General features: G+C 43.9%; 3 protein-coding genes across 18 annotated transcripts in view; 1 reads left to right on the forward strand and 2 right to left on the reverse strand.

Moving 5' to 3' along the window:
* Nucleotides 1-21546, reverse strand: part of disp1 (dispatched homolog 1) — a 121601-nt gene extending 100055 nt beyond the window's left edge. For all 4 annotated transcript variants that reach the window (XM_082504341.1, XM_082504336.1, XM_082504340.1 and 1 more), the window contains exons 1-2: nt 21381-21546; nt 16252-16319 (exon numbers count right to left, since the gene is read on the reverse strand). The gene's annotated coding sequence lies outside the window, so the exon portion shown is untranslated. The remainder of the gene's footprint in view (nt 1-16251; nt 16320-21380) is intronic.
* An 8919-nt stretch (nt 21547-30465) lies between these two features.
* On the forward strand, nt 30466-57384 carry hmbox1b (homeobox containing 1 b). Of its 8 annotated transcripts, XR_014271140.1 has the most exons (11): nt 31072-31252; nt 32821-33513; nt 41221-41306; nt 43092-43202; nt 45868-46021; nt 46233-46315; nt 46690-46785; nt 48072-48166; nt 51627-51710; nt 53485-55277; nt 56951-57384. XR_014271140.1 is itself a non-coding variant. In XM_082504555.1 (10 exons), the coding sequence occupies exons 2-10, from the start codon at nt 32834-32836 to the stop codon at nt 53626-53628; spliced, it is 1533 nt and encodes a 510-aa protein (XP_082360681.1). In that variant the 5' UTR covers nt 30466-30969; nt 32824-32833; the 3' UTR covers nt 53629-57384. The 8 variants fall into 8 exon arrangements, 7 of the variants coding, with proteins under 7 accessions (XP_082360681.1, XP_082360680.1, XP_082360679.1 ...); XM_082504555.1 differs by lacking the exon at nt 31072-31252 and adding an exon at nt 30466-30969 and having other exon boundaries at nt 32824-33513; nt 53485-57384; XM_082504554.1 differs by lacking the exon at nt 31072-31252 and adding an exon at nt 30468-30969 and having other exon boundaries at nt 53485-57384.
* A 6047-nt stretch (nt 57385-63431) lies between these two features.
* LOC309688546 (kinesin-like protein KIF13B) overlaps nt 63432-71901 on the reverse strand; it is a 40781-nt gene continuing 32311 nt past the window's right edge. For all 6 annotated transcript variants that reach the window (XM_082504331.1, XM_082504330.1, XM_082504333.1 and 3 more), the window contains 3 exons: nt 66766-66831; nt 64778-66092; nt 63432-64645 (listed from right to left, as the gene is read on the reverse strand). In XM_082504331.1, the coding sequence (XP_082360457.1) occupies nt 64392-64645; nt 64778-66092; nt 66766-66831 (1635 nt within the window). In that variant the 3' untranslated portion in view covers nt 63432-64391. The remainder of the gene's footprint in view (nt 64646-64777; nt 66093-66765; nt 66832-71901) is intronic.

Raw genomic sequence — 71901 nt, forward strand, 5'->3', positions numbered from 1 at the left:
CCGTCTCTTCTCCCCTCTGGTTTTCTTTCTCTCCCTCTCTTTCTTTCATTCTTTCTCCCTGTCCTATCCCCCAGTCATGTCTGTCCCGTTTGTAGCAACTGAAAATAAAATAAATTCATAATTATAATAAAGGTCAATCAAATGGACCAATATGGCAAGGCCATGATGATCCACTTGGTAAAATAAATCCGCTTGGCATCTTTCTTGGCCTTAAGACAACAATTCTGATGCTAAAGATCCAAACGGGACACAAAAAACCCCCAAAAAAAACAAGCTTCAACCCTGCAAGTCAAACTTAGAAAAAGGCATACCTGTAAGTGTGTTCAAAAACTACAAGGACAGCTAGACAATCATGTATTGTCTCACACACACATACACAATGCAGTTGAATGCTCTTGACAGCAGAGGACATCCGATGAATTGAGTGAGACTGCGCTTGGTGACAGGGGTACTCGGGCCTACAGCTCTGCAGGGCGACGTAAAGCTTTGACATCCTGACCAGAGATGTGTGCATCCATCTGTGCATGCAGGGACTCTGATGCATTCACACAGGCAGCTCTCTGGCTGTAAGCCACATGTTGCAGAAAGGCTTTGGCTTCTAAAGAAGACAGCAAAAAACAGACTGGTCCCTTTTCTATGGAAAGGAATGATTTAATTAACTAAAAAGGAAGATCTGAAAAAAATCGATCCATATTTACAGGGTCATTTCTTTTGCTTCCATATCAAGCGACCCCATCTTCCCACAGGACAATAAAAAGGGTAATCCAACATATGTTGCTTTTATTAAAGATATGTTCTGGTGCAAACATTTATGTCTGCTAAGTTTGCAGGAAATTACATATTTTATGTTTCCAGTAAAGGGAATTTGTTTGGGGGGAAATGGGAAGACCAAGTAACTGGCACGAGAACAAAGATCTCAATGAAAAACAACTCCAACGTAGCACCGACAGAAAACACGGTAATGGACCTACTGTTGGACTGCCAAGTGATATTTATAGATAATGCAGTGCAAACCAGCAACAGCAGTGAAAAAAATACACACACTGCTAAATACTGAATACCCTGGGGTAAAGAAAAGGTGTTAAGCGCTACCATAAAACATGCCGTTTCTGTCACTGCTCCCACTCTGGGTGGAGACATTACAGTAACAGCTGGAGTACAGTTATTTAAAAAAAACAACTCTGCATTTTAGTTCCCAACTCTATTAAACATTTAACCTAAATGAACTTGAAGCCTGCCATTCAAATCTGCAGGACACACTGTACCTCAGATCACCTGTCCAAGGAGCACACAAAGCACATTAATTCAACATAACATAAAATCTGACAGCAGATTAAAATCAGTGTTGTGATAATCTTTCAGCTAACTACATGTTACTTTATTCTGAGTGTTTGCTGGAGCCAAGACATTAGGTTTGGATGCAGGGATAATAACACTTATTACCGTGGTAGAAAAAGAGCTCACAGAACAACTGAAACAGGCAAAGTCTTTCCCACAAATAAACATTACCTGGGCAGGCTGCCCGTGTGTATTTAATGGCCATTGGCCACCCAAGAAAATTAGTTGTTTGTTTATTTATTTTTATCTGTCTGAGAACAGCAGCATCTGTCATCGATTTCCGAAACATAAACAATCCTCAAAGGTTCAGAATCCAAGTCACTGCTAATTACTGGCAGTCCTCAGCATCATTCAGCTGTATCCATGGTGACAGTGGGGAGGAAAAACTCCCTCCTAACAAAAAGTAACCAAAAGTGCCTTACTCTAAAAGGACAGAAGAAGAAGTGGAAACTATGAGAAAAAGATACAAGGCTCTTACATCCTACAGCCACCCAATACAAATCATGCAGTGCAAACCACAGAGTCCAAGTCGTGGGGGCTTAAGAGCTGCCAACACTCGAGTGAGCGGCATTAGTAAACCTTCAGCTTCCACAGCTGCCAGCCTGAAGCTGACCAGGAGAACGCTGAACCACTCAGAGCTTCACTGCATCCACAGGACGATGAGCCTTAGTGAAACACTAGTTAACACTTAGTGAAACACAGAAGCTGCCAATAGGTTGCCAAGGAACGAGGAAATGCAAGCGAAATGTTCCTGCAGTTCAGTTAAGCTGACATGTATGGTGTGCATACTGTATGTACATCCATGCCTGTGTGTATGCATATACCGTATGCACAATATGTGATTGTTTGCATGCAGGTGTGTCTATATAACAGCTCGGCATGCAGCGCAATAAACATGCTTTTCGTCAGCTTTCATCCACATGGAAGACGGGAAACTCTCTGGCTGAGAAAGACAAATATCTGAGTCTTCAGTAGTGGGCTGCATAAGCAAAACATAATGTTTTACGCCTGTGTTTGCTTTAAGTTCAACACAATTCAACTCTGATTTTTGGTTTTAAACAATGAAAATCTGCAATGACTGTCGCTATCTAAAGCTAGCCCTAACAGCTAACAAAGAGCAGAAAACGGGAGTGCGTTCAGAAACAAGCAAGAAAGAGCGTGGGTGAGAAGGAAATGCACAGATGGATATATGAAGGAGAGAGGCACTGAGATACAAAGAGAAGGAGGGCGTCAGGTTAACCCAGCCTGCTGGGCGGGAGCTCTGCACACAGCCTTTTATTCAAGTTTATGGATGAAGCGAAGCTAAGCTAATGTCTTTGTCATGTCAAACAAAAGTAATGGATGGAGCTCACCCTCTGCTGTAGCCTTCCTCCATCAATTTCTCCACCCTTCCACCCGTTTCTGTGATCTGATCCCTACAACAGACCCTCCAGGGCTAGAAGCTCGGGCCCAGGCCTTTCTCGCTGCCTGGGAGCACCTTCCCACCATCAGAAACCCTCTCTGGTCTGTGTCACTAATGAAGTCTCTCTCAGTTGTTCTGTGGCAAGAAAGCAGATGGAACTCTGGGACGATATAAAACACGACAAAGAGAAAATAAAAGGGACCGATATCTGATCGGTGCACCCTTTCTACACCACCACCTCATCGTTGCATGTTTATGATACATTTCAGCTTTACCACAAACTGAGGTCAGCTGTTGGGAAATTATGGTGACATAATGTCCTGTCATAGACTCAGACTGAGATTAGCTAAAGAAGAAGCTCGCACTACCGTAAATTGAAAGCATAATCACTGTCAAACTGAGCTGATGTGAGACCAGTGAAATTAAATTAGACCTCAGTCTCACAGGCCTAGAGACCGGTCAGTGACCTGCTTGTAATCAGCGGTCACTAAAGACAAATGGCTGATGATTGGTCAGCATCCATTTATTTGGATCCAAAAAAAAAAAACCCAAACAGAAAAATCAAACTTGGTGTGCAAAAAAGTAAATTGTGCAAGTTCCTCCAGCACAATCAGTGCGAGTCCGAAAAATATTTTTAACAAGCAAAGTAACTGTACAGACTCTGTATGTCTGCTGTATAAAAACCTGAAGACACAACTTTTACTTTGAAGATCTTGGCATCTTCTCTGCAACTGCGAGTGAACAAAGTAATCACAACAGGATTCAGTCAGTGACAACCAGCAACCACTTTCCAACTAGTTAGGGCAAAAAATGTCTCCCTGAAGTCCCCGACTGGTCTTTAGCATCACAGATGGACGGCCTGGCTGCACTTCCTCCCACGGTACAACAATGAAGCCAAAATTTCCCATTTGTGGGAGTTGCTGTGTTGCACTTTTGCATTCAGAGTCTGCGGGACTTGAGTGGGGACGTCACAGTCCCGCCCACACACCCGTTGGTCGTGTGACCCCAGTCCCATCTGGGTTTATGGCATGTACTGCAGGCAGACACCAGGGGGCGATAGAGACTTTTTGCAGCGCTGTTAGGCTGTCTATGTTTTCTACAGTCATTGGTGTTTAGGTTTGTTTGTCTGAGGCCTTGGGTGAACAGCTTCATTTTCTCTTTGAATAATTAGTGTCCACTGACCAAAACACGTCCAAGTGGTACACAGAGTATAAGTCAGTCTCTCTGGAGCAAACTACACAGTAGGTTTAAAATTTATTTATTTATTTATTTGTTTTAAATTGGAGTAGCACCTGTCGGGCGCGGGCTACCAAAAATGGTAGGCTAGTTAGCATGAGGTTTTTTTTCTTTATTTATTTTTTAAATATAAAACCAGCCTGAAATGGGAACTGCTAAGCTAAGCAGTTGTGCTATTCTGAACATCTTGGGGGCATTAATGGTAAAGTTCACCCCTGAGAATGATCATTTCTGGAGAAGTGGTGCAGGAAGCTTGTGGTGCCAGTTTCTTTATAGCACATCATGACGGCCAACAGTTTTCCAGCTAAAGCAGTGCCGTGAAACAGCCATCAGGGCAACAGCACAATCCACAATGTAAGCCAGTGACAAAAAAGCCAGATGAGGAAAGTGTTTGTCCGTCAGGATCTGAATAAGTTCTCCGTCTGTGATCATTAAGTCCAGTTTTCCACTTGCGCTGCTTCTCAGCTTGGCCTCAGGGCACAACAAGTCTCCATTATGGGTCTCTATAGGGTCCAGCCAAAGATTCAGTCAAATAAAGTCGATACTGTGTGACGAGGTTGAGTAATGACAAAGGTTTCATAAAGGTGGTCAGCTGGGAACTGACAAAAATGACAATTTGAGTTTTGCAGTTTGGGAAAACATCGAAGTGCGAGTTGTAATGGTACAAGCCACACCCCTCACATCCCGATTTTTTAAACAAGTCCTTCTTTGCATATCGGGAAACAAAGCTGTTCACACAGAACGGCTGATGGATTAGTCGCACACTGTTTTCCACCTGCAGTGGCTATCTCTGCGGTTAGTTGGGAGGTGAACTGTATCTACTGATCATGGCACAGTCACCTGTTAGTAATGATTAAGTCGAGCATTGGAGGAATGTGGCCTTGTGCTGTCCTTGGGCTTACAGGGAGTTCATAAGGTGGCATAATGTGTGAGGGGCAACTGTGTGCTAACCTTTTATCAGCTTAACTCTGGAGTTAAGTTCTTATCGACTGTGAGACATATCCCTAACCGCAAAACCCACAGCAACAAAATTCAAGGCTTTTAGAGTCTTGGCAGTGGGACACAAAGAAAGGTTTGCATGTCACCATCTCATTATGGAGGACGTCTGGGGAGGTCAATCCTGGTTCTTAGTATTCAGATAGGAGTGATTTAAATAAACATTTCATTCATGTTAATCGCCAAACATGAATGATGTGGAGACGGCTGAGTAAAGAAACGTCTATTATAAGGACTGCAGTGGATCGGCCGAGTAATGGAATTACTTTAGCCCTTTTGAGACATTTGGACATTGGCTGGCTTCTGTAATCAGACACCATTCTGTCATCGGGACGTAGGTCACCTTCAATCTAAAACACTGGCAGCCGATGGCAGCTATTAGTAATCAAGGAAATATGTCAGGTAATAATGACTGAATGGACAAAGAATGGTTAGGATGTCAGAGCATGGAGCTGAAGCACTGGAAAGGATGAAAGATGCAGTGACCCAATATCAGGTGTGGGGGAAATACATAAATAATCGATACAGCATAGCGATATTTAATTATCATTTGTAGAAACAAAAAACATATACACATACCTGAAGTGAGAGAGACTTTTGCATCATCTATTTTAATGTAAAAAGTTTATTACTCAGCATAAATATGAAACATCGAAACCGAATAAATAAAAAGTATTCCAATTGGAATCCTGACCTTGACCTCAATGAAAAGCTCCAGTGTGATATGGACATGGCTGTTCCATCGAAACAGAAGATGGGGTAAGGTCTGAAACCAGGTAAAAAGTCTGAACGCGATCAGAAGACAAAGACGAAGCACGTAAAGCTTCTGAGGCCCGTTCTTGGAATCTGCAACAGGCAGGAAAGACCTCCCCTCTTCAAACACCATGATCCTCTCCTCAACATGTTCTGATGTTAGCCTAGCACAGACCACCTGACTCCTGATGAGTAAGAGCACAGGCTGCGAGATACGCAACAAAAGGCCTCATGAGAGAAACATGAGCGTGACGCTGTGTTTTCTCTACAACCTGTCCATTTAGTACCACTTTCAACTCAGTTTACCATTCAGGCCCCAGTGAAACCAGTTCAGAGGTAACTAAGCCCAACACTGGGAGGCGTATGAGCCAAATATGATTCGACAAGGCCCAGAACTCCAGGGTCAGGCCACGGCAAGGAACACGTGTCCCCGGGAGAGGAGGCCTGGTTGCTCCCTCAGCCGTCAACGTTCTCCAGTTTGTGCAACAAATCCTAATGAGGCCTCTCTCTGTGGGGGAACCGAGGTCCTGTCTGTGGGGATTTGTCTGATGAGCTACGCAACCAAGGAAAGATGTAGTGAAGAAACATCTCTCTCTTACATGCACACTCACAAAATGAAAGACTGATGAGGTGAGGTAAGAGAAATGACTTTGTGCAGGCCAAAGAATGGCAACAGATTAAGAATGGGTCCAGTAAAAGAATGAAAATACTCACAAACAACATATGTGGTTTAACGTCATCAGGAAAACACGAGATGACTCAGTACCCCCTGTAAGGTATTAATTGAATTCTATTCTCTTCATACAGCACCAAATCACAACAACAGTCGCCTCAAGGCGCTTTATATTGCAAGGTAAAGACCCAACAATCGGATGACTCTGTATAAGCAAGCGCTTAGGGACAGTGGGAAGGAAAAACTCCCTTTTAACAGGAAGAAACCTCCAGCAGAACCAGGCTCAGGGCGGGGCGGGGCCATCTGCCACGACTGGTTAGACAAGAATGTGTAACCTGCGAAAGATTTTTTGAAAGAGTTTTGATAAACTCAAATAAAAAGTGTCTGTTTAAAGTCCCAGTGAGGGATCCACCTGATTCTGATTTAGAAAGCTGGACCGGGTATCAGTGCCAACCTGCTCATTTCAGTTTGTGTTTACTGAGCATCAGTAGCACCAGACTAGCTGCTAGCTGCAAAGCTAACAGCAGAAGCTCAGAGGTTGGAATTTCTCACCTGCAGCTTTTCAAACAGCTTCTCGCTTAACTGCAAACTTAAACAAACAGGGATGACCCAGTCCAGCTTTTTCCATTTCTGATCCAATACAGTGTCTGTAGGTATCGGGCAGTGCGGATCTCACACCAGTTTCAGATTAATTATCCCTGACTGTGGGGAAGTGACTGGGAATCATTCCTTCATGTGTAAAGACACAATAACTGTTGGTATTTATTAGTGATACGATACATTAAACAGGCCCAGGATAAACAAAGAGAAAAAATAAATGCTGCTTTTATTTGCACTGGTCTTGTTTTGCTTCCAAGTAAGGGGCTGCAGTAGCTTCTTTCTTCCTCCTCTCACAGCCTGAAATACATGTTTATCGTGGTCCTCCTGACATTTAACACCTTGTTAAGGAGATGGACAGTAAAGTCGTTGTTGAATGCACTTTGTTCCACTTTATTTCATATTCATGAGGTTTTGGTAAAACCTGACTTTGCCTTATAAATAAAAGAATGATTCCCGGTGTGCGTTCCTAATTCTGGGAACACTGGCCTTGTATCAGAAAATAAAATGCCAACCTGGCCTTTCTGGTTCAAATCATCACATTTTTACAATATTTTGTGTTTGAGGGTTTTTTTTAATGCATCTGTCCCAAATTACAGCTGCTGATTCATAACGATGATGAGCAATGTTCTTTCTAATGTTTCATGTGTCTGAGCGAACACACAAACTCCCTGAGCGTCCCTTGGACCACTGTGAGCAACATCAGACGTGTGCACTGTGGTCACGCCAGCATTGAATCCATCCAAGTTACATGTTTATTAAAATAATCAAATCACAGCATTTACATTTATGTTAGACGACTTTTAATTAACTGATTTAGCCCACTTACAATGAAAATCAAACAAAATCTTGTCCATGACCTGTAGCATGTTAACACTATTGGAAGGAAAAATAACTTCAACTCCAATTTTGAAAACACAACTTCATTTTTTTTATAAAGCTCTGACTTGTATTCTGAGTCTGAGTCTGTGATCTGGGAGAGAGTCTGTAACTCTGTCTGCAAAATACAGCATATAATGACCAATGCTGGGCAGTTAATTATATAGTTACTTCTTCAAAAAAGTAACTATATAATTAAAATAAAGTAACGAGTTTTGCAAACAACAAAGTTTTTTGCAGCTGTTTACCTAAAAATGCAGCCACGGTGTTTTTTAAATAAACATTTCAAACTATTTACAGAACAATCAGCTGTTCTGCATCAAATCTGATGCCACACAGATTATTTGTGTCACTCCAAAAATAATTTCTGTCCACTATGAGATGAAGGAGAACAACAGCCTGATACCTGCAGGCCTGACAGCAGCAGATGTGTCACTGCTGTAACACCTGTGACATTCAGCAGGCGCCTCATTGTTCTGACACACACCTCATTGTTCTGACTACACTACACACTAACTACACACTAACTACACAATATTTGTGCTAAACGTAGAAAATCTCTCACACCTCAAAACACGCCATCACTCCTAAAAATTCCCCCTCCCTAAACAACTAAATGCCATGTTGCCTTATCATTTTTTGATTGGTCCACATGGTACATTTTTCCACCAATAGGAAAGGCTGGGGGGGGGTTTGGTGTTGTTTTTGCTCACAGGCGGAGAGTGCTTTTCTTATAAAACGCCGTTTTTACCGTTTCTTCCCGCAATAAATATAAACAACAACAGTATTCAGGAAGAAAACCAAACATTGCAGATATTTTTATCATAACTCTGGTTTTACGTGGCCGATCAACACAATTTACAAACTGGTATAAAGTCCACACTTTGTCCGTCAGTTGTTCCGTCTGTCCTGCTCACATCTCCAATGGTTGTGCACGTTGTCATTAACTGGCTTCACTCCACATCAGCCGCTTTGCTCGCTAAAACACCGGTGTCGGCACATAAGGACGCTGTCATAGCCTGTCAACGACATTGATTAGCTGCATATATACGAATGTGAATCGCATATTGGCTGGACTGTGGGATAAGGTGGCATCGTTCTAATCCCACACAATCCCAGCAGCCAGTCACTCACTGACTAACACTGCAAAACAGAATTGTTAAAGTTTTAATTTTAATTTCAATTCAGGTTAGATTTTTTTTGTGCACAAAGCAGATTTTCTGTGCGCAGAGATGTGCCAGCAGTGCGCAATTGCGCACGCGCGCAGCTTAGAGGGAACATTGATGATAAGACTCAGGCTTTTATCTACAGGGTGGGCCATTTATATGGATACACCGTAATAAAATGGGAATGGTTGTAGGGGTGGGCGATATAAAGAATATACGATAGAAGCGATATAAATTTGGCCAACGATAGAGATTTTGACTATACTGCTCTATCGCGATAGCGCATGTTAGTGATGGGCAGATGAAGCCTCATGAAGCACTGAAGCTTTTCATCCAATTGGTTCACCCCAACGCGAAGCTTCTTGAAGCTTCATTTGCTCTAGCAGGACACCTACTGGACGTAAAAATATTAGTTGGCATGAATTTGAAGAGTGTGGCATTTTGCACACAGCCTGTAAATGTCAACAACAAAAGGAGTGTGTAAAACATCTATATTGTAGTGATGGCAGTATACTGTGTATAGTTATGCTGGCAGTATGGAAAATGATTATTTGCGGCAAAGTTCGAACCGCTTCCTGAACCAGTCACGTGGTACAGCCGGGCAGCGAGGCTTCGGACATCATCATTTTCAGCTCCTCCCATAAATGAAGCAAGCCTCGATACGCGCTTCGCGGAAACGCCCTCTCCATTACTCGACACACGCTTCGAAGCCTCGATACAGAACGTCACATCACTAGCGCATGTTGATGATGTCATCAAGCTGCGCCTGTTTTGGTCGAAAGCATCGCAGCGGCTAAAACCATTATCATCTGCAAAATATGCCGACAGTCATAGCAAAGAGATGAAGCACTGTTGAAATATGGGGAAAGCCAAAAACTGCGCTTCCTCCACTTCCCTAACATTGTTGAATTAATGTTGTAACTTAATGTTGAATTCTCTGGCAGCTGCTCTGTTCCCATGTTGTTGCAGTATATTAATGACTAACCTCGTATTGTGGATGAATAATCTCAGTTGTTCTCCTGACTGAGGTTTGGTCCGTGTACAGCATCCTGCCATGCGATTGCATTTGTCCCTGACCACCAGAATCCCTCACGTTAACTTTTATCAAGTGGAAAAAAAAGTTGACGTTCATCCTCCAGCTTCACTGTGCTAATGTTATGCTAACATAGCTGTGTCGCTAGCAATCACGTAGCACATCATTATATACCAGGTAGTCCAACTTCAGTAACCCTACAAACGCCACTGCTGTTTAGTTTTCTGTCTTTATTTATGTCGGAAGTGACAGCAGAGCTGTACGTTTGAATTAGTTTCAGAAATCTCTCAGTCAGAACATGGTATGAAATGTTTAGGTGGAAACTAGCGAGCTAACTTCTTGCTAACTTCTAACTCTGTTAAATTTAATAACTTCTGTTTTCATGGATGCCTGGATGTTAAACTTAATTGTTACACAAGATAAAGCAGCAACACTGATTATTTAATTAAAGATTAAAGAATTTAGACCGTTTTTAACTCTCAGTGTTCGTTTGACTTTGGGACCTGATGTTTCTTCATTACTGACAGTTTTCTTGCGTCCACATTTTGGCAAATCCAACACTGAACCAGTTTCACCAAACTTAGCAAGCAGTTTGCTAACTGTAGCATGGGAGATGGGTGGTCTCGTAGGGTGTCTTGCATTGAAATCTGCTGCAATGACCCGGTTACTGCGTTCACCAGATATCAACACAATTTCGCTCCTCACATGTTAACCTCTTCGACATGTCAATGGCTGTGAACAAAGAGAAACTTGTAAATAACTCGTGACAGAATAAATTTACGTTGAAACCAAGCACACCATTGTTTTTCTTGTGACATTACCAATAAGTTTGATGTGTCACATGACCCTCTTCCTATTGAAAAACAAAAGTTGTATCCAAGATGGCCGAATTCTAAATGGCCACCATGGTCACCGCCCATCTGGAGGAGTTTGCCCCCTCACATATACTAATGTGCCACAAACAGGACTTTAATATCACCAACCATTCCCATGTTATTACGGGGTATCCATATAAATGGCCGACCTTGCATAATGAGACACTCAGATTTCAACGTGCAAAAACAAAAAAGTTCTAAACTGGATAAAACTTAAAAAAAAAAAAAAAACAAAAAAAAAAACACTAAAACATCTTAAAAATATTTGACATAAAAGCTAAAATTATGACAACAATCTCTGGACCATGTCAGAGAACCTCTCTGAGTTATCACCACTTGAAAACACTAGAATTTTGTTCTATGTGGATGAGTGAATACTAATGTTTCTGTTTTTGCACTACACTTTTTGTGAGCACAAATTTCATGTTACAAAGAATCCAACATGCTTTATTTCACAGGATTGTTAAATATAAGTACACAACATTGAGAAATGACCACAAGCTGTCTTTTGAAAAAAAAAAATTCTTTTATTAATGTGTGCTCAAATATGGGGCTTTTTTTCCTCTATATTTTAACTGGCCAATTATCAGACATTTTTAATGCATCTGTCCCAAATCCCAGATCCTAATCCATGATGATAGTAAGAACGGCCAGTGAGAACCTCAGGCTTTTATCTTTAATGGGCTTTGAGCTAGTCATGTTCAAACATGGCCTCAGATTTCACCAGTTTAAACGTGATATACATCTTGGAAGAGAACTCTCTCTTCTCTGCCAGCTAACTGCTTAAAACGACATGACGAAGAGCTGAAAGAGCTCAGGGAAAAGTGACCCATTTTCAAGAAGATACTTTTGTTCTTGAACAAATGTTGTAATCTTTTCTCTGTATGTAATATTGTAGGGTCTACCTTACCTTATTGTGATTTGGCGCTGTATAAATAAAACTTTATTGAATTATTTAGAGGTACTTGCCCATGTGAGCCCATGTGACTATGGAGTAGTGCTACAATATACTGTACAAATGTCCATGTGGGGTTGATATTCCTGAAAACTCAACACAGACCTTACTGACGAATGTGAGCAGGATGGAAAAGGCTGATGCTCAAAGACATTCCCATGTGATCTGTGTATGGGGAGGGGGCTCACTCCACGTGAACCACATGACTTCATCCGTCTTGTCGGTGCCCCTTCCTGTTTGTAGCAAACCTCAGTTTAAAAAGAAGAAGACAGACTGCCGTCCACTGCAGTGATGCACTCTGTCCACTGCAGTCAGACTTTTTTTCCTGCACTTAAACGGGTCAAATAAAGTAGTGGCGCAAATGTGCAGCACCTGTTCCTGTCGCCATCCGTCAGTATGTCAAATATAAAAACAGTGACAGCTGTGCTGCTGGCAGTGATACGGCGATGCTCTGGGCTGATGCACAAGACTGAGACAAGACTCTTTTCTCTTTTTGAAGAGCGCTTCTTTCCACACAGGGCTTTCTCCGGGTCAAATAGCTTAAAGCTGAGTGCAGTGGCCAGAGCCTGTAATATTTCACATATGCTTTTCGAGGCGCACTAGGCGCTATCGATCGCTTTAATCTAAAGCCCGGGAACGAGAAAGAAAAGGGACCATCAGGCAGCCTGCTTTCAATTACGAGCTCCATAAAGACACGCAGACAGGAGCTGACGTGATGGATGGTGGGAGAGGCAGTGATAGCATCTGCTGAGGCGCGAGTAACCCTAACAGGAAAAAGAAAACTTTCATTCACTGCTGCTAAATGAATATTAACTAACTTCTAAAAGTGGGCTGTCATTCACTCAAGCATTAAAATACACGTTATCAAATGAGCAGAAACAACAGGAAACTGCGCAGACTTTAACCTTAACTTCATGTGGACCAATAGAATTACAAAGGCCCGTTCTGAGGCAGGAAAAACGGCGCTATGTTACAGCTGTAGCAATGTGCCATCTTATCCAGCCCAGCCAACCAGAGAGGGGGAAGAAATAGACCTACACCAATCCTTCTGGATTTCCACTTTTTTATGATGTGCAAATTAAAATATCCCGTACAAGTAGATTCCAACCCTAACCCGAGTCATTCATGTCCTGAGGAGATGAAAGCGGATGGTTAGGCAGCTGCAGCCTGCACGCTGAATTACTGAATAACAAAGAATGCGTGAGCGAGCATGGAGGAAGCGGGCAGATCATTGCAGCAGCAGCCATCAGACGGGTGCTGTTTAAAGAAAAAGTCATTTATCCAGACAGTACGAGACAAAACAAAATCACCCGATCAGACGCCACACAGACGTTTTCCTACAGCACTCTCCATCTTCTGCGTCTCAAGACAAACGACACAAGGTGACGAACCCTTTGAAAACACGGACGTCGCAACAGCTTTCATCATTCACTGCTTTTGGCATCTCCATTAAAAGCTCGGGCACGTCCGTCCTCGGTTTAACCAGAGGACAGAATTTAAACAGAACAGATGCAGTCTGTTTAAATTTCATGCCGACATCTCATGTCTTGTGAAATCCAATTTTACTGCAGCAGACATTATAAGATCGATGTAAACGATAAATCGTTTGCAGGTTTCAGATTTCGTAAAATTGTGTTGACATAAAAATTCAAAGGTAATAAAGTATTACAGCGTGTCAGCATTAGCGTGTACGAAGGTGACTTTAGTGTTTAACCTAAGAAGAATTTGTAGCTGAACCTTTACAGCACTATAATGTGTGCATCGTACACACTCACAGGCCATTTTGTTAGGTACACCTGTTCACATGCAAGATGTGGCTGCTTAGCACCAAGCAGACCAAACCAACCTCCTGAACACAGTTTAGATATTTCACTGTTGTTAGAGACCAAAACAGCGTGAATATTGGACCAACGATGTAATGCCTACTAACATGACACAGAATCAAGGGTGTCAAACATAAGGCCCAGGGACCAAAGACAATGCCGCCCACTGGATGGCTTTGGGAAATGTGAAAGCGTGCATCAGAGGTTAAACAATTAAATGACAGAAACGTTCCCGTTTCCAGTAATGCAGAACTTTGCAGTGGGGGGTGTTGGAGGTTATTTTTTGGGTGGGTGGGGTTTAGAATGGGTCCACAGTTTAAGTATTTAAGGCTTTGTTGCTGGTTTTCCAGGAACGTCCTCAAATATAGTTCATGCTGCCCCTGTGTAGCCAAAACAAAGCCCACTAGTGAATCGTGCAGAACCGTCCGTCTGATCTTTGGCTTGGATTTCATCCTCAGTGAAAGCAAAATACTGATCTGAGATAAATCCAGATCCATGTCTTTGACAGCCAAGATAGCAGAAGGCTTTTCCTCCTGAGAAACAGAACAACCACTCTGTCTGTTGGACATCTTCAGTGGATCAAACCAGCCTGCCTGTCAGCACCAGGACACACAAATCCACACTGTGCAGTAATCTGAAGTCTCTACAAGGCCAGATGAGAGATCAGGCGCGCTGGTGCCACATGGTTCCTTGAGATCCACTAGCGTCTCCATCATTCAGCTCAACATCAAAGAAGCCAGCGCCTTGCTTTTGAATTATTGGCAGCAAGTGTGCAGTCATGCCTTCGGTGGCATCCGGCTCCCAGCCCGATTAACCCCTGTGCCACGCCAAGGAGGAAAAGCAGAGGATACGGCCCACAGCAAGGCAAGATAAATTACAGTGCCAACAACTGCACATCAGCAACGACGCTAAAGGTCACGCGTTTGTCATCAGCACATTTGACGGCTCAATCAGCTGCAGCTTCAGTCCAAGGCAAGTAAAAGGCAAGGCCGAGCAGGTTTAACCTCGGCCACATTATCTGTATAATGTCATGATACAGAGATGAACCCACCTCCAACCACCTGTCTTCCCTTATCCATCTCGTATCCATGTTTCCCTCTACACAGACATGCACAGGGTTAGCTATAGCGGTGGCCGTCCGTGCACGCCGTCCTTTTTCTGCTTATAACATTCGGGGGTCGTGTTGTGCTGAAGCCTGTTCCTGCTGCCACAGGCTGACAGGACAGCCAGTTTACACAAATGTAATTTAGCAGCTGATTAAAATGCGTCTCATTTCAGGGGTTTTTGTCCAAGATCAGTTTATCGGAGCGTCCCTCTACATCAGTCCTAGTTTCTCGTGCGGCCCTTGGGGAAATGAATTGCCCACGCCTGCTCTAAAGGAAATAAAGCAGTTTACAAGGAACACAAAGGCTTCAGTGCTCTTTGTAAAGACAGTCTTCTTACTTGGGATTACATTTTTTCCCCCCCATCTATGGATTAATGCAGCTCTACCATTTATTCTTTCGCCTGTTTGTGCATTACCTCTCTTTCCCATTTCTCCCCTTAACTAAATGCCTGGAAAAATTCCAGCACATCATCAGCAGACGGACAAAAGATAATTCAGTCCAGCCTGTGAGATGACACATGGGATTCATTCTGAGGCAATGAAGATGAACGCCGGCGTTGTGTGCAGAAGGTAAGGGCAGTGAACAGAGAAAAGGAAAACAAAGGAACACTGATAACATTACATATGCTGACGCAGAACACGGCTATTCTGTTAACTGATACTGGCAAAAGACAAAAGAGGAAGTAGTCTATTGATTGCCACATAAAGATCAAGACCACACGAGACAACAGAGGCAAATGTTTCCAACATGGACAAAAAATAATATGCTGATACGGTGACACAAAGATAGCACAAAGACATAAAGGTTGGCACAGAAAAGCTACGGGGAAAAAGTGAGATAGCGAGCAGCTGTTACAGCCAGCTGTCCTGACCAGTTGCTCTTAAGGGTGGGAGGCCAGGATGGAGGGATTCAGAGACATTAAGGAAAGACGGGGGGATATAAGAAGCAGACGGAGATGCTGATGGCTGACAGGGAAGGAGGAAAGTGGAAAACGCTCAGAAAGAAAGGATAAGAGTGTTCACCTAGAAGCAAGATTTTGGAGCAGGAAAAACTTGGAAAACTCTTCTGTGACTTTTTAAATGGCAAAAAGAAGAGAAAGCTGTAAAATCCAACAGAACTGATCCATAAGCTCCGCCCACTTCAAATCCAGATATCTTCTGTAAGCGTCACAGAAACACAACAAACACAAAACCAAAGAAAGTGTTGTTTACAGCCTTCAATCTCAGCAGGACATCACACACAAACCTTACAGAGGAATAACAAGCTGAAGAGTGACCCCTAGTGGCATTTTCTCCACCATGCAAGACGACAATTCAAATACAGGCAAGTTAGTCACGTGATGTGTGAATCCTTAAAATTAGAGCCCGTGTGTGTGTTCTTTGAATATTAGACTGTTCAGTGGTATGTGTAGGTACTTACTGTAACCTCTCAGGATGAGCACTCTGTGTGTTTCCTTTGCTTTCCTGATCACAAAGAGACGAGCTCACCTAACGGAGAGAAACAATGACAACCTGATTAAAAGAAGAGTACAGAGCATCCACAACTCTTTACTTCAAAGAAACCACATTCCCGTAGAGTAACTTTGCACGACTCACAGTTCAAATAAGTTATTGTAGATTAATAATAATCTACAAGCTGGGCCTCGGTAATAGCCAATTAGTTCATCCACTGTCTGCAAAAATGCTGCAAAACTGACTGAACAGGGCTGTAAAGAGCAAATGGGCCAAAGCATCCTGCAAAGGCAAGCCAAGCGTTTCTCAAGGCAAACATGCATTATACAAGGCTGCAACTGCTAAACTCTTAATGCATTACTTAAACCCACTGAATCACATATGACTGCTGTGTTGGTGCACAAACATCACAAAATAAATGAAATATTCCACTTGTCTGATCTGAGATAACAAGAGTCCACATCACTAGTGTCCATTTTCAAAGACAGCTCTCATAACCTTCATACTAGCTGTGCACATGACTGCCAATCCAATTATCCACCAGCGAGGACATTTGTCATAATGTTGGCTGACATGAGCTCTTTCAGTGGGTGGAACAGTGGTTAACACGGCTGCCTCACAGCAAGAAGGTCCTGGAGATCTGGCTTCCTGCCACAGTCCATAGATTCATCCTCAGCCTATGACAGCTGGGATATCATCCAGACCCCGGCCACCCTGAATCGGATAAGAGGATGGATGAACTCTTTTACTTTCTGTGCCCTCGTCAGACAATCCGTGCAGACGTCGGCATACCTGCTGATTTTTCCTTCGATTGTTCCTGTCTGTGGATGTGGACTGTGCCACGGGCAATGGAATTCAAGCAGACTTCACAGGAGTTTAACAGGAGTGACTATTCAGCCATTGTTCCTGTGTAACCAGGGCTTTGAGCTTCTCTCTGACCCGTCTACCCCCATGTTACACTGTCAGCTGCTGTCTCTGTACGCCTATTTAGATCGAGCAATGGTTCCTAACCGAACACAAAAGATCTTTGACTCACTTCCCTCTTGTGTTTGTAAAAAGTATTTGGCTCAAGAGCTCTTGGTCACGTTCATATGACGTTGAGAAGCTATAAAACAAGGATTAGCTCACTAATGCTCGTACGAAAAACACTTTCACTGCAAACTGTTGATAGAGAGCTGGCCAACCAGTGCATTTACACACACGGCATTGAAAACCTGCTTTCATAAATAAAAAAGGGGAAAGGGGGGATAGCTTATCATCTCAAATATTTCTGTTTTCTGCCACTAAGCCTAGACGAACGAGGACTTACTGGGTAAGCCGCACATTAAAACTCAACGTACACATCATATTTATCTACATAACACTGACACACTGTCATTGTTATGTAGATGCTCTTTCCTACTTGAAATTAACATTCATGACAGGCTCATCTCAAAATTCAGGCATTTTCAAAGCCCCATAGCTATGTGCCAGGTTGGTTTAGAAAGGTGAGGGGGAGCTTTTCAAGGTGGCACAAAATGTACTGTTTTCATTCAGGTTCAAGGAGTTTATACATTTCTTCCTTTTAAATGAGTGTATTTGATTAATTGATAAATTAGCCACAATCTCTGAGACTTTACAAACTTAATCTTTAAGTTGTACATTTTCTCATTAATATTTCCCTATTTTTCATATTTGCAGCATTATACAGATAAAGGAAAATAACAAGCTGAGGTAGACAGTAACATGGATTTCACTCAAAAGTCTACTTATTACTAGAGATGGCACGATACCACTTTTTTATGTCCGATACCGATATCATAAATTTGGATATCTGCCGATACCGATATGAATCCGATATAGTGTTTTTTAATCAACAAAACTGTTTTTTAATATCTTGCTGCATTTTGTATAAGTTCATACTCAAGTTTAAAACAACAACTACACTAAAGCTATTCTGTTATACCTATATGCAAAAAAAAATATTTCATAGTTCAGCAATACTGATCAATCTAATAAACTTAAACCTACACCATCCTCCCTATTCTGGTATTTTAAAGAGTACTTAGCATAAATATTAAGCAACCTAACTAATAGGGTTCCAACTCCCAGCAACAACAAAAATAAATAAATAAAAAATAGGGAACCACCCCTCACGCTCCACCTCATGATGCTTAATCAACGTAATCAACCTTAATTTGATGCAGTGTGAAAAAAAAAAATGCACAGAAATCAATTATTTTTCAATATATTAAAATATTAAATAGATTCAACATCTTTCTTCAACAAAATTGCAGACTGCACAGATGGTACCTTCCCAAAAGAAAAAGTACTATAGCTTACTAGGGTATATATTAGACTTAATAGTCACTATATACAGTAATGGACTTCTATTCATTTTACATCAAATTAAAACTTTGGGTGTCAGATAATTATTTATTAAAAGCTCGACATTTTAAATGAGAATAAGAAAGAAAAGTATGTCTTTGTGCCCCCTTTTCCCTGTTAATGCCCTATCGGCCCCCCTGGCTAAACTTTGCTAGATCCGCCCCTGCACAGTTACCAGCGTCAGCTACGTAGAAAGTAATATTAAATACATTCTAACAACAGCTGATCAAGCTTAAACGTGCTGCTGTTGTTCAGCTGCTGGTTTCCTCTTTCTGGTGCAAAGTGAGCCAAAAACAAACAAGAGAGACGGACTCGCGACAGAAAAGCCGATCAGCTGATCATTAAGCAGTTTCATGATTGAAGTAGCAGCAGGAGAGGGAGAGAGGCAGTCGCTCCATATATCGGTTGTTAAGCTTAACATGCGAATGCTTTACAAACATTCAGAGATGAACCTACACACTTGCTTTCTTCTCTCTGGGATAACTTCCTCGGAGATGAAATGCCGGTTTGGTAGCGAAGCTCCAAATGCTCAACCAGACCACCGACAGGTCTCGTACGCCACAGCCGCTCTATCACATGATGCATACTGCTGCGACGTGCTACGGTTATGAGGCGAGTTACGCCATGTCGCAAGTTTTGTGAGGTGCTTGTTTGATATTTAATGGATCGATTACATTTTTTATTTTTCTCCGATATCCGATCCAGTAATTTAGGTCAGTATCGGCCCGATACCGATACGTAATATCGGATCGGTCCATCTCTACTTATTACATTTTTCCATATTTTTCTTTCATGTTTCTCATGGTTGGTCAAATTAAGAATCTTCAAAATTTCAAATGATGCGCTCAGATTTTGTGCTAAATTTATGCTCACTTTCAGACTGTTGTTTCTACTCTTATCTCTGTGTGATGTCAGTGGGAGCAGATATCCCTACTATGGTCACTCACACAGGCATAAGGCAGCTGCTGTTCAAACCTTTTGTTTGCAGCTCAGCATCATAAAGCTGGCTCCAATCAAAAGGAGCTAAAATTACTTTTTTCAGATGGCTCAGGCAGAGCTGCGCCACGTATTTGATTTGAAGACTTTTTTACACCACATGGCTGTACTGACGTAACCTCCCAAAGGATCTGTGTCTCCATCTTTCATCAAATGTTTAAACCAGAGGAGCTTAAAGCAGGTGCAATGACAGAAAATGCACTTCATTTCCCAGCCATACACTGCATACTTACTGGCCACTTCATGAATTACACACCGCTAGTACCAAGTTGGACTGCCTTTAAGCTTAATTCATTGCAGCAAAGAGTCAGCATCACAGGTTCTGGTCCACACTGACACAGCATCACACGGATTGCAGCAGATCTGTCAGCTGCACATATGTGACGAGAATCTCGTTTTCCACCAAAGTTCTAAAGGTGCTCTATTGGATTGAGATCTGGTGACTGTGGAATTGGAGTACAGTGAAGTGTGAGATGGTTTGTGACATGAAACATTATCGTGCTGCAGGCAGCTACTGAAAGATGGGCATATTGTGCTCATAAAGGGATGGAGGTGTGACTGATATCCCCATGCTGGGATTGCTCCAGGAGCAACATAGTCAGGGCTGGCCCAGGTTCAGAGTTGCAAGTGATCAGTCACGTTGTTATGTCACAGGGGCTAAGGTTAGGTTTTGGTGTGATGGTGTTTCCACCTAGCCTAGCAAAACTATGACATCACTATGTCTGTGAAGGTTCTCAGTCATCCAGGTCATGACATCACTATAATGTGATTGGTCACTTGAAATGTTGAATCTGGACCAACAATAATTATGATGTTCCGGAAACAACGTCAGGTCTCACTTGATGGACAAACTCGGGCAGGCTGTGGTTTCAAAACGATGCTGGACTGGTCCAAACTGTTCCCAGCAGCCCACGTGACACAAACAAACAAAGCCACTTAAATCACTCTTCCTCCACACTTTGATAATCAGTCTGAACTTCAGCAGGTCGTGTTGATCATGCCTACATCCCTAAATGCAATGACCTGGTCTCATGTGATTGGATGACATATTTGCCTGAATGTGCTTTTGAACAGATGTACCTAATGAAGTGGCAGGTAGGCATAAACAGTCTATAAATGCAGGAAAAGCACAGTTCCTACTCTGTTGAGGAGGTGTTCAAATAAATAAAGCATCATCAGTTTCAGTCTGCCAGCACAGCTCCTGGAACAACACAGCAAACACGGTGACCGTGTCCACGGTCCTCCGTGAAATGGAAAATACACCTGTGCTTGTACAGCTCGGCTTTGCAGACCAGCACACTAATAACAACCAGGTACACAAACACCTTGAACACGTTTCACTCCTGCTTCTTCCCCAACAGCTGAAACTAACACCCCGTTTCAAATTTAAAGGGGCGGGCGGACCTGTCCGCGTGCACATTAACAGCCAAATGTGACGTTATCAGCCTCGGCCTCGGCCAAATCACAGCTGACCCCGCGAGCTAGCGTTAACCACAATGAAGCCCAAAGCGTGAACAGCTCGCTTGGAGACCGGCTCTGTCGTCACCCGAGAGCTACGAACCCCACACAGCCTCCCCCGAAACAAACACAGCGCAGCGCGGGTGCTTGCCCCTCGGCAGGCGAGTTAAGTTCGCGTTAGCTGACTGACGCTGCTAGCCAGCTAACCTCGCTGACCAAAACAGCTGGCTAAACAACAGCGGCTGCTCTGTGTTTCTCTCCCAGCCCCATACTCACTCGAGCACCCGCACGGTGTGAAGGCAAGACACGGGGCTAGTGCTAACGGCCGACCGGAGAAGTATTCCCGGGTTTCTACTTTAGTTCCTGCGGATGCTGATGTATCCGATCTCCATGCATCAAACCATGTTGGGTGGGCAGCTGCGCACTGAGTTCTTGTTTGTACTATCAGGAGGTTTCTGGGAGGAAATGTAGGAAACTTCGAAGGGCACTAGGAGGCGACTATGTACCTCAGCCTCCTATCTCCTCGAAGTATTTTATTTGAGCAAAAGTAGTTTTTCAGATATCAGTGTTTGTCCTTCTGTTGGGAGCTCAAACAAAACCGTTCAGAAGCAGTGAACTGAAAATGTCTCGAATAAAAGCGATCAGACAGAAGCGTTCACTTCACTCTGGACTCAAGCAAAGAAGCATGCTGACTCAGCAGGGACAGCGTTTAATGACAAAAGTAACAGAAAGCAAGAACGCGTCATTCCATCACATTCTAGTTTTTGCTAAGCCTGGTGGCTGATTTTGTTCTACATGTACAAACACATGCTTTGACAACAACAGATGCACACATGGTACCAACTGGTGGCATAAATATTCATCAGGACGTGCAGTTTTTTCAACACATTTAAAGCTATCTCCAAAAGTTGATTCTGTTCATCTGGACCTAGCGTTGAACAGAATCAACTTTTGGAGATTTACTTAGCTGGATGATTGAGCATGCATCAAAACATTTAAAGCTAAATTACAGAAGCATCAGCAGGCTGGAAGATGCCATCGTTATAGGTCATTTATAGGTTAGAAAAGATGAAGTCTTACCTTTTTGAAGCCAAGAGCACTGAGCTCTTCACTGCTGGACACTGTATGCTGTTGCCTAGTAAATTGTTGTTCCTATAGTAAAACATATGTTCCTTTCTGTCTTTTGGTAAATTAGTGGGAACCCTGATTTACCAAATGAGCTTCATGTTGCATCCGGTTCCTAGTTTCAAGGCTTGAAAAGAGCAATGGGAAAGTGTTTCCTGATATCAGCAAAATGCAAATATCACGCTTAGTCTACTGCACTGTAAAGATAGATAGATAGATAGATAGACAGACAGACAGACAGACAGACAGATAGATAGATAGATAGATAGATTAGGGGTGCAACAATACACAAAATTCACGGTTCGGTTTGATACTTTGGTGTCACGGTTCGATATTTTTTTCGATACAAAAAATGTTCATGCTTTTTTAATTTGTTGTTTATTAAGATTATAAATATATATTTTAACTCAAACGTAAAGCTTTTAAATTTAATGTTGCTGAAACAACAAAGGGATAAAATAATAAATCTATCTGACTGAGAAATCACTCATCTTTAGAAAAGAGAGTTTATTACAGAGAAATGGCTCTTTCCAAAATAAAAGGTATACTATACGCTTCTTCTGGGCTATATTCTCAGCAGCATATTAAACATATCAGCAATAAAGCTGCCATTTTCAGTTAACCTCCCATGTTGTGTTTCCTGCGTTTGGGTCCTACATCTTGCCTGCCACAGAGCCAAACTGTGACACTAACAACAAATTGGGGAACAAATACCAAAAGAACTGTCTCAGTTAATGAGGACATCAGTAACGATACACTTGTAAGCTTTCAGCCCATACCCACATGTTTTACCATCTGTACTGAATCAGGTGGAAGCCAAGAATCATTACCGGTGGAGGAAACTGGCGAAAATCAAAGTATCGTTAATAAACACAAGCTTTCCTCTGCTGTACATCAGGGTCACCTTGTAATATAATTTGGATGCTGCGACTTGAGTACAGTTAGAATTGCTTGATCAGCTGACACCTGTTCGCACCGTGCTTCAGAGTAGTGTCGTCCTCATAACAATGTCATGTTAGGTCAGATCATTAGGTTGGACTCTGGAAGTTTTGATTTACATTATAAAAGACAGACGGTTTTTATATTTTACCACACAGTGAGATAGAGGGACTCTCACGCAGCTGCAGCAGTCACTAAAGAACTTGTATTACATAAGTACATACTGTATGTAGTATAGATAAGCCTTTTCACTCAGAGAAACAGACTGCATTCCTGCAAGAATCCTGAGCTTTCAGGGTGGCATGGTGGTGCAGTGGCTAGCACTGTAACCGTCACAGCAAGACTGTTGGTGGGTCAAGCCCGCTGGCTGTACTGTGTGGCGTTTTCATGTTGTCCCCGTTCTGTGTGCTCCTGCCTCTTCCCACAGTCCAAAAATCATACATATGTGTGATTCTTACTCTGAATCTGAATAAGTACGCGGGACCACTGTGTGCGGTAAGACCATCTCTTTTACTTCCTGTATTACCATCTCCCGGCATGCATTGCCAGTGTGTAACACGTAATTACACCAAACAATGAACACATACTGCCCATACAACAAATGTACCAGAGACAATTATGAATACACCACACATATTAGGCTAATTTGTGACAATATGTGTGACTGTTGGAGGGAATGGTTGTCTGGCTCTGTTTAGCCCTGCGATAGACTGCCGACCTGCCCAGGATGTACTCTGCCTATTGTTCAATCACATCAGGTAAGGGCTCCAGCTACTACATAACGCTGAATTGGATAAGCAGTAATGAAAATGGATGATGACTTTAGATATGCAGTTTTTATGTCCCAGTAACTATTAAAATTGGATTTCAATATACTTCAAAACCCATCTCCATAGAGACTGTGTCAGCTTCCAAAAAGACAAAAAACAAACTAAAAACCAGCAACAAACGACTTAAACATAAACAATTACAAAGAAAGAACAATACAGTATCCACATCTGAACCAAAGAGTAAAACAGTGAAATCTGGATTATTAAATATTAGGTCTCTCTCCTCCAAGTCTCTGTTAGTACATGACTTAATAATTGATCAACAAATTGATTTACTCTGCCTTACAGAAACCTGGTTGCAGCAGGATGATTATGTTAGTTTAAATGAATCAACACCCCCGAGTCATTCTAACTACCAGAAATCTCGAAGCACAGGCCGAGGGGGCGGTGTGGCAGCAATTTCTCACACCAGCCTATTAATTAATGAAAGACCCAGACAGACTTTTAATTCATTTGAAAGCCTGATGCTTAACATTGTCCACCCCAGCTGTAAAACTCAGAAACCAGTCTTATTTGTTATCATCTATCGTCCACCTGGGCCTTACACAGAGTTTCTGTCTGATTTCTCAGACTTTATATCTAATTTAGTTCTGAGCTCAGATAAAATAATTATTGTGGGTGATTTTAACATCCATGTAGATGCTAAAAATGACAGCCTCAACATGGCATTTAGTCTGTTATTAGACTCAATTGGCTTCTCTCAAAATGTAAAAGAACCCACCCACCACTTTAATCACACTCTAGATCTTGTTTTAACATATGGCATCGAACCTGAACATTTAACAGTGTTTCCTGAAAACCCTCTCCTGTCTGATCATTTCCTGATAACATTTACATTTACAATAATTGATTACACAGCGGTGGAGAGTAGACTTTATCAAAGTAGATGTCTTTCTGAAAGCGCTGTAACTAAGTTTAAGAATATAATTCACCCACTGTTATCATCTTCAATGCCCTGTACCAACACAGAGCAGAGCAGCTATCTGAACGCTGCTCCAACAGAGGTCGATTATCTTGTTAATAATTTCACCTCCTCACTACGTACGACTCTGGATACTGTAGCTCCTGTGAAAACTAAGGTCTCTAATCAGAAGTACCTGACTCCGTGGTATAATTCTCAAACACGTAGCCTAAAGCAGATGACTCGTAATCTGGAGAGGAAATGGCGTGTCACAAATTTAGAGGATCATCATTTAGCCTGGCGAAATAGTTTACTGCTTTATAAGAAAGCCCTCCGCAAAGCCAGAACATCTTACTATTCATCACTGATTGAAGAAAATAAGAACAACCCCAGGTTTCTCTTCAGCTCTGTAGCCAGGCTGACAAACAGTCAGAGCTCTGTTGAGCCAACCATCCCTTTAACGTTAACTAGTAATGACTTCATGAACTTCTTCACAAATAAAATTTTTATCATTAGAGAAAAAATTACCAGTAATCATCCCATAGATGTAATATTATCTACAGCTACTCTTAGTACCATTGATGTTAAGTTAGACTCTTTTTCTCCAATTGATCTTTCTGAGTTAACTTCAATAATTACTTCCTCCAAACCATCAACGTGTCTTTTAGACCCCATTCCTACAAAACTGCTCAAAGAAGTCCTGCCATTAATTAATGCTTCGATCTTAAATATGATCAACCTATCTCTAATGATCGGCTATGTACCACAGGCCTTCAAGCTGGCTGTAGTTAAACCTTTACTCAAAAAGCATCTCTAGACCCAGCAGTCTTAGCTAATTATAGGCCAATCTCCAACCTTCCTTTCAGATCAAAAATCCTTGAAAGAGTAGTTGTCAAACAGCTAACAGATCATCTGCAGAGGCTTATTTGAAGAGTTTCAGTCAGGTTTCAGAGCTCATCACAGCACAGAAACAGCTTTAGTGAAGGTTACAAATGATCTTCTTATGGCCTCTGACAGTGGACTCATCTCTGTGCTTGTCCTGCTAGACCTCAGTGCAGCGTTCGATACTGTCGACCATAATATCCTATTAGAGCGATTAGAACATGCTGTAGGTATTACAGGTACTGTGCTGCAGTGGTTTGTATCATATCTATCTAATAGACTCCAGTTTGTGCATGTAAATGGAGAGTCCTTTTCACACACTGAGGTTAATTATGGAGTTCCACAGGGTTCAGTGCTAGGACCAATTCTGTTTACATTATACATGCTTCCCTTAGGCAGTATCATTAGAAGACATAGCATACATTTACACTGCTATGCTGATGACACCCAGCTCTATCTGTCCATGAAGCCAGATAACACACACCAATGAGGAATGTCTTAAAGACATAAAGACCTGGATGGCCGCTAACTTTCTGCTTCTTAATTCAGATCAAACTGAGGTTATTGTACTCGGCCCTGAAAAGCTTAGAAATATGGTATCTAACCAGATTCTTACTCTGGATGGCATTACCTTGGCCTCCAGTAACGCTGTGAGGAACCTTGGAGTCATTTTTGACCAGGACATGTCCTTCAACGCACATATTAAACAAATATGTAAGACTGCTTTCTTCCATTTGTGCAACATCTCTAAAATTAGAAATATCCTGTCTCAGAGTGACGCTGAAAAACTAGTTCATGCATTTATTACTTCCAGGCTGGACGACTGTAATTCATTATTATCAGGAAGTCCTAAAAACTCACTGAAAAGCCTTCAGCTAATCCAAAATGCTGCAGCAAGAGTCCTGACAGGGACTAGAAAGAGAGAGCATATTTCTCCTGTTTTGGCTTCCTGTTAAATCCAGAATTCAAAATCCTGCTCCTCACATACAAGGTCTTAAATAATCAGGCCCCATCTTATCTCAATGACCTTGTAGTACCATATCACCCTATTAGAGCACTTCGCTCTCGCTCTGCAGGCCTACTTGTTGTTCCTAGAGTATTTAAAAGTAGAATGGGAGGCAGAGCCTTCAGTTTTCAGGCCCCTCTTCTGTGGAACCAGCTTCCAGTTTGGATTCAGGAGACAGACACTATCTCTACTTTCAAGATTAGGCTTCAAACTTTCCTTTTTGCTAAAGCATATAGTTAGGGCTGGACCAGGTGACCCTGAATCCTCCCTTAGTTATGCTGCAACAGCACCGCCTACAACTGCAAAGCTCTCCAGCGAGTAGTGCGGTACTCTGAACGGATAATTGGAGGTGAGCTTCCCTCCCTCCAAGACATCTACAGGAAGCGCTGCCTGAGGAAAGCGGGGAGGATCATCAAGGACTCCAGTCACCCCAGCCATAAACTGTTCAGACTGCTTCCATCAGGAAGGAGGTTCTGCAGCATCCGGTCCCGAACCAGCAGACTGAGAGACAGCTTTTTCCATCAGGCCATCAGACTGCTGAACACGTCATAGACACCTCAGCTTCACTACTGGAACTTCAACATTATGCACTCCATACTGTACAGTAACGCCACTGTTTTGCACATATTCAACTCTGTATATTTTATTTTATATATTTTATTTATTGTTTACTCTATTTAATTTGTAAAATATGTGTACACACACACACACACACACGTAGAAAAATATTTAGTATACACATCCAGAAATGCATATACTATTATATATTGTACATATATTTATTAGTTTCAGATGTAGCCATTCTTGTATTTTGCTTGTTTACATTATTGTATTTTGCACAACTCTGTTGCTTGTGAAGCTCGCACACAAGAATTTCACTCACATGTGCTGTACCAATGTACCTGCACATGTGATGTGACAATAAAAGTGATTTGATTTGATTTGATTTGATTTGTAATAGACATAGGCTGCCGGGTGGATTCCCATGATGCACTGAGTTTTTCCTTTCCAGTCACCTTTCTCACTCACTATGTATTAACAGACCTCTCTGCACTGAATCATATCTGTTATTAATCTCTGTCTCTCTTCCACAGCATGTCTTTTATCCTGTCTTCCTTCTCTCACCCCAACCGGTCGCAGCAGATGGCCGCCCCTCCCTGAGCCTGGTTCTGCCGGAGGTTTCTTCCTGTTAAAAGGGAGTTTTTCCTTCCCACTGTCGCCAAAGTGCTTGCTCATAGGGGGTCATATGATTGTTGGGTTTTTCTCTGTATCTATGAAGCGCCTTGAGGCGACTTTTGTTGTGATTTGGCGCTATATAAATAAAATTGAATTGAATTGAATTCAAGATAAGATACTCAAATACGCTCCCTGACACCTTTAAAACGGTGAGAACTAAACAGCTTGTGTCAGACAGCCGGGGGACTCCATCAAGCCCCAGTATGATATAAATAAGGATTATTTTGAACTTTTGAATCATGCAAAGCTACTCTAGAGTTCAAAACTTAAAAAAAAAAGGAGCATCATAGATCTCACTTAAAGCAGTATTTCAACTTTTTGTTACAGCTCACATCAGTGGACTCATTATCATAAGACACGTTTAATACATTTAAAAATAAAATACACAATGACAACTACAAACTGACTCCTTCCTCAAGCTATTTTTGGACAGTAGTTGTCACATGGGGGCAGTGTGACTACCAGACTGTACAGGAAATTGCACAGATTCTGCAAAGCAGCATTTTCACTGCCATCTCTGCGGTTCTCCGTCTGTAGTGAAGCAGTAGTGCTCCCATATAGCTTGCTGTAAATATGCCAAGCACCTTACATGAGTCTGTTATGCATTATTCATGAACGGTAGGTCATAGACAACCGCTTTAACTGCATTAGTATTCATCCTGTTCTATTGTGCAGCACAAAGGCTTCAAACAGCACAGACTATACTTAACGCCTCCACTGTGGCAGATCAAGTTTGACTGTCTTGCTCAGAAGCACTCGTTTGTCTCGTTCCCAGCGTGACCACTTGGATCAAACTGTGCGTGAGCAGATTATCATATATGGACCTTTAGCTGATACAAATGGTGCTCTTCTGCATCTTTGTTTGACGCAGTCTAATGAATTTCTCTGATTAAAACTCAGAGAATGAAAAATGTAAGTGCATCTACTCTGCTGAGGCAAAGCAGGTGCACGCTGAGAAGAAGAAACCCCCCCAAACTATATTAATGGTTAACTTAAATGAGTTGTATTTTTCAGACAAAGTGTCTAAGTGATGCACATGTCAGGTTAAACACCTGGATCCAATCCCCCTCCAGAATTAAGCAGCTTTAAATGTCCCTTTATTGCTAATCTTTAACCATGAACAGCTCGTTAGCATTCAGTTTGAATAAATTCTGTAATTTATCAATTTTGGATCAATTCTGTTGAGGAAAATTATTCAAAAGCACCTCTAAACTATATACTTAATGCAGTTTTGAGATTACACTCACCAGCCACTTTATTAGGCACATCTTTTCAACTCCTCATCCATGCAAATATTGAATCAGCCAATCAGATTGCATCAGCTCAAAGCATTTAGGGGCTGTAGACATGATCAAGACGACCTGCTGAAGTTCAGACCAAGTATCAGAATTAGGAACAAAGGTGACTTTAAGGGACTTTAAACACGGTGTAGTAGATGATCCTAGATGGGCTGTGGGGTTTACAGAGAATGACTGCAGCTCTCTGGGTGAGAATGTTTTGTTGATGTCCAAGGTCATAGAAGAATGGACAGCCTGCCTTGAGCCAGTAGAAAAGCAACAGTAACTGAAATAATCAGTTGTTACAGCAAAGACATGCAGAAGAGCATCTCTGAACATGCAACACATGTTGAACCTTGGAGCTGATGGGCTACAGCAGCAGAAGACCCCACCGAGTGCCACTCCTGTCAGGAACAGGAAACTGAGGTCCACACCGCTTCTCCGATATCGGACAACACAAGATTGTCCAATTGATGAAACTCTACTGCGACCTTCAGATGGTATTTTCAGAAAATGATGTAAACAACATGAAAGGATGGAAGCATTCAGCTTTGTATCAACGGCTCAGGATGGTGTGGGGATGTTTTCACTTTGGACCCCTCAGTACCAGTTGAGCATCAACTGCCACCTGGTATTGCTGCGGACCATCCCTCTATGACCACAGTGTACCCATCTGCATTTCTTACAGTTTAAGTCCAAAGCAGCATTTCTTTATCATCTAAAAAACAAACTGAGGTGTACTGCTTTAATCTTTTTCTTATATTCAAACATCCCAGAGTTTACATGCGTGGTTGGCCAACTTCGCACTCACAGAAAGAGTCTCACTGGTCCACCTCACTTCAGATCGACGCTGGCTGTTATGTGTCCTACAATGTAAAATCAGTTTGACATCCTTGAAGCAGATTCCTGTTTTGCGCCGCTCTGCGTTGTTCCTGTTCTTTTCTATTCTGTATTCCACATTTCATATAATCTTGATTATTGAGCCTGTGCTCCAACCAAAGCTGTTTAATTGGCTGCTCTTCTAATCCGTCTCCTTGGGTCTGATTACTGGCACCAACTTAATTAGGGGGTTTTCCACTTCATTTAAAGACTAAGTGGCCTTTACCTTTTCTTTAATAGAGTAACAAGTAGGGGCCCCTGTATGGTCACACTGCAACTGAATTCGTGTGAGGTGTACAGAAACGTGTCGCAGCGGTAATGCGGTTAGATGTGCAGCCGGCTGGTGGCTGCCCGGTTGGCCGGTGAGGTGGCACGGGTCGCCTGGTGCAGCTGCTGCGGGGTTAGGGAGAGCAGCCGCTGTGGCCACATTAAAAACTGCATCACTGTTTTTTGTGACAACTGTAGATCAGCGAGCCATCAGCTCCCCCTCTCCCTCGTTTCAGGGATTTGTAGTCCTTAGCGTAGGGAACGCCGCCGCGTGTTGGAGGCCTTTGCGGGAGTGAAACTACAGTTCCCTCAGAGCTGCTCGGAGGTGTTAGTTGTCAATATGGCTGTTGTCAGACAGACAAAGCAGAGAGGCAAATAATTCGCCTCTGATTAGAAATCCTTGGAAAAGGGTCGGACAGGGCACTGTTCCCAGCTGCTTCATTGCTCGGCTGCAGTAAACGACACCGCGCCGCTTTGCTTCCGTTACAAAGTTAAATGGTTAAGTGGACGATTTGAACCCGAGGTAAGTCCTGTTACTCGGCTCTCTCGACACAGAAAGTGATGTTATTAATATCAAACGCTCGCTAGCCAGCGACGGCGGCTAACGTCAGCTAGTATCGGCGTTGGCACGGCTAGCGTTGTATGCTAATCATCGCACGAGCCCACGGCGACCCGCGTAGCCCACCTCAGGTGGCTAATCGCCCTCCGCGATGCCAGGGGGCTGTTGTCAGTGTGGATTCAGCCTCGGGGGGCAGTGAAGAAAACGAGAGCAATCCTCGAGTGTTACGGAGGGCTCGCCGTGCTGGGTAATTTTGACGTTTAGTCAGGGCGGTTTGTCCGTGTGCCGCACGGAGCGCTCGCTAACGTTAGCTTTCGGGCAAAGGGCGTGAAAGCTGGCATCAGCAGCGCTTCGCCTGCAGCGGTGAAAGGCGCGACGGATCTGTGCTCTCACTGCGGGCCAGCAAAACAAAAACACATGGAGGGGGAAGAGATGCCGCCAACTGCGGGGCGAAGCGCTTTAAGACTGGAAGCGTTTAGAAAGCTGCGCTGTCAGACAATCTTAGAGTTTGTGTTTAACGACACCGTGGCTGTGTTTTTATTTTGTTGTAGTTTTGCTGTTGGCATGACAAACACTCTCCGAGTTCGTGAACTTAGCTGCGCTGTTATCAGGGGACATCCAAGCCCGATAGGAATGCAGACAGCTCCATCTTTAGCTGCTTTAGTTACGTGCAGGGTGAACTTGCCTTCTGGGTGAATGGGTAACTTACCCACTTGATCACAGTGGGCATGAATTCAAATGTTCTTGTTTGTTTGCAGCACACATTTTTCTTTCACTTGCATGTTTAAGCTCACTAATCCAAATCCAGCGGTCTTCTGTTGTGTGCAGCCCGTCTTTCTGGGGTGTGACAGATTTTGACTCTGCTTGGTAATGATTTACAGCATTAGCAGCTCACCTTCTAAACACCAAGGACTAGTTAATGTTCACCTGTCAGCGCTGCAGAAATAATGTGCTCAGACCCAAAATGACCCTTTACTGCACGTGTCTGAAGGCCTGGTAATGGTTTATGTGCCAGTGTCCCCCCATTATTTATGATAACTTCAAATGCACTCAGAAGTCATTTATGTTTCCTCCCCCCTCCGCTCTGTCCTCCGCACAGTTTGGAGAAAGACAGATGTAGAAAAATGCCAGTGACCCCTTTTAAACCGTTTATCATATCGGCACAGGTCGGGCTGGCACAGAAGATGGAAAATCTGCCGCAGTCTGATTCCAGTTGCATTGATTTTGAGCACAGCAAATTGCTCGTGAAAAACATACAGCGTGGGTGGTGCGCAGAGCCGAGGATGTATTGTGGCTCTTAAAGAACGACAGACAGAATGTTAAGATAGCATCAGCTGTCAAGGTGACTCTGGCACTCTGTGCGTGTTGCCTGCTGCTTCCCAAAAATAGCTGATTTTTATGCCCTGCCCCTCCCCTCGCCTTTTTTTCTTTCACACTTCTGTCTCTCGCTCTTGTCTTCCTTTTCTTCTCCGCTGCCTCTTTATATTTTCTTCCTGCAGTTTTTTATTCCCCTCCCTTCCCACCCGTTTTATGCCTACTTTATCCCTCTAACTCTCCTCCGCTACCTTTATCCTCCTTCCCCATCTGTGACTGCGTTCCTTTTCACTCTTTGCTACTTAATCCTCTCATTTCCTCTGTCATCCACCATCCCCTCCACTGCCTGACTTGCTCCTCCTTTCCTTTCCTTCTCCACTTACTTTTCTAAGGATTCCTTCCTACTTTCCTCAACTTGCCCCGTCTGCATTTCCTGTTTCCTTTCCTCGGCTTGTGTTCCTCTTGTGTTTCTCAGCTTGTCTGTATTGTGTCTCATCTCAGCAGCAGCAGCAGGATGTCTGAGTTCAGCGAGGAGCCGCGCTTCACTATTGAGCAGATAGATCTTCTGCAGCGGCTGCGTCGCACCGGCATGACCAAGCAGGAGATCCTGCATGCGCTCGACACTCTGGACCGGCTGGACCGGGAGCACGGCGACAAGTTTGGCCGCCGCACCTCTTCCTCCTCCTCCTCCTCGTCCTCCTACGGCGTAGGCGGGGCCAACAGCTGCACCAACAACTCTGCCTCTAATACTACTACTACCACGTCATTCAACAATAACAACACTGCCTCGGCAACCACCACCTCTTCAGCGTCATGCAATGGCGGCGGCATCAACAGTGGCGGTGAGGGTGGAGCCGCCGATCACGCCGCCGCTGCTGCCTCTTCAACGACCTCCAAAATCTCCACAGCCACGCAGACGCAGTTCAACAGCGCCGGGGGGCTCTCGCTGTCTCCCAGCAACAGCTACGACACGTCCCCGCCTCCAGGGCCGCCGCCGCCCTCTGCCATCCTGCCGTCCCCGGTCTCGCTGGTGGCCCTGACACAGAACGGCCGCGACAGTCTAGCTGCCACCCCCAACGGAAAACTGTCTCCGCCACGATATCCGGTGAACAGCGCTGCAGCGACGCGAGCGTTCGGGTTTGAATCTACAGAGGAAGATCTGGATATCGATGATAAGGTGGAGGAGCTGATGAGGTGAGAATGACCAGAGAAACTTTGTCGAGTCTGTTTGTAGAACTGGGAAGAATAATGCACTGCACAAAAACGTCACCAGAGGGCAGTATGTAGTAGTACCAGGCTGCTGAGCTCAGTAAGCTGTGAAAGATGGTGACGGGGAATAATACTGCGGGGTGTAAATGGTTCTTATATAGCGCTCGTCCGAGCACTCAAAGCGCTTTATACAGCTAATTCATTCACCTGTTCACCCAATCACACGCTTAAGTATCTAACATTCATACACATTCACACTCCGATGGACGCATCGGAGAGCAACATGGGGTTAGTATCTTGCCCAAGGATATTTGGCATGCAGCAGCCTGGGATCGAACCACCGACCTTCTTAGTGGCTGATCCGCTCTGCCACCTGAGCTACAGCCACCCCACACTTACTGCTAGTGAGTCACTGCTAGGATGGTGAAACTTCAAGCGGCTAGTCTGAAATAATCATCGACACGCCTCAGTCTAGTGTGGCGCTGTCCACAGTCACAGTACTTTCACAGAAAACACACGGACGACACTGAAACTGTTTCTACAACTCGATGCCTGTTTTCCTGTTGTTTTGTTCTTAAAGGTTGCAGCCGTCACTAGGTTGGGGGATTGCTTTTTATCACCAGTAAAGCTGGTAAGGTGAGGGCTAATTAGCAGGAACTTCAGTTGAAGCTTCATTGTGTGCAGCTGCTGCTAGAACTATACATGAAGCTGTAGATATCTCATGTTCATTTGTGTTCATGACCTGGGGGCTCTAAATGTAATATCCATGCTGTTGCATTTAGCTTCATGTTGCATAAAATGTCTTTGGGAAGCCTGTCTGTAGGTGATGTTACTGAACAGTGATGAAATGATTCTTGCTTCACAGCAAGAAGGCACTAGCAAAAAGTTACGGGCAGATTTAGATAAAAACCTTTGGAGGTGATTGTGATTTGGATCCAAATTTGTGTGAGAGGAACAAGATTGGACACTGAAGAAAGTATTGCAAACGTATCTGGATGCAAGTGCCCAGCTCGATGCACGTGGAGGGAATTTTCTGGCTTGGCTGATCGATACACCTCGAAGTCTGAAACAGCAGCAAGTGCAAGGTTGGTTCATCTTCTCAGGGAGTCATTTGTGATCTTCATTCTGAGGTTTATCCCACTTTGTCACTTGACTTTTACCAGTGGGACGTTGGGATGTGCGCACCGATGAGCTCATTAGTGAGCTCGTAGTGTTACTGATTGACCAAAGCTTTAGGAATCTATTTAGCTTGTTTATTTGTACAAAGCTCATTTGAGTGAACACACAGCAATTCAGCAGTGGGTTTAAAGCTGCCTGGGTCCTTCCTGTGGAGAGTCTGCATGTGTGGCTGCTCTGGTTTCCTCCTGCAGCCCAGAGTTAATTGGTAATTCTAAAATTGGCCGTAGGTGTGGACTTGAGATGGAGAGAGTGTGTAAGTGTATAGATTGGAGCCCTGTGCGAGTGTGGCTTGTTTGAATGGTCAGGACGACAACAAAAGCACTGTGGAGACGACTGTCCATAAAGCTTGAGGGCTTTTCCCCTTTAACTTTCTTTACCTCTTATATCATATTGTGATGATGATGCCCACTTGAGGGGAAATCAGGGGCTCTACAGTATGGATGTAACATGCAGCTAACAAAAAGTTGAATTTCACTCTCAAAAGCTTATTTTAGCAACATGTGGTAGCAAGGTGCTGTCGATTCCTGAGACACCCAAACATAACAGTTACTCTGAGGTGTCAGAGTTGTCCACACTCCACTATAACACGTGTTATACACAATTTAAAAAAACCTTGGTTTCTCTTAGAAGGATGTTTTCTGCTGATAGATGGAGGTAACTTCCCACAGTGGGGAGCTGTGCCTCGTTTGGCCCACAGGTATGGGAGGGTTGTCTGTAATGGCACAAATAAGAGGGTAAAACAGGGTTAAGGGCACGGTTTCACAGTAATGGGCTCATCCAGTGACGTGTGTAAGGAGTTTCATTCATATAGACAAACGCGTCATTTTCTCCAGTTTGTGTTGTAGACTTTTGCAGTCACAGCGTCCTCAATCTGACTGTGCGGCTGCACCCGTTCCTGCGTGGTGGCCTTTCTGCCAGCGGCACTTTAAGGCGGCATTAGAGCAGGGCGATATGACCGAAAATATTTATCACGATATACATTCGAAAATTTGTGATAACGATAAAACTGACGATATAATTGACACGAGGCAAAATACTTTACAACTCCTCAACTTTATTAGTGCAAAAGACCCAACAATGTATTTTCACTTAAACAAGCAGCTGTTTTTTGCATTAAAGTTATATAAAATGTAACAGTGCAAATTCCTCGCTGACAGTTTAACCAAAAGGCATTTCCAGTGGAAACTGGCCGACATGTCCTCAGCATAACCATGTATAACATCCACAAAACTTAAAAAGAGGTCATACACACACAATACGGTAACATTATGTTGAAGCACAGCACGTATCGCTCCGCCTACGATAGCCGTAATGCTCCGACAATCCATCAAGCGGTGCGGCTTCGTAGCTTAGCAAAGTCGTACTGAAACATTTGACAGATTTTCGAGCACCGTGCACATAAAATCGTTTCCCGAAACACAACCAGAGTTCATACATAAGGCACACGGGATTATAAGGGGCTCTGTCGACTTTCAGAAAAATCAAAGGATGATTTTAAGTGCGCCGTATTTTCCAAACAATACGGTAATAACGACGGCCCGCTAGCATGCGCTACCAAAAATAGTGCTTTGTTGTGTATCTGACGGACGAAAGCTAAACCAGTTCCACACCAGTGAAGCTGCAGCATTTTTACAAACCAGTTCAGGTTCATCTGTTTCATTCAACGATCTGCTTTCGCTCTTCTCGTTCTGCGTCGCCGCCATGTGCGTATGTAAACCTAGGCGCTGCGCATGCGCGTTTTACCCATATTTCATTTTCTTATCGTTGCCCAACATTACATTACCGTGAACGGTATGATATAGCCCCGCCCTAGGCGGCATTCATCTAAAGCCACGAGTTTGTCTGGGATGATGGCCAGGTGCTAAACGGCCGTAAGCGTGGACTCCTAAAGCTCTTTGGCAGCCTCGTGCCAGTAAGCAGTCTGAGAGTTGAGTTTGTGGTCTTGGCAGTCATTTTCACACATCTCCACACCTGATTGTGCACACTAGTGTGTTTCCTAGTTTGTCTTCAGCTCTATTTTTGTATTGAGCTCTATATTTGTCAGTGACCAAGTCAGTTCATCGTCTGTTTATCTTCTTTACTAAAGTAATAACTGACCTGGAGGGGTTGAAGATGGCGTTCTTTTTTTTTAAGGTCGTATGTGTGTGAAAGCGTCTCTTTTACACTGTGTCGACTGTTTGCACGTCGCTGCTCGCTTCACTGAAAAGATGAAATGACAGGGAGAAACAGGTTGCTTTGAGCGGATCTCACAGTGAAGGAAAGTAGAAGTATATGGAGACGAGGCATTCACTGCCAGGACTGGTGCTTCCTGTGTCCTTGCATCGTTCCCTCCTCGGTGTGCGCTCCTCACCGCGGTCGACACATAAACAGACTTTTATTCTGCGCTGATGTTAGCCGGGAAATAAATCAAATGATTTTTTAATTGATAAGGATAGAAGGCCAGTGAGGTGCAGAGCCTTTTCTCCTTTAAGGTTAAAAATAAAAACCCAGGCTGTAGGTTACATATATTCAAACACAAACCCTTTAGAGCCCACCATAGACCCAAGTCTGCCAGAGCTTATCTTTATATTTTTACATGCTGTAGTGCAGGGCTCGCAAAATCGCTAGCCCGACGTCCTGAGGCTAGCGATTTTTCCAGTCGGGCTACCAAAATCTATCTCTGCCCTGCCCGTCGGGCTATCGTAGGAAGGAAAAATATATGTCAATGCTTTTGCATTCTTTCGGAAATGTAGCTGGGTAATTATGTCATTGGCATCGGTGAGCCACTGTCAATATGTGACATATTGAAGTCGCGTTTGAATTTGCGCTTGTTTTTTTGCTTTCACTTTGCAATCGCGCGAACTGTGTATAGAGAGCGACAGCACTGATTGGTGAGTGATGATAATTTGTGCACCAATTCCTCTGACATCGTCTTATCAATCGTCAGCTTACTATGCAAACATGACAAGTGAAATCTCCCGCAGCTTAAACATAGCCATAAAAACTGCGGCCTGGGACAGGCTGAATGCATATAACTCCTCATATTTCAAATGCAAAAGAAATATTGTGCTAGCTTATGTGGTTGCAATTCTACCGGCATTTAAAAATAGTTGTGCAAAACGGAGCGTGCACGCTTCGATAGGCCTTGAAGGGTTAAAGCTATCTGGATGTGTCTATGCACTGGAAACTCTGCACACACAAAAAGCCTTGTACACGTGGGTTTCCATGTGCTTCTTGCTTTCTAGGAAAAGGATTCATGTTGAAAGATTTCAAATATCCGTTACCAGAATTAAAAATGTTCTTAAAAAAAAATCTCTTGTTACACAAATTTACCTTCACTTGGAGATTTTAGAAAAATGGAGGTGGAGAGGGCAGAGGCAGCAGTTCATGTGTCTCATCTACTACATCTACTCTTATTTTACAGTTTGTTCATACAAAATGTTTTCATGGTGAAGTCTGAAGTATTTGCGAGCAGCATTATCTAGAAATGTTTTTGAGCCAAATGTCTGATATGATTTCAGGAACCTGGAATTTCAAAAGTGAAGCTAAAGTTTGACACAATCGTCTGAAAAATGGACGGCACAGACAGGAGCTCCTCGTTCTCTCGCATTTGATGCAAAACCGTTTCTGTTTGCATCCGTAACACTAATGATTCTTCATGCTGCACGATCTGTCTCGTGCACCGGAGCTGTTGTATCTGATCTCACTGAGTCAAAGGTGGTTTAGTCTGAAGGCTGAGCGTTTTGCTTACACAGATTACGTTTTCATACCACGTTCAGTATGAGCATGCACCACTGTAACAGCACAGCTACAGACCAGTAGTCCTTGGACGAATCCTGGACGTTATACGCTTGTCTCACAGAGATGCAGCATATAGACCGTTACACATGTACTAAGAAGCGTGTTGGACGGGGCTGTGACGTGTGGATGGGCCCAGGCACCGTGGGCCCTTCTATTTCTGGGGCTTTTCACGTGACGTCACCCTGTTGACAAAGTCTGTCGCTCACAGACTGACAGACACACCTGCCGACGTACTCCAGATCTGTTCGGGGACCCATTTTGTGATCATCTCACACACACAGTGAAAGCAGCAGCAGCAGCGTCATCACGACTGCTGCATGTGCCCTACATTATCTGGCAGTGCTGTTCGTTCCAGCACAGAGGAAGTGGAAATGTTTTAGCTGCATCACATACACCAAAGTTGTTGTCCTCCTCGTTAATCCCCAGCATTTCAAAGGCTGCCCTGGGAAACAGGAGCCAGTCATATTTGGACTTTTTACTTTTTCTGAGCCAAGCCATCTCTGCATCTTTCCCCAGCTTGAATATGAGAGTGCTGCGCTTGTCTTCATGTAGCCTAGCCTGCCGGGGTTAACGCAGACCGTGAAACTTTGCAGTTTAGTCCCATCTAAATGACCTCCCTGACTCGGGCATTTGCTCTGCTGTCGTGAAACTTGCCTTTCCAGCTCCCGTCACTTTGACATCTGACTTGAGGAAATGTTTTGCTGTAGCAGCGCGCCCGTCTGCAGTTCAGCTGCGACACAAATGCAGATCTGTTGCCAGATTCTTACTATGAAGATGGGGACTAAAGAGATCCGGTTTTAATACCGGATAAAGAGACGGCAGCGTTCTGGTCTCTCCTTAGGAGCAGAGCACGTGATGGATGAGAGTTTTGGCTCGTCCCCTGCGTCGCCCACAAAGACGTGCATCCTGTGAGGCTTCAGAGCAACCCGAGCCGGCACAGAGGCACTTTTGTCGGGACGATGCACATCGTCAGAAAAGGGAACCGCTCGAGTTCAAGCTGATCTCCTGTAAGAGGGAAGAGAGAACAAGCTTTGTGTTGTGCACCTCTGGAAACATTACATGAAACTGCATTTAGTAACATTCAGCTTGGTTAGGTTTTGAGAGCAGAGGCTCAGAAGTTTTTCAGGCCCATTGACAGGTAAAGTGTTCATAATCTATTAAAGTGTGCGTGTTAGCGCCTCGTCTCTTCCTCCTCTAAGCACTTCACACATGCGCTGTCTCCTCCTACTGCTGTGCTGTCCCGCTGCCTTCAGCTGCCCTGTGTGAACTGTACGAGTAAGAATAGGCTCCGTCGTCAGCGACCGGCCCGCTGCTCACTCGCGCTGCCTCTGCATTAGATTACGCGTCCTTTTTAGAACGACCGAGAAGTTAAGTAGCGTTCAAAAGCCCTCGTCTGCTGCAGGGCTCTCCAGCTTCTCGCTCGGCAGGGCTGCGGGGGCGTGACACGAGGTCTCAGCCTGTCCGCGGTCCACGGTGCCCTTTCCCTTTTTTCTCACTTTCAAAGTGCACACTTGCTTCTCTGCAGGAGTTTGGCCTTTGAGTTGGCACCCAAAACATCCCCCCCTCTCCTCCCCAGTCTCGTAGCTTGTACAGCAGCTCGTGCTACATTGATTCACTGGTGTCGATACAAGCAGCGTTTTTTTCTTCAGGCTCTAATTTTAGCCCGCGCCGTGAGAGGCTGGCGTGGATGATATTGATGCTGGATGTCAAAGAGTCGTGACGCATTTTCATTTCACAAATATGCCAAACAGAGTGCTTAGGACTTTGATGCGATTTCCATTTTGACTGTGTGAGCCTGGGATAGCGGCTGGTTCAAAGGCTGCTGTGATTGTGGGGTGGGGGGTGGGGGGCGGGGGGCAGGGAGGGCGCCTGCTGGAAACGCTGTCGTGTAAAAAACCTGAATGCACTCTCAGATTCAGACACGTGTTCAGTCTGTGCTAGACGGGAATGAAGCTGAGACAGAGTGTGCGTGCGTGCGTGCGTGCATGTGTGCGCGCGTGTGCATGTGCACGCGTGTGCATGCGCGCGTGTGCGTGCGTGTGTGTGTGTGTGTGTGTGTGTGTGTGTGGGTGTGGGAGGGGAATGGGCTTGATGCCAGAAAGCAGGGTGGGTACACTGTGACTGCACATCCTGCGTTCCTGCGAGTCTCTGCATGCTTTATATATATTTATTTTCCTGCTGCTGTGAAGTCAGATAGCGGACACATGCCCTTTTAAATGCATTTTGAAAATATAGATTACTGGATTGCGGCTCGGCTCTCAGAGCCGCTGCCTTCATGTTCGTCTGAAATGCAATGCTGATTACGTGGGAGCTATAAAAGAGGGGGAAGCCACGGTACATGCTGTCGACGTGCAGGCCAGAGCAAAGAGGAGCTGCGGTTTCGTAGGTTGGCCGTGAATAGGTGCAATAAAGAAACTCATCGAATCATCATGAACGTGTTATTGTGCAGAAAACCAGACGAATGGCTTTTTCCAAATGAGAATGAATTGGTGACAAAAGCATTAAACATGTATGCATTTGCCCTTTTAAGCTGGGTAATTATGCAGCAGGTTGCCTGTGTAATGGCACAACAATGAAAGCTGTAATTCACTTCATATATTTTTTACAGCTGTCTAGCAGCCAGACGTTGCCCCAGCTTCCCAAATGTGTAATAATGAAGCTGTTTTCTTTGCATTTCTGCCACCTGTGTCGAGCTGCAGGTTATGAAGATCTCTGTGTGCTCTGTGTTTGCAGGAGGGACAGCAGTCTGGTGAAAGAGGAGATCAAAGCCTTCCTGGGGAACAGGAGGATCTCTCAGGCAGTGGTGGCACAAGTTACCGGTTAGTAGCTGACACGCTCAGCCACGTCACTCGCATCAGCCGTTTCCTGTTGCCATGCCACGTTCGCTCCTCCTCACTTTTGACATTGGCGTTTGAGGAACTTTGTGTTATTGTGAAAAGCTTGTGTCCTGACCCCGAAGACATCGTAGACTTGGGCTGCCCCCTAAACACTGACAAAGCGCCTGATTTCACGCATCTGTCAGTGGACCTTTTTTGTGTGTCTGCATCATCTCACACATAACAACACAAGATCATTTTTACACGTCGAGCTGTTTCTCACAGATTGGCGGGGTGTTCTTGAATTCATTATGAAGCGAGTCTGTTCGTCGGTTTCTTCTTTGAAAGTTGATACGCTTCCTCTCATCCTCCACATGAACTGAACGTCTTGTTCAGCAGTCGTTGTCCTGAGTTCAGTGCATGAACCAGATTTGCACCTGCTGCAGGATCTCAGTGGTGACCCTGCAGTGCTGCTGCTGCTGTGCAGTGGAGCTGGAGTCTGAGCGCAGCATCAGAAGCTTGTGGATCCTGAGCCTGCACACAGCTGTTTAGCTGCAGCTGGAAGGAGAGCGAGGGCCTTTTCACACCCATGGTTTGGTTTCTCCTTACACAGGAAAATGTTTGTGAACTCATCAACACGTGAGAATATTTAGTCCTCTTATTGGCCAGATGTGCCTGAGAAACAAAGTGAATATAGGAGGAAGGTGTTCTGGGTTGGTGGAGAACATGGAGAATTTTATATTAATTTCATGGCTGCGAGCCAGAACTTTGCACGCCCACCCTTTGGCATCCCAAAATGCAAAGGATACAAGACTACGGGAAGGAACTTAAATTTCCACCTCAGATCGAGGTCGCATCACGTTCACACTACAAATAAAAAGTTCATTCTGCGGTTCCGGTCGTGGTTCCTACCACACGACCGGAACCGCAGCTGGATCGTGGGTTTGCCAAAACACTCGGCCGACACTGAAGCGCAGCACAGGAGTGTGTAAACTGACCGGGGCAGTGTTTGCATGCCCACGGACCAAATTACTAAAGGCCCAGTGTCACAGGCCTAGTTTGAGATCAGTTTGCATTGAAGACACGCGGGTGCCTGTGTTCACTAACTAAAAGCTGAGCAGTAGTAAAACTTGCAAACGGGAAACAGAACTTTTGCACCACATGTTTCACAACACGTGGTGCAAAAGGCGCCACACAAAGGGTTTTAAAATCACGTTTGTCCCCAAAAACAGCATGACGCTTCATATTGAGCAGAGGCAGCTGAAGGCCAGTCGGTGCTCTGACATGAGGCGAGCTGAGGCTGTACGGGCGAAGCTTGGGCCAGTTGTTCTCAGGTCAGGTTTAAGGTGGAGTGCAAAGAAAGGCTGCTTTGTTACCAACAAGTCACCTGTATAATTCTGAACTCTGTATTACAGTTGACCCGTAGAAGAACACCCCTGTGCTGTTGCACACATTGTGGGTTTGTTGTTTTTGTTTTTCTGCAGGTATTAAAGTCACACAAAGGAATGTAACTAACATTACTCAATAACCAAACAGGTGCTGCAAAATAAGGCCAGAAACCGTGGCATTTAAAAAGTCGTACAGCTCAAACTCAGACCCAGCTTCCAGCAGCGTTTGACTGATAAGTGATGGAGGAAGACAGAAAGTCTGAACTTATGTGAGAGGAAACGCCGTGTGCTCCTTTTCCTATTCTGCTCTGTGTCTGTTGAACTCTTCCAGTGCTTGTCTACACTTTGTGCTCTGTGCAAAAACCACTGTGATGTAATTTGATGTGTGGCTGCTTTCCAGGCATCAGTCAGAGCAGGATCTCCCATTGGCTGCTGCAGCACGGCTCCGACCTGAGCGAGCAGAAGAAGAGGGCTTTCTACCGCTGGTACACGCTGGAGAAAACCACACCAGGTACATCTGGCTTGATTAACTGGCACAATATGTTTTGGCGCTTTGCCCTCATTCGACAGTTGGCAGTTGAGAGTACGTGATCGTGGGGGAAGGCGTGACCCTGCAGTTTGTGTGTGTCGCTCAGTGGAAGCAAATCGGAGACGATCTCCCCTCCGTATAAGATCTGCTAGTCACATGCTTTGAATCTTTTGCGCCAACCGAATCTCGAAAACGTCCGTCTTAGCGATGCACACGTACACGAATAGCACATTTGACTGCGGCTGTTGCTTAGCAGCACACTGTCTTGTTAATTTGTCATTTCTGCAGCAGTTATGAAGGATCAAAGCAAACGGAAAGGCTGTTTCACCTCCACCGAGGTAAGAAACGAGGAGAGCAGAGTAGAGTCAGCACAAACACAGCCTAAGTTGATGAGAGTCGGGGAGGAGCAGCCGACTAGGAAATGAATAAATAATTGTTTTGTCCTGAGCATCCTTCACTCAGAAGGCAGCAGAGCGGCAAAGCAGAATGAAGATGGAAGAAGAAACCTCGCAGTGAGCTCCGCACCAGTGTGGATGCCCCGTCGTCGCCTTCCACGTGACATCGCTGCATTGTTACAAGCCGTTCGGTCATTGCACTGGAGATCGGTTCACCGCCACCACTCTAGTCTGAGGTCTCCATTTGGCTTTGATTGGTGGGACAAGGTGGGAGGGGCCAAAGTTTTCTGTTGCTGATGAAGCCATAGTGTCAATCTTGGTGAGAAGTCTCGAGGTGCACCTTTCCTGTTTAAAACTTAAAGACCATTGAACAAGAACAAATCTCTTTACTGAAAACAGGGGTCTCAAACTCGCGGCCTGGGGGCCACTTGTGGCCCACATCACCCCTACTTGCTCACTGTGTACACTTCTGTCTGCGTATACGAACACGGTGGGAGCAGAAGTGCTGCTACGTGGGTTACTTTGGTCGTTCGATGAAAGGCTTCACTTAGTTCAAATCTGCGCTCACGTTTGTTTGTTTTACAATATTTGAAGTTTAAAAACACAAACACTGCTTTCTGTTTGTTTTGCAGTAGAACAGCAGAGCTGTCCTCAGCTTGTTTACGTTTGACAACCTCGTTTAAAGTGTTGAAAAAACAGTTTCGTGTTTGGCCTCGTGGCTTTAAGCAGAGCTACAAATTAGCCTGGGTTCCCACAGTTGTTGCCAGTGCTAATGGGAACAAAAGGTATGTGTATTTATGTGGACAAATGTCTCCCAGCATATGTCCCAGTTAATTGTTTTCTTCAAAGCTTGTTTCATGAGTCGGTCCCAACAGCAAAGACGTAAAGATAGCAGCAGAGTTTGCCTCTCTGAGCTCAGCATGGAGGCAAAGAAAACTCGCTGCCTCCACTGTTAAATGTTGCTGTGATAATAAAGTAGTGAACATCTTCTGGTATTTGCAGAAATGTTAAATGTTAACAAAAACAGTTTGAAAACTCGGAGGTGCTCTAAGAAAAGTGGAAGAAGAGCTCCAACAAGAAGGGACTACAGGAAGTGACCCGGTGATCAACTAGGAAAGTAAGAATCTGCATCCAACTCGAGTAACTTGTAGCTGTGTAGCATCAGATTCAAGGTAGGACTGCAGTACGAGAGGCATGAAGGTTTCCTGTGTCGTCCTAACTGATGACTCTGTCACTTCTTCCATATTACAGTGTTTTGATCACTATATTATGGAATCTACTCACTTAGAGCTCAGCGGCAGTTAAAGATGTGACTTTATTGTGTTAGATAAAGAAATGTTGGAACCAATGACGTTTGTTTTAGAGAAATGTGGCTGTCAGCAGAACGACAACGGTAGAAATCTAGAAATCACTACTACACCAAAAATGTTTCCAAATTATGTAAAGATTTAGGATTTACCTCGTAGCTCTTGACCTTCAGTGAGGTCATCTTAAATTATCCAGGTGTTTGACTGTCACGATGTCTTGGATTGGAAGCCTGTTGTAACGGCGACTAACTGTCCCAAACTGAAGAGAAAAAAACTATTTGTTGTTATCAAGTAACTTTGGGTTTGCTGCTGTGTGCACGGTCATCCTGACTCCACACTGTAAAGGGTTAACAGGCGAAACGAGAGGCCGGCGCGTCCTTCAGATCCGGCGTGTGTTTTCTGTACCGCCCTATAGCCAGGCAGCAGACGTCCCACGCCCTGTTCTCTGCAGCATGTTCCTCGGTGGAGCCCCGCCAACACCATCAGCTCTGGAAACTGCTCCAAGCTATTTATGGCCAGACTGAGCCCGACCGAGCCCAGCACCCCCCCACGCACGCACCTGCGTCGCTGCTGCAGAGAAAACTGACTCCTCGTTCACGGCTTTCTGATAAACCGGCACCGGCCAGGTGATCCGGTTCGGCCTTGTTAAATGTCCGAGCTTTCAGTGTAACGTGGCGAGGTTTACAAGAGAGCTCGCTCGGTTTCTTTTCTGCTGCGATCGTTACCTGAGCTGACGCGAGTTTGGTGTCAGCATAACTCGTGAGATTACCAAAAGACGATGTCGCTTGGTTTTTCACGAAGGACTCGGGGCTCTGGCTGCCAGAGCGACCACGGTCCTCGCGCCATCACATCTCTGCGCTGCTGCTCTGTCCTTCTGTCACTTGTGCTTCCAAACCACAGCGACACCTGCAGACTTGTTGACTCTGAGTAATCCTCCTGCTGCAGGTGCCACTCTGAACATGCGACCAGCTCCGTTACCTCTGGAGGAAATGGAGTGGAGGCAAACCCCGCCCCCCCTCACCACCGCCCCCGGCACCTTCCGCCTGCGTCGGGGAAGCCGCTTCACTTGGAGAAAAGAGTGCCTGGCTGTGATGGAGAGGTGAGGTCCAGAGGAAGTGTGCAGAGATGATAGATGGTAGGAGCGCTTCATAACGTCGCTCTTATTTCCTCCCGGAGTCAAACGGTGCAGCCAGCAAAGCCTCGCACGCACTCAGCTGCACCACGTGCACGACAAACAGCAGCCGCTCCAGTTTGTTGACATCGTCCTTGTGAAATTAATTTAATCACTGTGGCTCTTGTGCTATTTATAGCTACTTCAACGACAACCAGTATCCAGATGAGGCCAAAAGGGAGGAGATAGCAAACGCCTGCAATGCTGTTATCCAGAAACCAGGTAAACCAGCAGGTGCACGAAGCTGCACACGTGTTGTTAACTGTAATGAGTGATGGCTTTGTTTGCTGGCTACAGAACTGCGTCTGCGTGGTGCAGATATTGAAGCAGCTGTGAAACGCATCGTGTGAAATCTGTGCTCAGATTGACACAAACAGTCACTTGGACTTGAGGACGGCGTGACGTTATGAATGTGCTCGTTTTGAGCCGTAATTCATAATTATGACAACATTTGACACAAATGTCTTAAAGCATAAAATGACAACATCAAGACAAGTCGTATCCAAACGTGGCCACACTCGGAGTATTCTTCTTCTTCCTCATCCCAAATAAAAGGTTTCAAATATGGTGATGCTGTGTTTGTATGTTTCCTCCAGGGAAGAAGCTGTCTGATCTGGAGAGGGTCACTTCTCTGAAAGTTTACAACTGGTTTGCCAATCGTCGCAAAGAGATCAAGAGACGTGCCAACATTGGTAATGTAGCTCTGTTTAAATTACAAACTGTTAATGAAATGTGTGTTACTGTGTCCCTGCCATGACCTCTGCAGGGGGCTGGCAGTGAGGAGGACGGCTGTAGCTCGGAGGACTTTCAAACTGCTCCAGCCAAACTCGGGTTCTTTAGATATGCCGGCAGTAGAAACATTTTTTTATCAGTGCGTTTATTTATTCTTTCAGATGTTTGAGCTTTTTCACATTTTGTCAGAAGCATTTTAATCAGTGATGCGAGATTTTAGTAGTATGGTTTCTTTAGTGAAGCTTTGGATGAGCCTCCTGCTCATTGGGGTTTCCGCTCTAATCCGGTCTGGACTTTGGTCACTGCAGCTTGACTTTATTTCCTCACTCTTCTGTCATTGGCTAGGTTCGCTGACGTCCCGGGGGTCGCCGTGTGACCCAGCGTGGGTCGAGCTTTGGCTGTCGGACTGATGATGGGCAGCAGCAGTTGCTTCTTTCCTGATTGGCATTGTGTCGCCTGAATGCTCCAGACTTGCAAACTAACAACACTTGTGCTTTTATAGATGTGCTCACACTGCTGTTGATCAGCACCTGGCTGCTGCTTACCGTCCTCGTTACGATGGAGGCAGTAAGGCTGCACTCGCACGCTGCTTCTGCTTTGGGGCTTAGTGTGCAGTTCTGTGGTTGATTTCCATTATGACCTTATATGTAAAACCTTGGAATTAGAAGACGGCGTGTTTCCTTCTTAGCGTGACGGCAGCTGTTCAACAGTGTAACGGTGAATTCGATCTGTCACATATTTGTCAGCCACTTGTAATCTGTTAAAACTTTGTGTCTGGGCCTTCGCTTGCTGTTGCAACTATAATAAATACAGGTTAAAGAGGTAGGGATGTTGGTTGCATTAAAGTATACGTAGAAATACAGTTTATAAGTAAGGTGTAATGTCCATGGGTGTTGGCAGTGCAGTTATCCTCCAATCAGGGTGGAGGTAGGGCATGTCTGACAGCCTGTGGGTAAAAAGTCTGTTCGTCCTCGTCTTGATCTTAAGACTCTTCGTCTTAAGTTGTCTCAGCCAAATATTTGCAGTATTACTTCACTGCTTTCAGCTGTTTACTTCATCCTTACAGCAGCCTTTTACTGACTACTTTCAGACAGGTTCTTTTACTTTGGAGCATCGTTTCTTTCAGATGTATCGGGGCTTCTGTACAACCTCTCGTTGTGTCGCTGGCTTACAGTCACTGCTCTCATGTTTTGTAGTATTGTCAGTGATGCATCATAAGTCTAACGAGCCATCCTCTTTCTCCAAGAAGCCACAATCCTGGAGAGCCACGGGATAGACGTCCAGAGTCCAGGGGGACACTCCAACAGCGACGACATCGACGGGAACGACTTCTCGGAGCAGGTAGTGCAGGATGAACATGTGATCGTACTGAGAAAAGACGGAGCAGCTTTCTGTCTTCCAGCTTTGTTTTCATAATTGATCAACAACAAGCACGAAGCTGCGAGCTTCTCTTGTTAGTGAGCTGTGATCTTTTCTTTTACATGCTGCTCATTTCAGCTTTGTTGACTGTTCTGTCTAATTGGTCTCTGTCTCGTTAGTGTTAATAAGCCCAACACGCAGCTTGCAGTGCACTCTGAATATACAAAGCACTTCAAGTTCTGTGCATGATTGAAACTTGAAAGGCGTCAGTGAGCAAATGTTTGTGCCCTCGTTTTGTCCTGTTACCAATGGAAACATGTCTGCTTTACCTGAACACACCAGCTTACTTATGATTGCTCAACATGCAAATCTCAAGCAACAAGGTTACATTTCAAAATATACGCTGCGGCTCCAGCGTTTTAGAACAGCCCGATTTGTCCAGTAATTTATTGCAGTTGAAGTCATTCGGTCCAGTGAACAGCTTGAACTGGTACAAAGGTAAGTGGTGAAACACCACAGGTTTAAAACAAATGATCCCAAAACTGAAACACAATGTCCGTTTCAGAACGATACAAAAAGACCTTTTTCAGGGAACAACATGGGTTAACTGTTTGAAGCTGCAGTAAAGGAGGTTGATACGGCCTTGAAAGCTGCTGCTCCAACTTTCCTGGATCACTTCAGCCCCTCTGCCTGTAGTGTTGGAGCACACTGTGGTACCAGACCCTGGACAGCATCAGCTGAGCAGTATTGTACTGCAGAAAGTGTTGGCACAGAAATGGTGAGAAAAAGGGAATTAACCGTGGAAGAGACACAGACCGCCACAGAAAAGTAGGAACGTCACAGTGTGAGCGAGTCCAGTTTCCTTCAGCATCAAAGTCACTCAGAAACAAAGTGTGACAGGAAGATGTCTGCAGAGCCAAAGACACGCCTGAGTCAGAGGACAGCAGCCGGTGTGATGGGCGGCTCACTGCATCCTTGAGCAGAACCGTTTTTATCATTTAAGGAATGTTTCTAAACTCGGACTAATGGTGTCCAAAGCTGAACTTGAGATGATTATCCATGCTTTTATTTCTTGACGTTTAGACTCTGTAATGGTCTTTTTACTTGTTTTAATCAGCTTTAAATCATCTTCAGACTGTGCAGAAATATGCAGCACGACTTTTAACAGGCACCAAGCGAAGATCTCATATCACTCCAGTTTTGGCCTCCCTTCACTGGTTGACTGTAAGTTTTAGGTTTTAGTTTTAACCTTTAGGGTCCTACATGGTCAGGCTCCCCAGTACATATCTGCCCTGCTGAAACGCCATTCTGCTTCCTGAGCTCTGAGGTCATCAGATCAGAGACTGTTGGTGGCCCCACGCACTCGATTTAAAACTCGTGGTGATCGGCCTTTCAGCCAGTGCAGCACTCCCACTGGTTTTATTATTTATGTTTTTGATTCTGTTAAAAAGCAGCTGAAGACATTTTTATATCGGCAAGCTTCTAATTAATTGGTTGTATTTTACTGTTTCACATTGTTATTTGTCGTATTTCCATTCTTTTCATCTTCTTTGTTGTAAAGCACTTTGTGATTTTTATCTGCGAGAAGCGCTATATAAATACATTTTACTTACTCACAGCACAGCAGCTTCAGGCACAGAGTCATCGTGGTCATAGTAAGTCTCAGTTTCAGCTGTGAGGAGAGGACGGGCTGCAGCAAGAAAGCCATCAGCAGGACGTCAGAATAAGACAGAGGCTTGGTTCCACAGTGAGTGCCATCACCCGGCTGTTTGCTGATCCAGGGTCGGTGACTCGCACAGAGTGAGAGGCACCCTGAGCAAAACAGCTACCGCAGCATCCTGCAGCACCCTCTGGTGTGGACCCAGTCTGTCAGGAGTTCATCCTACAGCAGGATAATGACCCAAACATCAGTCCAAGAACTACCTCAGGAAAACAGAACAAGATGGTGAGCTTGAAAACATGGAGTGTGCAGCACAGTCTCCAGACTGAAACCCCACCGAGCTGGTTTGAACTGGACAGAAGAGCGAAAGCAACGCAGCCTACAGGGTCCACATTCACGGGAACTTCTGCTACAGATATGGGAGAAGATTTGATTTCTGTTGTAGCCAGAATGCGACGGCTGTTCAGCTGTTATATCTGCCAAAGGAGACACTTTGGTCTATAAACTGATTCCATGATTTCTTTAACTCCAATCGTTTCTGTCAGAGTGCAATGAGACATTCAACTGCAGGATTTTCACAATAAAAGGCTGGAAAAGTCGGAGTTCTAAAACGTTTGACCGGTAGTGTGAATGTGTTTCTCCTGTGAGTAGGGATGGGTATCGATAAGATTTTCACGATTCCGATTCCATTTTCGATTCTGTTTAACGATTCGATTCTTTATCGATTCTTTTTACAAAGGAGGACACTGAGGTCGATTAGCTCAGAACTTTGTTTTATATCTTCTCTTTGAACAAGAGAGACATTTAGGAGTAACATGGCCTTACAAACCCAACAGTGAGATCTTAAGAGATCCAGCCTACGGCTCTTCAATGGGGTGTCACAGGGTCCCCAGGAAAAACATTGTTATTGCTACAGAAGAATATTTATTATTATTTTACATTTACAAAGTATAACATAAATTATTCTGTAGCAATTACACAACAGTAATGTCCCTGCCTACAATTACACACATTCACTTACTGAAAATCATCTGCTGTGGCAAACGGCTGCAAGCCTTTGACCACAAACTGAGTCTCTGCTCGGTGACGTTCGTCTATCCTGCCTGAAAGGAGACGCTACCGGCAGACTGCAGCGAGAACTGCCAGCATCTGAGCCAGACTCTGTCTCATCATGGTCACTAAATGCACAGTAATGGCAGGTTTGTAATAAGGCAGATCGCGCTAACATAATATGCACTGTTGTTGATTATTTACCTGCTGCATTAACGGGAGAGGACGTGCAAACGTTACCGCTGCTGCTGGTTGAGATTCACGAGTCGAGCGGAATTAAAAACACGACATTCATTTAAGGTCATCGCGTGTTTGTGAGCAAATGCTTTTGCATATTCGTAGTGTTTCCTCCCTTAAATGAAGTATCTACTTTGCAAGTATTGCAAGTTGCCCTGTTGTCATCCGTTCTCGTAAAGTATAACCAAAGTTTTGAGCGTTTGAGCCGCCGTGTTTCCTGCCAGGTAAATGACGCTCCGCAACGTGGCGACGTCATTCGGGGCGACTGGAATCGATAAGGGAATCGTTTGCAAAAATGGCAAACGATCCCAAGGAATTGAAACAGTGGGAACCGGTTCTCAACAAGAACCGGGTTTCGATACCCATCCCTACCTGTGAAGCACCGCTTGCTGTAACAGTGAAAGAGAAGAAGTCATTGTGCAGATTTTACAGTGCTTCTCGCTCTTCAGATGACCTGCTAGCTAACGCAGTAACTCTTTGTTGGAATACCTCCAGGCCTGTGACCTCCCCTATTTTGACAAAAGACCTCTCAGCCGACCTTTTGGCCTTTATCGCCTGGAGCCCACCTCGCCCACACAGGTATCCCACACACAGCAACACGCTGAGACGCTGATGTTTGTTACCATAGATTAGTGGATTGGATTTGGATTGAGTGAATCATCAGCCTTTGTCACGAGTTTCCCTTTTGTGTACCTTTGTGTGTGCGTGTGCAGCACAGCTGTAAATGAGGCCAAAGCAGAGCCACATTTGCATCAGACTGAGGTTAAAGAGGTCCCTCCATGTCCACAGTGCTCTCTCACATTTCTGATGAATATAGTAATCAGATTTCATGTCACTGAAAAGTTGATGACTTGCTCGATGTCACTGATTTTCAGGCTCTTGTCACGCCAGCGTGTTCTTAACATCCAAACGAAGCTTTTGCAGTAGACGTGGTTCATCGTCTGACTGCAGCTGCGCTGTTTTACACTCTTCAAACGTCCGTGTATCAGCCCTGCATTAACCTGACGTGAAAACATGAACATTTATTGTTGAAGCTTTGAAATATTCATTTTTTACAGTTAAACCTTTAATGATCAACAGCAGCGGTCTAAATCACAGACCCCTCTGAAATCACAGTGACTGGTTTGACCGAGAAACACAAACTACATTTCACAAACTACAATCGATTAGTATTGATTGATTATTGTATTGAGCCGAATTGTTTTCACGTAATACACACAGCAGAATCCTTGAATGAAGCTGACGGTGATATTAATGTGGGGATCTTCTCTGGATCAGCACGTTGCTGAGTGACAGAAGGATGAGGTGTTGTAGACGATCCCTGCGTGTGATCAACCACATTAAACAAACCGTGAATTTGAATCCAGCTCTCAGCGTAGTTCACTGCACTGGCTTCGTGTCCATTTACACGGGCATCTGCCTTCAGAGAGTGAAGGATCGTGGGTCCCAGCACAGACATGATTGCATGAAGTCCTTCCAAACAAAAGCAAACATTTAGCCCGACAGGGGCGACGCTGTGCATCAGTAGCTGAGTGGTTGAACAGTGGGCTTGGACGAGTTCACCACAAAGGGGAAAGGTTAAAACAGCAGCATGAGAAGCACAGACAGCAGCTGCAGCGTTGCCCTGTTTCACTTTGCTCATGCACAAACTCTTCGTCTTGGATCCTCAGCAGGGGCCGAGCTGAAGAGGCAACAACAGCCCTAACACGAAAGAGGAGCCCACAGAGCAGGTGTGGTCTAACAGTGCACAGCTGCAGCTGCACGTGATGATGACGTGCAAAGGGTAGCACAGGACCTGGGTGGTCCCTGGTATGGGTGGGGGTGTGGCTGACAAAGCTAAAGTGTCACAGTTACCAGGAAATGAAGGGTTTCTGTCCACTAAAATGAAAGCTGGGGCTTAGTGAGCTGTGGATCAGTGCTGTAGTGTGCTGAGGGGGGGACACGTGGGGTCAAATGCATGCAGTTTCTGTCATAGTTCAGTTTTGTGCACACTAACTCAAATTGGCAAAGCTGTGAGTGCAGTGTGTTGCTGTTAGCGTGACCGTGTGGAGACTCTAGACTCTCTGTAGTCAGTGTCAGGCTGCAGACATGAACGTTACCTCCTAACTGGGGATGGGCACCTCAAGCAAAAACACCAGGCTTTCCTCAGAGAGCCACTACTGTCACCTTGTGGTAGAAGTATCCCATTACATGCTTTACTTACTTGCATACTTTTTTTTTTTTGTCTTTTTAAATGATTTCCTTTAACATGTCAAAAGCACGTGTTCTTTCCTTACCTCTGATGTAGAGACATTCTGTTTCCTGTCATGACCTTTGTCCTTGATGTTCCTCCCAATGCTCCTCCCTCTCCCAGGACGACAGCGCAGCGCACAGCGAGCACCAGGACCCCATCTCTCTGGCTGTGGAGATGGCTGCCGTCAACCACACCATCCTGGCCCTGTCCAGAACCGGAGGGGGGCCCAACGACATCAAGACGGAGTCCCTGGAGGACGAATGAACTGCACAGGACCTGGGATGGAGGAAGGGGACGAGAGAAGGGAGTGTAATAGATGGAGTTGGGGGACTGAAAAGAGACCAAAGTAATGCTACTTAGTAAAGCTTCATCATCTGCTCCTCAGCCAGCCCCTTACCAACTCTCCCTTCTCTCCTGGCCTCCCCCTTCCTCTTCCCTCCTCAGAGTAATCCTTGTCAACAGTAATTACCCCCAACCCCGCTCCACCTTACTCCATATATTGACACAGCTGGCAGAAATGGGTGACTGTAGGCCCTGTGATCTCTGTGGAAATGAGCCACAGAAGAAAAGGCGGCTCCCGCAAACCCCTCTAAACGGCGGCTCTTGTCCGGGAGTGTGAACTCTCTCTTCCCCTCAGTACAGGATACCTCTTCTTTCCTTACCTCGTCCTTGCTCCCCTTCTACTTCCCTCTCCAGCCTGGTCGTCTGAGCCGATCCTCAGTCTATCTCACCTCAACGTCAACCTCAGAAAAGTAATGTGTACTGTATATATATTATATACATGTTTTATACATATATATGTATATACATATATATGTATATGGTTCTTATGGTTCTCAGTCTCACTCACCTCATGGTGTGCTACCTATCTACCTACTTACCTGACCCTCAGATTCACCTTATCATTGTGCAATTCATCAGAAGAGCAACCTCTGGCCTAACATCTCGGGAAAAACGGAAGTCAGTCAGCAAAAATGATATCAGAGCTGCGCTGACACTCTTCTCCTCTGTCCATTCCTCAGTAGAATAAATGGCTTTCGGTTTCCTTGCAGTAGAGCTGCTAGGTTGGATAGAAACGTATCTGAACTTTCTGTAGTAGCCTTACGTTCACGCAGACAGACGTTGTTTTTTGCAAGCAGGTTTTCATACAACAGGGATGGGGACTGTGAATCACTGCACTACGAAACATGTTCAGCACACACTGACGATGGCAAACGGTATCAAGGTTTCTATCCAACAGCAGCAGCAGTGATTCGAGGTTCCTTACTTGCTCTTCCTCTGGTTCTAGGCCAAACAGCAACTGGACGTAGTCATTTCTGCTCCCTGTGACACTATTGTTAAGTACTAAAGACTATGAGGATCAAGCTGCGGTCAATGTGATAATCGAGCAAACTTTGTAAGCTATCTAATAAGACGAGTTATGCTTTGTTTGAAACATCATCCATGCCAAAGGAAAAGAGAGACGCTAAGCTAATACTGATCTGAAAACAGTGTTAAAGTCCATCCAAAGTTATTTATACCAACTCCTTTGGCCTACGCAGGTTTATTTCTTGACTCAGTATAGGCATGACACTACAGCAGGTCTGTGTCAGTAAAGGTAAGTTTTAGCAACCAGGCATACAATGATAAAATACCCTGAAGCTTTTTACTACTTCTGTGACGCTGCCTCGTTATAATAGTAATGTGCTTTTTCTAATATCAGAGAGGTCAAATTAGATCAAGTCCACAGTGAAAATGGTTACAAATATCAGAAACATGTTCGAGGCTTCTTTCATCTCTGTAGCCTCAGACAAAAACTTGCCATTTCAAAGGGAATCAGAGTCACCGACTACTAAAGAGGTGATTTTTCCTTTTTTTGCCCTGATGGAAGGATCTCCAAAACCATCTCTTACTGAATATCACTATGTTGTGAGGTGGGTTGTTCTTATTCAGTGCTGGGGGACTCGACTGTTTATTTTCTGTATTATTTTGTTTGAAGCAGTTATTTCTATATGCCAGATATGTCCTAGCACAAAGTGGAGCTAGAAGCTAGGTTTGCTCAGCTTAGCCACAGGACAGAAGCATCAAGGCCAGCTTTGTCTAACGGGAACAAACCAAATGTCTAAAGTTTATTCTTGAACATGTGACTTGCGGCTTTTCTCTGTGGCTACTTGTGGATCCTTTAACTCCGGCTCGAATTAACTGAAAACTAGCGTTAGCATTGACTGTTAGCTTAAAACACAATAATTTTTCTATTTATTTTTTTTTTTACGTTTTTTCGTGATTTATGTGTTTTAATCAGTAAAAAAAAAAACGTCAACCAAGTGCACATTTTTTCCCTTTTGTAAAAAGCCTGACTTTCTGCTCAGCTAAGTTAAGCTAGCTTCTAGCATTAGCTCCGTACAGTCGTGACAACAATTTTTTAATTACATTCCCCACGAAGTCAGAGTCCCTGCATTAGCGATGGTTTTGGAGAAAGAAAAGAATATTCTACGAAGCGGGATTAAACTAAACAGTCTGCCAGAAATTTAATGCCGGTCCTCAAGTTTGTGATAGTTTGATTTGGCTGTTGGTGATCATGCACCAAATAAGCTCACAGGTTTAATACTGCGGTTAATGTCTGGTTCCTGCTTGTACACCAACTTCCAGTCCTCAGCTGTAGTCTAGTAAAGCTTGATTTAATTGTACTGCTTCAGTAAGTTCAAAGCTGCAATACAGTGGCTCTCAACTGGGACCTGTGTTTGAAAAAGAAAGAGCTCTCAGCTAAAAACAGTATGTATTTATGCTCATTTTTATGGTATTGTACAAAAACAAATGTTTTGAAATGAATCATGCTTTTTTTTTCTAATTATTTTTCTCTTTTTTTAAATTCTCATTATTTGACTGTTTTGCTCATCCCTTATTTGACTGAACAGCAGTCTTCCCGTTTGTATTGGACATAGTAAGCTACTTTATGAAAAATAAACCATGATGCACCTTAATGAAAATTAGTATTAACTAAAATTAGTATTTAACTAAGTATTGATGTTAACTAAACTTTACATGTAACCTTTAACAAAAAGTCCAATTTCCAATATATGATGGGGAAAGAAGAGAAATTCAAGTAGAGCTGCTTCATTCTAAACTAAAGCCCCAGTATGTGCCAGTCTCTTTGGTAAATAGCACCACACCAAACTCCCTGGTAAAATCTCCAGTTTCTGATTTGAACCAGCGCACGTGTAAACCGTGCACCCGTTTTTGACTCGGACAGATTGAAGCATTCATTGAACTGAGAGCGTGTCTCTTTAAACTACTTGAAATGATCACTTTTTTTTTTCCTTCTAAAGAGTTTGGGGGGGAGTTTGGCGTGATGTTCCCCTACAAAACATGCTGCGTATTAGAACTGGTGAAATTAGCATGCATTCAGAGATTATTCCCACTATGAGACACTTTTAAATGAACTGCCTTTGACTTTGAGAGATGCCGTGGCCCAGTTAGCAAGTACAAGTTTTAATCCGCTAGTATTTTTGCATGAACATTGAAGCTTGACAGAAAAGTTCATGGGGTGGATGAAAGAACCCTCAGGTGCTCACAAAGTAGATTGTGCTATTTTTCTTTTTTTTTCCAGAAGAAAACTGGAACCCACCTCGAGCGTGACACGGGCACTTCCCCACTCGCTGTCATGCATACTCAGTGGAAGTGCTTGCTTTGAAGGGGCGTCCTCTCTTGTGGTTGTCAGGGTCAACATGCCTACGTGTCCTTGTGTGTCCCCTAGTGCAACACCATCCACTTCATCCCAGTATAGCTCAGAAAAAGAGGACTGAATGCTGTTGTATCAATCTCAAATCTAGTTATGTTCAAAATTACTGTATTGCCCATTTCAGAATTTAGTGCCTTTTTTGGACAGTAGACTGTTCTGTAATTAAGATGTAGTATATATACATTTTTTGTACAGTTTCTTTGTTCATTTTTTTAACTTGTGTTTATTTTAGTATGATATATATATATATATACATAAATATAAATATAATGTACAAGAGAATAAAGCTATATCAATGAGAATGTGTGTTTATGGTCTTGCTGGCTGCATGTATGCAGATCTATACAAAGTACACGAATCAAAGCAAGCTTTTAATAATTATCTGAGTCTTACAACCAAAGTTTTTATCTGATGTAAAATGTATAGAAATCATACATATACCAACAAGACAGCGTGCATCACTGTCACAACAGCGTTTGCATTCAAAGGCTTTATGGGGGGCCGGTCTCTCGTCAAAATGCCCGGGCCGATTCTTTGCTCCAGTCCAGCCCTGGGCACGACACGCAGTGAGTTAATCTGAGAAGGTGCATTAAAAAATAAATGGCCGGGCCAGCGGTGCACATCGCAAATTAACTCGCATACACACATTAGTTGTGCCGTTTCGTAATGACGGTATCTTAGCTAACAACCCCAACTACCAGATTCAACTTGTAATTGGCTAAAAACAACAGAGGGACGTTGCTAGCTGGCAGTTTTTTCGAGCGATGTTGAAATTTCCACATTCAGACACTTCAAATGCTTCAGCAGCTGTCCGCTCAGCGCAGCATCAGCACCGCGGAAATACACGGATACATCCGAAGACTCGAGACTGATCAAACCAGAAAGCTTTAATGAGCAGCTGGTTTGCCTCGCATTAACTGGTATTAACTCAGCCAGTTAATCGAAATGCAGCTGACTGAACTGAAAAGCTCGACTCTGTGGGGGTCAAAGTTTGCAGAACTACGAACACAGCTGGAATCCACAGCCGTGCGTGTTCATGGAGCTGCATGTTCACCTGCTGGACGTCACTACCTGACAGGTTTAACTGTCTTCAGAACATTGCAGAGGCCTTACTGACAGTGTTTGGCTCTACATGTCTGTGTGAGCAGGTTTTCTCTCACATGAGTCCTCAGGTAGCCTCTGAATGCTGGACACTGGGAGACCCGTGTCTCTGAGTGGGAGACCAGAGATCACATTAGCATGTATGTCTCTGTATTAACAAACATGCCATAATGGCTTAGTTTATTTTTCTTATCATTGTTGTGAGGAGACCATAAATAGCATTTGTATTTTCTGTTGTACAGTTCATTTGCTGTTATGGATAAAGTCTTTTTTTGTTTCAAAATAGCTGATAAGTATTCGCTGATAGCTGCCAACATCTGCGAACAAATATAACTTTATAAAGTTGTTCTATATAGTGTGTAACTGTTATTATAGAGCATTAATAAATTTATTGCTAATGCATCATATGGCACACTGACTCCTGAGGAAAATTTAGATTGTTTTCATATATGACAGGTCACATAAAGGTTTGGTGAGTCCAAGCTTAAGTATATATTCCAAACAATAAAACCTTATTTAATGCAAATGTTGTGAATAAACTTGAAATTATGGATTTTAACCTCTGAAGACCTGAACTCCTTCATGGCATGCATTTTGATTTCTCTTTACTATTTGGGCTTTATACTGTTGATAGAACACTGTAAAGTCACAATTGAATAATGATATGCAGAACTCTTTATTTGGTTTCTGAACACTGCAGCATTTTTCCTGAGTACGAAAACAAAATGAGAAACAACAGCTGAGCCCCTTTAAGCAATATGGCTCATTTGAAAGAGCAAAATTTAGTATTGTGGTCTAGACAACCCAAAATGTGATGTCCCCATATGTGGACGCCAGGTCCTAGGAGGTTAAAATTGTATTTCCATGTAAGTCCATATGGTGAACAATAAAAGCATTCCTCCATTGTGGCTCGCTGTGATGGACAAGACGGTCACCTCTGTGCACGTCTGGGTCAGGGAATGGGTCTTGACTCATTTGTTCTTATTCGCTGAACATCAGCTCAGAGTTGTTGGTGCAAGTATTGAACATGACTTTCGGTAAGCCTCAAACCAGCTCTGACAAACTGACTGATGCAAAGTTTTGACTGTACCTTACAGTGTAGGGACGGAGTATCGCGGACCTCAACTGGGACAGAAGAAGGCAAACTTTGACCAATGCCTCAATCCCACTGACACACCTTTCATAGAGTAAGCAGAGTCTTGGGATGAGGGAGATGACTCGGCCGTCACTGGCGCTAAGGTTGCTGAGGTAGTTAAAAAAAGAGTTTGGTGAACCTCCAAGTCTGAGGCCGTAGTTCTCAGCTATGTTCTCAGGAAAATGTTTTTTTTATCATAACCTTAATGACTGCAACACAGCAAAGGACATTACTAATGCAAACTGATTACACTGAACCTTAATCACCCTTTTATCAGTTAGTATAACAGACCTGGAATAGCTCTTACTACGACCGCCATGGAGACACTTCCAGGTCATGGGGTGGCTGTAGCTCAGGTGGCAGAGCAGGTCAGCCACTAATCAGAAGGTCGGTGGTTCGATCCCAGGCTGCCTCCTGGCTGCATGCCAAATATCCTTGGGCAAGATACTAACCCCGTGTTGCCTACTGGTGGTGGTCAGGGGGCCCGGTGGCACCTGTGTCCAGCAGCCTCACCTCTGTCAGTGCGCCACAGGGCAGCTGTGGCTACAATGTAGCTTGCTATCGCCAGTGTGTGTGTGGATGGGTGAATGACTGAATGTAGTGTAAAGCGCTTTGGGGTCCTATGGACTAGCAAAGCGCTATACAAATGCAGGCCATTTACCATTTCTTTCAGTTAGGAACCTTCCTAAGGAAAAAAGACTATTGGGATGCAGCCAATGACTTTTTAGACCCTTAACTTCTCCTTGCAGAGCTTCAAGGGATCTTCCAGGATGGTGAGGATATTTTCGGCAGACTTAAATTGGTCATCAGGCAGCGATTTCATACATTGATGTCTAATGTGGAACTTGATCTGCACTGGCGTGAGTTGGCTTCACAGCATAAGTTAGCGTGACGCTTGTAAGAAGTAAACCACCTTCGTGGTACAGAAAACCCAGGATCAACCCTGAAGTTATCTGGGTAAGTCATAAATCCTGTTTCATTGGCCTCTACACTATGAAGATAGACTTTAAGCTTATCCGGGTAACTTCAGGGTGCGTTTTATTTTACAATCACTGTAATTTATTTATACAAGTATAGAAACATTAGTATTTCTATATGCTTCTGTTACCGGCACCAGACCTAGGGGAATCTGGACCGGCAGCAAGCGGCACACAGGCTAGAGAGCACTGCGTAGCCAGATATGAGCAAACTGTGGATTAATAGAGAGGACACCCTAGTTAGCGTCTTGCTCAGGCCGGAGCTCATTTATTTCTGCAACATATACACAATAGAAATGCATTCTTTCCATAAAATAACAGAGTTCACAAACAAAAATAAAGTTACAAAAAGTTTCTCTCAAAAGCAAAATAAATACAAACTAATTCAAAATGACTTTACATACAACTTAAACAAAACACTCGCGGCTAAAGCAGAACAACATACCAAAATAACCCATCTCACATTCACACAACCTTTCCCCACATTCGCGCCAAATACGCTATTACTTTTGAACATGGCGTCCCCTGAACGCAACACAACAGACTGCAAACGTTGGCTGTGCCCCAATTCAGGGTCTGCACGCTTGAAGTACGCATTTTAAGTGCGATTACGTCACCGCCACGCGACGACGGCTGTTCCAATTCGAAGTGTGCTTCAAATGCGCCGTCGATTTCCCCAAATCCGGTTGTTCAGTCTGACGTCACTAGCCGTGTCTGGACCTAAACTCCGCTGCAGGTCCATATATCAAACGATCACTATGGCATTACTGAGAGTTGAAAACTGTCTAAAGTCTTTCATCTTTAATAAAATGATCAGCGTTCTGTTCTACCAGGTGTAACAATTGAGTTTAACATCCAGGCATCCATGAAAACGGAATTTATGACATTTAACGGAGTTAGAAGTTAGCAGGGAGTTAGCTCGCTAGCTTCTATCTAAATACAATATAGCATGTCCTGACTGCGGGGTTTTGGAAACAAATTAAAACGTACAGCTCTGTTATCACTTCCAGCATAAATGAAGACAGAAAACTAAACAGCAGTGACGTTTGTAGGGTTACTGAAGTTTGGCTAGCTGGTATATAATGATGTGCTACGTGACCGCTAGCGACACAGCTATGTTAGCATAATATAAACAAGCTAACTTTTTTCCACTCGATAAAAGTTAGCGTGAGTGTTCTCGGTGGTCAGGAACAAATGTAATCGCATGGCAGGATGCTGTAAAAGGACCAAACTTCAGCCAGGAGAACAACTGAGATAATCCATCCACAATACGAGGTTAGTCATTCATATACTGCTGCATGGGCTGGGCTGTAGTTACATCCTAAGGTTTTAAAAACTGAGCTTAAATAAATGATTAGTGGTAATAAAAGCCGAGGGAGGTCAACAGGGATCACTGACTGTTTTAGGAGCTTTTTGAGATCAAATAGAAGAAAATACAAAACATTAAACATGTTAACAACACAAAGGCCAAATAATTTCCCCCAGGGATCAATAAAGTATTCTGATTCTGATTAAACGCAGACTACTTTAGACCCGGAAGTAGGATTCGTCGCGTCATCACTGAACAACCGGATACCAAGCGTGGTCCCATACATCCCACAATGCAGGCTGCCACTGAGCTCTGCCCAGGGGCGTTTCTGGGATTTTTTTAATGGGGGGGCTAACAATCAGAAATAACTGTTGAAAACGACCTTGGAAGACGTTTATATATTCATGAGCATTTTTACATTCATAGAACAATGACCATATTATTGTTTTCCTAAAAAAATGATAGTGAGGATTTATTCATTTAACAGTATTTATTTGTAAGAAACACTGCATATTGTATTATATACAAGAACCAACACATTTTCATTTAGAAATCAAAGTATATATATTCATTTAAAAGAAAAGGAAATGGCAGGTTTTTGTTTTTCTTTAAACATCAGAATGGCTGGTGTGGTTTTGTTAGCTTATTTAGGATGGAGGTGATCATTTTTGGGACTATTTTCTGTAATTCCACTGATACCAGAACATGTTGTGCACTCTCCCAGTTCTTGCACAGGTCCTTTTGGAGGTTTTTCACTGTGCATTCATGCTACAGCGCTGATGTTTCAAAGCACTCAAACAAAGGCTCAGTCTAGGTGCAAATTTCTGTCTCCAGTGTACTTGTCATATTAAAGAATCACATAGAAACATAAATGCTTATATTTGCTCACAGAAAAATATAATTAGTATAAAATAAACCCAGGGTCAAACTGAAGGTTTCTAGAAGTTACCGAGAAGCTAAAAGTCCTGCTTCATATTGCAGAGGCCTATACTACAACATCCCAGGCTCCTGTTTCCAGGGTAACCCTCTGATGTTTACTAGCAGATTTTTTGTCAGTCAGCAGTATCCTGCCATGTCGTTGCTTCAGTCGGAATTTAAGAGAAGTTACCAAATGTCATTCAAGCATTAGGAGCTGATGTGTTGTTGCGCTGCAGGGTTTGGCCCAGAACCTGCCGAAGAGAACATCTGAGCGGAGCTCCGTCAGCAGATGTGGGATCGCCTTTGAAGTAGTTTCTAACATCCCAGGAGGAAGTACCAGGACATCATGTTAGTGTTCAGGAAGGAAGGAAAAGACATTTGGAAACCAGCAACCATGAATTTCACTGAGACATCATGTCCACAAATGAAAACAGATGTGATTACAACATCTGTGCAGGAACAGCTGGTCACTGCTTTCCAAATATCAGCGCTTCTCACCTCAGACTTACAGTCTGTGTGGACAGAAGGAGGACAGAGGACCGGTGGATGAGGTCGTGGAGTGGTCTGGGAGAAATCACCCGGTGGTTAAAGAAAGAAAAAGTATGAATAGCATGAAACGGAGGAGCTAAGCTAGACCAAAGGTTTTGCAGAGGCACTCTTTTTGTTCTCTTGAAAAATAGATAAAGATGGTGCTGAAAGATGCTCAAACTTTATTTTTCCTTCTCTAAAGTTAGCTTAAAAAAATAAAATGATAAAAAAAAATAAATCCTAATAAAACCCAATAGAGATGATGCAGTGATTATGTAATCTCTTTTACCAGGACATCGTCGTAAAAGATTTTCTAATCTCAAAAAATGAGTACATAATGTACCAGAGAATAAAGCTGTAACACACACACACACACACACACACGAATTAAATTGATTTATTATCACTTATAAAAAGTTGATCTTTAAACAAACATTCAAGCTTGATCATTTTAAATGCAAATGTATAAAACACATTTCTGCACAAAAACTAACAACATTAAAACCAACACAATCCTCACCAAACATCAGACTGCAGCACATACAGGGAAAGTCACAAGTAACGTTCTCAAACACCCTCACGTGAAACTAATGCAGATTCCTGCATTTGCTTGACAGGAAGAGGAAAATATAGATTTATAACTGTTGCAAAATTCCAGCAGTAGCATTTTTGACGAGTGCAATGATTTTAACCAGCAGAATCACATCAGAATAATCCCCTTTATTCCTACACAGTGCGGTGGGACGTGTCCAAGGCATTTTTCCAAAGGCTTTATTCAAAGCATTTCAAGGCACAAGACTAATAGCACACCATATAGTCATACATTACAAAACACACATCTGGATGTCTGCACTCATATTTGTTTATCTTTGGAACTGCACGAGAAAGAAATCGGCTAGCCTTTTTTTTGGGGGGGGGGGGGCATTTTTGGTATGCACAGTAAAAAGGAAACCGTGCCTCCTGTGAATCCGTCTGTAGCGTACTTCATGTGTACCCTCGCTTCCTTACACGACATATACAGGTCGCAGTGCTTTGATTACAATGTAATGTCTTTTGAATAAATACATTTATAAAAGGTTAGCGTGTAATTATCTAAAAGCATTCACATTTTCAGATAAAACATCCACTGTCTGCCAAGTACGTCACACAGGAATGGAGTCCTGTAACAGGAAAAGCCAAAAATCATCCTCTAGACACGAGAGCGTGGAGTGACTCATCCAAACTTACTGTCAAACCTCCAGTAAATCGGTCTAAAGTACGCCAGACACCACTGTGCCAGTAGGCTTAAGCTTTTGTCCCATATGGGCAGTGATGTGCTGGGGATGCCCAGCAATGAGCCATTTAAGTGTTCCACGACTTGCGGTTCTCCCCCCTGCCGCGACCGGTTGATCCGGTTCCACCTTCGCCTTTGGCCAGAGCTGTAAGGGCTGCCAGGTTTGGGCTGGACCCCGACAGATGGGCACTACGGCGTTTTTGTTGCTGCTGGCGATGGCGTTTGGGATCGCCACGGGTTACTCTGTCAGGTCTTACCAACACGCCGTAACCAGGGTTGCAGTGGAAGTAGTGCTTACCAGCCACTGACCCATCGTTCTTTCCTGAAAGAAAGAGGAAAATACATGAATCGTAAAAATTTAAAAAAGCAATAATGAGGCTTTAATTGGCAGTGCATACATGTTCATGAAGAATGAGAACGATCAGATTTGGTGTTGGGTCTAATCTAAACCTACCTGCTGGTACTTCAAGTTCCACTCCAACCCAAGTCCCCTCTGCAAAATCTGTGGGTCCCAAATATCGCACCGTACCACTCTTATTAGCCCCCACACTCACAAACTCGCCCTCTTTCAACCACTCGGGAAGAACAGCAGAAGCAGCTGTATCTCCATCCTCTGTGTCAGAGATGATTTCCAGACTTTCCTTCGGCACTGAAAGGTTGGGTCCTGTCCCACAACTTGAGGGTTGGTTCACCAGTGTGGGGGTATCATGCTCCTCCTCACTCAGAATCTGCAGAAATGACTTGAGGTCTGAAGACTTCACTTTCTGGATCTTGAAGGGGTTAGCTACTGAGGGACCTGATTTGGGAGAAGAAATGGGGCCTTTGGCAGGTTTGACAGAAGCTGCTGGCTGCTGAACCTCACTGGTGGCTGAGGATGAGGGTAGGAAGGAGGCACCATTTGTTTCTGGAACATCAGAAGTTGACTGTTGCTTGGATGAAGCTTGAGCAGCCAGGTCTACAGGCGGTCCTGGATCAGGACTTGAGGCTTGGATCAGGCTTGGAGAAGGATCTTGAATAAAGTCTGAAGCCGTCTGATCTTGTGTGCGCTGCTGGGGTTGCAGGACGGTTGATTCCAAACGCCTCGCTCCTTCTTGAGCAGATCGTTGTGTCTCATTAGAAAACGCCAGTTCACATTCTACTTTGTTTGTGGCAGCCACCTCGAGATCTTCTCTTGAAGGAGTCTTTGGTTCACTGTGGTCTACATGGCGCACTTCTGTCTGCTTGGTCCCATTGTTTTGTGCCACCTCTGAATGATCTCGTTGCTCTGATCCACGGTCCTGTTTTTGTTCGGTCTGGTCTGGCAATTCTGCTTCTGCAGCTGGATCAGATTTTTCGGCCTCCTTTAACTGGTCTGATAGGAACCGATTTGGTTCTTGTTGACTCGGCATAACATCTGGTTCAGATGGCTCCTGCTCCATACTCTCTGCATCTGCTTTCTGTCTCAAACTCAGTAATTCCTGAGGCCCTGATTGGTCTAAAATAAGAGTGTCCGATTGTGTGGTGTCAGAGAAAGGAGAGAACTTCTGTGTCACAACATTTTCCTCCTCGTGCTCATCGAGCACAGTTTCAAAGCCATCCCTGCTACCATATGACGAAGGCAAGTCCCAGCTCAGCGTGTAGACTTCTGACAGCGTTACTGTAGATATGCTTGTTGACATATATCCACTGGAAGCCTCGCTCACTGGACTGGTGGTGGAGTCTTCAGTTTCTGGGATGATTGGAGGTGGAAGAGGCACAGATCTGGGGATTTCTGTTTCATCAATGGGGACCTGGGGGCAAACCATAGAAACGTGGTTTTAGCCAAAGAGCGTCTTTTTGCCAGTTTCCAAAAATGGAATTGCCACAAATTCATTTCCAATTTCTGATCATAACCACCCTAGTGCCAGCTCCTGGTTAGTCCAGCCTCAAGATGAATGTTTTTCACCATTTCTGAGGATCTGACTGAAAAACCTACCTGTCAATCACAAGGCCAACCTGCCCTCAGTTTTTAAACATGGAAGCTACATCATTGTCATTCTACAGTCTTTGTACTTGGAGCCAGGTTCAGTTGGATACTTGGAGCAGCAGAAATGTTTGAATAACAATGACCAGCAGATGTTGCTGGTATTAAACATGAATGTATTCCATATAATCACAGTCCTGTTATCGTGCACAGGATGGTCAGGTGAACTTGTCGTGTTTTCAAAGTAACACAAACGTCTAAAAATATTAAAGTGAAGAATCTAAAAAGACAAACAGCGCTGCCAGAAGCCGTGCAGGCTTTTTATAACTTCATCCAACGTTTTTGTACCACGGCATTTACAGCCGATGACGAACGATGGGCGAGTTTCGGTTGACACAGACGGCATTACTGAATACACTCCACTCCGATCAGTTTCTATGTTTGGAAGAACAGATCTACACAATGTGTTAACACCATGCGGGCGGGGCTGGAGGACTCACCGCCTGCCGCTGTTTGCTCATGTCCTCTTCAACGCTGGCCGACTGCACCACGATGCGCGGCAGACTCTGCGACGGGGTCGGAATTAAAAAAGCAAAGTTAATGTGACTTCAGATAAAACATCTCAAAGCTGCTAATTAGCACTGAAGGCTTTTCAAGCTGATTTCAAGATGCAATCAGGGGCCAATCAGCTCTGTCCGCTTCAAACCTGAAGATTAACAGAAGTCTGTTCATGCCACACTGCATGATGTGGTGATTAGCTGCTGTGGGAGCATCAGAGAGACAGAAGGACAGAAACAAGCAGAGAGAAAACTGAACCTGTGATGGTAACAATGAGGCTGAACACCGACCTGCTACGCCCTCTCTGGTACTAACATTAGGCCAGCTGACCGTCTGCTGCAGCTGCAGATGATTCTTCATAATTATGAAAGATGTGCAATCAGATTCGTATGTTCACGTGACGAAAGGAATCAGATATTTATTTCGATAACAGCGTTTCGAGATGTTGACACGAGATGCAGACAGTGTAATAAAAACATTGGTTCATTAGACTCGTAATCATGACAAACTAGTCAAACAATCAGTATAATTGCACCTTAATTATAATTGCACCCATCATCATTGATCCCTGCTCAGGATTCAAAACTCGTCATCCGTCAACTGATTAAGCACGAAGAAAACAAAAACCCATCTTGATCTTTAAAAGATGCGTGTGCTTAGCAGACAGGATTTTAATCATGACGACTGAGTTCATGCAGAAAGGAAGCTGCTCGATTTAGGACACAAGGAGCTTTGAGAGCAGAACGACGACCTACGTGGTCCGCAGGTCTGACGTCAGAAAGTAGGTCAAACAGGTCTATCCTACCCCTCGCGTGCTCGGGAAAATAAACCTGCAGGTCAACACAACACATCAGGTGCACAACAAATGCTGCCTCTGCTTTACTGGTTATTGAAATCAAAGCACAACAAGCACCCGTCTGTGTTAACCGCAATCTCCACGTGTCCGTGTTCTCGACAGCCGTTCATCTGAAGCACGGCAAGCCCAGGAGGTACTGAGGAGTAAACGTTTAGTTGAGGTTGTTGTTGCTGGCTGCTGTGCAGCATCAGTGAGAGGAGCTAATCACCAGGAGGCTAAAGTCACAGTTCAGCCATGTGAGCGCACACTCCTCTTTGGAAATAAATGCGCACCAGCTTTGGCACCTTTGCCGACGGTGGGCTGGCTTCACTGCATATCGTCCGTTTCAGGAAAATGCTGGAAGGTGTGTATTTAACCGAATCAAAGAAACGTGATGTCCTATGGTTTGCAGCACACAGTTTACTTGGAATTGTGCTTCATTTAACACAGCATAATGTGCGTCGACTAACTGCTGAAAGCTGCGAGTCAAAGTTGTGTCCTGGAACTCTTCATCCAGTCGTCACCCTGAGCGTTTAGAGCCAGGCTGCCAGATGCACATAAATCCTTTTAGTTTCAGGTTTTTAGCCACGTGGCTGCACAGTGCAAACTGACACTTGTGTATTTTACTTTTCTTTTGTTGTTGCTGTTGTCATCTTTCAGGTATTGATGTGATGTGTGGTAGATCAATGTTCCAAATGTAGCATTAAAACCTCTGCATTTAAGCATCAGCAACAACAACGTGTGTATTTACAGCACCTTCAGTAAACCTCCAACAGGTCCGAGTGTGATCGTACAGCCGTAACACAGACCGAATAATTCCCGCGCTCCCTCTGAGACGATCGTTTCATCCGGAGAGCGTAAACTTCCTGATTTAACAAACGATGACTCAAACGTTCTACTCGCAGCAGTTCAACATTTCAGTAGTTGGTGCTGGAAGTGCTGATCAATCTCACGGACAACCACAATTTTAGCCAATAGTACTTATCATCTAGACCAGTGGTCCCCAAACCCCGGCCCGGTACTGGTTTTTATTTTGATGTATTTATCTGCGACACTTCAAAGGCCGGTCTGTTTATGTCCGACAATATTTTCACAGACCGGCCTTTAAAGTGTCGCAGATAAATACATCAAAATAAAAACCAGTACCGGTACCAAAAAGGAGATTTGTTGATAACACACGGGAAACACCCAGGGAAACCGAGTTAACGATAAAAACCCTGAAAACCATAACTTTCACGGCCGAGCCTGGACTCTCACGGACCAGTACCGGGCCGGGGTTTGGGGACCGCTGATCTGGTCTACGGATGTCTGCTGTCTAACAGGACAAACTCCTTCATTTCTTTATATGAAAGAAATCTTTAGAAAAAAAGAGTGAGTCATAGTTAATGAAACTTTCATGCAGACTTAATAAATTAGTTTTGTTGGTTTTATAACATCAGTCACTTCTAAGGTCCAGAGATGTGCAAGTATCGAAAGTACAAAGTACAGCAGTATTCAAACCCAATGACAGCTCTACAATTCATGTAGAGCCCCAAACACATTCGTACGGGCCGTGATCATCGACCAAATTACCCTTTGGCAGCCCGCTATTATTTGCGTCACTCCAAGCTTTTGTTTTGTGTTGACCGTTGTAAACATCTGTGGCAGGAAGATGCTAATTAAAGCAATATTCTCAACAACAAGCACAGCGAGGCCTGCTGGGTTTCCTTTCCAACATTCCCCTGATTAGCTACTCTCCACAGCTCAAGGGCCAATCAGCCAAATGAGACGCTGGAGTGTTTGGCTGCTATGAAAAAAGCTGCATGATTGCAGAAGAGCAGATGCTGCGCAGGTTGAAGGAGCAACGTGTCAGGATAAAGTTCAGCAGCTCGTAATTACCCCTGGTCTACGCACAGTAAGCGCCTGAAGCAGACGTGCTCACGAACATCAGTCGGTGGGGACAGCTCAGCCATTCAGTCTTGTTCTGACTAGGGCTGAACGATATATCGCATTTGCGATAATATCGCGACATGATCAAGTGCAATTTTCTAACCGCAAAGGCTGCGATTATACTCTGGACATGTCCAAATTCATGGGCTGCATCCTCCTGAGGCCGCATTTGTAGACCGATTACGTCACAGCGACGCGCCGAAGGCTGTCCAAATTACTACCATATCCCAGAATTCATAGCGCGGCCCAGCCAAACTCCAGTTTCCAGCAATGGCGGCCGCTACTAAGTTTTAAAATTACTCATACTAATCTTTCTGGGTCACAAAATAAACTTTTAACATATTTTCAGGCGAGAAAGTAGTTGTGTAAACATCAAATATCTGCTCGGTTTATCAAGATATCCCATATTTGCAAAAGTGCTTCGACGTTTTCAGAGGCGTCTGCTACCCACCAGCTCGACAGCTAGCCGGGAGCTCGAGGGTTACTGATGCGGCCGAGAACGGCACAACTCCCGGCACATCATTTTCAGATCACCGCGGAGTTTCGCTGCTCGGGTTAAACGTAATATATAAGTCACTTAGACAACCTAAAAATGTTATTGTTGGGCTTTTTTCAGTGTTTTGTTTGTTCGTGAGTAAATCGGTTTGGCTGAGATTAAAGTTATTAGATTAGATAAAATAAAACTTTATTAATCCCCCGGGTGGGTTCCTCCTTGGTTTTCACACAGCTGACTAAACGTCAAACAGAAAACTTATTAAACAGAAGTATGAGACAGTCGAGAATTTACACCAGTGTCTGGTTATATTTTAGATAGCAAGAAGCAGACGGCCGAGTTTATTAAACTCCACCGAGACAGCGGTGACGCTAATCAGAACTAGACCGTCCAATTTCACGCCTTTAAACTTTAAAGGCGTGTTTGTGTGTGTGTGTTTATACAATTGCTATTATGTTTGCACTTTATGTGTAATGTTACTGACTGCAGAGATCAGTAAGATGTGTGTATTTTTTATTTATTAGTTTTATTTATTTAATATTATTTTTTAATTGAATGACTGTCTAGTAGTTCACAGATGTCGAAAAACTGAGTGTGGTAAAGCCACTGATTTTGTTTATGTATATTTCTGCAATCTGCACATTGTACTGACTTTCATTTTAATGTTTACACCAGGGTTCCTTGTCAGCACTTTATGCTCAGATGTTTGTAAGCTAAAAATAAACTATTGTGTATGTTCAAATATACTGTTGTGATTGAAGAAGTTAAATAAAAATGTCAGTCATCAATTCATGCATCACCTCATGTCATCATAACAGAGGTCTGTCTTCCAGGAAAGAACAGTTTAAAATTAATGTAATATAGTATTGGCCATACTATATGATGTATTGCTTGTCTTTGTTTAATAATACAGAAGACAAAGACCTTAAAAAATAATCGCATCGCAATCGCAATATTGGGGCAAAAAATCGCAATTAGATTATTTTCCATAATCGTTCAGCCCTAATTATGACTCAGACACAAGACTCGAGTACTTTAGAGTTATTGGCTGAAAACGGAAGCACGTTCATTACCAGCTGCCTTGTTCACTACAGTGCACCGCTTTGATTTGCCCGTTTCTTATGACAGATGCTCTTCCTGACATCGCCCGAAGGATGTGTGGTTTACACACTCGTCTGCCTTCACATGGCAGACGAGTGTGTAAACCACTACACTCCATTTTATTAGCAGCTGAAAAAAGATGCGGCCATCATGGCGCCACGTGTTGGTTCATGAACCGCCGTCTCTCGGGTAGTGGAGTACTACACTAACAGCTGGTGCCAGCTGGCCGATTAGCCTGTCCAGAAATGCACACCACACGCTCAGCTGGTAATTAGTGCCACCATAGTAAGTAATACGAGGATTTCACTAATTAGATTTGTCACATAATTTCTTTCACAATGTTCCGAAAAGCATCAAGTCCAGTGTTTTGAATTAGGTTTGTGAGCCTGTGAGGTTACAGGATGATAATAATAATCGTCGCTGTCCTAACCGTTCCCTAAACAGGAGACATGTTAGCAGCTACCTGAAAGGTGATGGCAGCTGTGTCTCTATCGGGCTGTAGTAATGTTGGCCATTTTAATATGGACGTCGGCGGGATTTACTCCGTTTTGCCAAAACTAAACACTCTGCAAACCATCCAAAGCTTTTATTCACAACATGCTTTTCTTCGTAATCTTAAAACAACGAGGCAAAAGGTGCACTTACATCATCTGCCTCATATTTCTGTTTCCACAAACATTAGCTCTGTTTCTATGGCAACAGAAGAACTCAGAATGTTGA

This window comes from Aulonocara stuartgranti, assembly GCF_965226115.1.
Source record: "Aulonocara stuartgranti genome assembly, chromosome: 15".
Taxonomy (NCBI): Eukaryota; Metazoa; Chordata; class Actinopteri; order Cichliformes; family Cichlidae; genus Aulonocara; species Aulonocara stuartgranti.

What these genes read in the sequence shown, in the direction of transcription:
- hmbox1b (XM_082504549.1), top strand. Translation starts at nt 31,089, where the DNA reads ATGCTAATCATCGCACGAGCCCACGGCGACCCGCGTAGCCCACCTCAG. An exon ending in TGCTGTTATCCAGAAACCAG is followed by an intron (nt 46,316 to 46,689) that starts GTAAACCAGCAG and finishes TGTTTCCTCCAG; the next exon opens with GGAAGAAGCTGTCTGATCTG. An exon ending in GGAACGACTTCTCGGAGCAG is followed by an intron (nt 48,167 to 51,626) that starts GTAGTGCAGGAT and finishes GAATACCTCCAG; the next exon opens with GCCTGTGACCTCCCCTATTT.